Source organism: Wasmannia auropunctata, unplaced genomic scaffold (genome assembly GCF_000956235.1).
Source record: "Wasmannia auropunctata unplaced genomic scaffold, wasmannia.A_1.0 LD336046.1, whole genome shotgun sequence".
In the NCBI taxonomy this organism is placed as follows: domain Eukaryota; kingdom Metazoa; phylum Arthropoda; class Insecta; order Hymenoptera; family Formicidae; genus Wasmannia; species Wasmannia auropunctata.
Window position 1 is genome coordinate 282317 of NW_012026844.1, and position 72089 is coordinate 354405.

At 45.7% G+C, this 72089-nt stretch overlaps 1 protein-coding gene across 1 annotated transcript; it reads right to left on the reverse strand.

Moving 5' to 3' along the window:
- Nucleotides 1–29054: 29054 nt before the first annotated feature.
- On the reverse strand, nucleotides 29055–57824 carry LOC105451711 (iroquois-class homeodomain protein IRX-3). Its single transcript, XM_011692329.1, has 5 exons — nucleotides 56827–57824; nucleotides 45900–46394; nucleotides 42890–43002; nucleotides 31390–31694; nucleotides 29055–31155 (listed from the first exon to the last, which is right to left on the reverse strand). Exons 1-5 carry the CDS (start codon nucleotides 56863–56865, stop codon nucleotides 30191–30193), a joined length of 1917 nt encoding a protein of 638 aa, XP_011690631.1. The 5' UTR covers nucleotides 56866–57824; the 3' UTR covers nucleotides 29055–30190.
- Between the last annotated feature and the right edge of the window lie 14265 nt (nucleotides 57825–72089).

A 72089-nucleotide genomic window follows, 5' to 3' on the forward strand; every position in this document is an offset into this window, starting at 1 on the left:
ACGAGATTAACGTACTCCCGTCGCGACGGATGGATAGTTTCTGCCTCTCTCTCTTTCTTTCTCTCTCTCTCTCTCTCTCTCTCTCTCTCTCTCGCGGCACGGCGAATCACATCTCCGGTCGCGCAAGCTTCGCGCTTCGTGCACAGCCAGTGCTCCCTTAATCCGTATTCATCAGCAGTTATAGGCATCCACGGACGCGGAGGTAAGAGGCTAATCCGGCTCATCCGCGCTCAACTGTGAGATGCTCGCCTTCACGGTTCTGGGTCATCTCTGAAATGCGTTGTACGCGTTTTGCAGTGAGTCTTCTGAAATAGCGAGCCGAGCCGTGTCGGTCGTGCTCGCGAAAGGTTGATCTCGGTAACTCCGAAATCTTCGGTGAATCTCGTCACATCCATTCGGAAAGTGTCTGAACGCGCAGATTTTGTGTAGGGATTAGATTCGATTGCCGCGTAATCGATCACTGATGAGTATAAGTAGAATATTATCCACAAGAAGTGAGGAGATTGTACCGCACGGAGGGTGGAAGTTAAACGGACTTATCTATTGGTAAAAGATATAACCGGTCGCGCGCTGGCAGATGATGTCGAATGGCAGATGGTTTCGCACGGGTGTGCGTTTCCCTCTGGATATTTGTATCCGACTACGCGCGAGGCGCGGGAGGGGTGTACGAGAAGAGCGAACAGCAGTGAGAGACAGAGCGAGAGGAAGGCGTCGCGACGCGGACGAGGCGAGGCGAAGCGGAGGCGTCGTGCCGATAAATCAAATTGACTGGTGCGACGTCGAGCGCAGCCAGAGTCCGAGCCCTTCCTCTGTCTCTCTCACCTTCTCTCTCTCTCTCTCTCTCTCTCTCTCTCTCTCTCTCTCTCTCTCTCTCTCTCTGTCTCCAAGCTTCTACACTCGCCCCGACAGAACGGCGACCGTCCATATACAACGTGTCCAATCGCAAATCCCTTTAATTCGTTCCTTGCAGTATAAGTTTAATCCGAATTAAACTGCACGGGACGGCACATAAATTCGACCCTTGGCCGAGCATTAAAAGGTACGGCGCTCTCTGGCGGGGTCAGCCGCGCTATTCTGCATTAAGTGCTTCACGTACGACGCGCCGAGTATCGCGGAGCCATGAAATCGCATCGTTTCACGTCATACAGTTATTGTTCGCGATGTCACGATTTTCCGCGATATAAAGTTGAATTATTGTTAGAAACCTGCATTCATGCAGTACCGAGCTCATGAAAATATATTGATAAATGTATAGCGATATATATATCAAAATATTATATCTAATACATATTCTTTTACAAATTATGCATGCAAGCAACTTTCTTTCACTTTATTTCGACAATTCATCGAATTTGCTTCTCAGAAGTTACTATAAACGATTCCTGATGAGCGGTAACAATAACGCGTAAATTTCGACGAATTGTGAAACACGGTTCATTGATAGAGTCGTCGACGAAGTGGCACGTTCCAAGAAATCCGCTGACGTTCTTGAAAACGATCAAGTTGCGTTACACAGGAAGTACAAGTTTCTGCATTAGTACACGGGGCCAGACTCAGGAAACAGGAAGCGGCGTTGCGAAACGTTGTCAGTATTTGCATTTCGATGTAGTAAGCAGTAGTCAGAAACTCTCGCGTGTCTCTCATTGACACGCGGCGATAATCAATTAGCAAGTTAATAACGAACTCTTTACATTTCTTTACATTATTTTTACATATTCTTAAATGTTAGGCGACAATTTAAATGGCTCGTGAGCCAACTTAAATTATTACGATAATTATTACGAATGAAATTTATTCTGAATCATGCGAACGGTATAATATAATTACTTTAATCAAGACAAAGTCTTGGCACGTTCTGACGACGACGTGTGAAGAATGATCATTAAACAATGTCACGGACCGTAGCGTCGCGAATGCGACGTAATGAGGGAGACACGCGCGTATCGCAATTCGTGAACAGATCGTGGAGGGTTCAACGCGGGGGGAACGACGCGTCCTCGTTGATGACCATCGACACCGCTAGGGTGACTCGCCCGCCCTTTGTGCACTTTATGGGTTTGACATTACGTTATGATTATTCACGGGGTTACTGTGTTTTATTACCGGGCACTGGTTTCGGACGCGTTGCACGCGTCACGCGTGATGACCGCCTTACGTGACACCACCGCGACTCGTTTCGCATTAAGCGCGGTGTTGGCACTAGGCCGTATGCGTAACTCGAATTTTATTAATGTTTTACCATCCGCGAACGACATAAAGAGCAGCGTTTCTTTCTGTCTGATATTTAGGACAGTTCATAACGGAATGCAGACTTCAAACACCTTAAAATAATTTAGACGTAATCAGATCTCTCTTTCTTTCTCTCTCTTCATCGCGATTATTTAGAGACGTAAAATTTTTTTTAAAAGCTGATATATGATAAGAAATTTTGTTCTAATCGCTTTTTGGCATGAGAAATCAACTGTGATATTACATACATAGGTACGTCAGCTATATATCCGACCCTCGATTGTCTAAAAGCTCATGCTTCCAATTTGGTAGCATCAGCAGGAATATTGGTATCATATAGCAGGTACAAGCAATAAATACGGAAGGCCGATCATATCAAACCGGCGAGTCCGGCATACCTGAACTCATTCGTCGCATATCTATAGTATCCGGCCATCGATATGAGATATCTCCGAGAGCCCGATTATCCACATAAGTCGGTTAACGTCTATTGCCGCCATACCTCATGGAACTTCGTGACATACCACGTAGCTTTCCCCACGTAAGGCGATCGTCTTGTTTCATGATGAATTCCTGCGGTTCTTCTCACTAGGGATACTCCATCGAGAGATTTTTCTGCGAATTCCATCTATTGGGTCTATAAATATACCGTCTGTTATTAAAAATGATGTTAAGAGAGATTTATTGCTAATTATTTTTATATAAAATAGAAGGAGAGAAAGATTTATTTATAAAATTTGTTTATAATTATGATAGATTTATTCTACAACAGGATATTATTATTAAAAATTGTTTAACATAATATATTACTATTAAAAAAATAAATGACATATCTGTTAGCAATCCGTGACGAATTCTTTACAAGTGTTAAAATATATTGAACGAATAAGCGAGTATCCAATATATGCACATCATTACTCTTGTATCATTAATTATTTCACCTACGGATCACCTCGCGAAATATCATGACAAATCGATCGTCTATAATTATCTAGCATGCGCTGGTACTTTCTCTCTCGCGTTTTTTGAATATTTGACAGGATACAAAATCATAAGAGGATCATCCATGTAGTTGCGAGTGTTACATTTATTATTTGCCGACAAGTACAAAATATCACAGCCCGAGAGCACCATGCTCTCTTTCTCTTTCTCTTTTCCTCTCTCTCTCTCTCTCTCTCTCTTTCTCTTTCTCTCTGTCTCTTCATCTTCGTCCTCGTTTGGCAATCAACCAAAAGTTTCCTAACGACGTGGCGCGCCGTTGAACTTCGCCGCAGGTCTTCGAAGCTACAACCGTGAAAGTCTTCGATCTCTGTTACCGACAGCACGAGATAAATTTCGTCGTTGTCGTAAGAACATACGTCTCGCAGCGTGGGTTCATCTGGAAACAACGATGTAGATGTAGCCTTTCGTTTCTCCGCTCGACGACGTCCATCAATACCGCGGTAATCCATGGTTCTTGTCGAAACTCTCGAGCACGTTCGTAGAGATGCCTTGTCGATTAAACTGTTTTTACGTCCTGGCGAAAAGTTTCCTGTCCCGTATGATACACACGCCGTGAAAACACCGTGCGAAGACTCGTCGCCACGTTATACTCGCGGAGCAAACGACTGCGAATTTAACTTTAATGAAACGCACAGTTTTAGCGACACCTCTATTAGTAGATGATATTTTCAGAGAGAACATGAGCATGGGGCAGGCTCATATTAATTTTCTACATCGATATTTCTTGATACGCTATCGTGCTCCGTCTTCGGAGAATTTAGCAAGGTTTCGTTTAGTATTAATGCTACCTGATACATAAGCTCGTATATCTTAAACGGCATCGTTACGCATTATAAGCATGGTAACAAAATAACTAAGAATTTGCCAAGCACAACAAAGTTACACGGTACATTACACACGGTACGAGGTATATATAAAATCCGATGGGATTATCACAACCAAGAATATCCGTAAATAGTTTACATAAATTATATTACCGATTATAGAGGAAATACAATATTTATTTTAAATGGGAAATGACAGTAATAGAAGTAGCATGCCAAGATAAGAATTTGATTCCGATTTAAAACAGATATTATTCTCGGTGCGGATATTTTTATTCAAGCTCTGACGAGATATCGAATTTATAACTACGCGGCATCTATAGAAATATTCGTTTTTCTGTTCTTTTTTACTGTCCTTTTAATCATAGGAGGATATACGCGCTACAAGCTTATACAATGAGAATGCAGGTACACAATGAGACCGCAGGGATGGAAAGGAAAAGCAAGAGAGGAAAAGAGAAAGATGAAAATAAGGGTCGGAGGTCAGTCGTATTAATATCGCATATCGGACAGCCATGGTAGACCCACTGGGGCCGTCCACCAAGCCGATATGAAATCATTGCGTCAGGCGTGGGAGTGCTTCGCAAATAGTAGAGCATAATTGGAATCCGTCCGGCAAACATAGCGTGGGCGCGCTTCAATCAATCGGCCGCGACGCTTTCTTTTATCCGGTGGCGTCATCGATAGTTTCGGAGCGTGCAGCTGCTGTCAGAAATGGAACATAAGGCAGTGTAGGACGTGCGAAAAGGCGCCTCTCGTTTAACTTCAGGCGCTCTTAATTACAATCGGCGCGACACGGATCCGGCATGTTTGCCGTAACATAAAATAAATTATGAAAACGCTTAAAAGAAAGCAGTACGTACGTTGGACTCGCATTACGAGTGACGATCAATCACTGAGTTAAATGAGCGTCTCCGCGAGATCATGGCGACCATGTGCGTACGCAGACATTCCCAGCGGGCGAAAAGATTTCGCGGAAAGAATTAGAACGTATGCGCAACGAGTCGCACATGTTCTTGGTCCGGAGAGAGGGATTCCTTTTCTGCTTGGGACGCCCGTCTCTCTTTCGAACGAATCGCAGATATTCCGAAGTCAGTTAGTTTCTCTCTCTCTCTCTCTCTCCGTCTCTCTTCCCTCCTTCTCTCATAATTTCCTGCTTTCTCAGCAATTTCCGAAATTAATAGCCGGCTAAGTGGCGGTTAAATTATTGCCTCGTAAATATCCGCGCGCCCTCGCCCGCGGATCCCGTTTCCGTTTCTATCTATACGACGAAGGGTGCAAAGGTCCCCAATTGTATTCCCGTCGACATTTCTCTTCTCCACTCACGCATGTCGCAGGTCGATCTTGATCTCGACCGTATCAGTCGTGTACAAACTAACGTGACTTCCCCCTTCGAGACGAGAGTGTACGCTATTTTATCAAATAATCCAACTTAACGACTCCGAAGGTTAAATAATTTTCGCCAATACGTCATGTACCTACTCTACGTGCGATTACGCGCCACAGCCGAGCGGAGTAATATTAAAAATCTCGCTCGGCATTCACGCGGGCGAGCACACGGTAGGCTCTCTGAAAGGAAAACCATTTATTATCTTTCTGTCAGGAGGGTCCCCGATTACGCCGCATCGGCAGGAACGGTAACGAGCGCAGCAATTACCGCATTTTTTTTTTCATAGAACGATAGCGAGAGACGCCAGAAAGCCAGGCGTCTTGGCAGAACAATGGGCCGTGCTTCGAGCTTGCACTTGCTATTGAGATAATTCTCCATCTCTGGCACGTAGCCGAGGTTCCTGTGGTCGGACATTTTCTTAACGCGGCGCGAAATGTGATAACTCTAACAATTATATATCTTACGTCCATTCCCGGAGACAAGCGAACACCTCTTCCGCACCACTGTTGACGAATAGAATTTACGGTTCGACGTCTCATCTTATTAGATTAATGATTTCACTCTTTTCCGGCATCCGATATGTTTCTTAATCGAAAAAAAACAAAATCACATAGGTGATCGACAAACGAGTGAATGGATGAGATATATATTTGTTAATTACGTCCCCATGTATAGGCCCTAACGATTTCAAACAATCCAGGATATGATATCAAATAACAATTGATGACGGTGATCAGGATGGAATTCAATTAAAAGATCAAAGACTCGAAAACTCTCGCGAGCTCGCGTGCGAGTCGTATCTCAATGAATCCGGCTCAGACACCCGATGCCTTAGTCGTCCCTTCCCGCGGTATTCTCCACGGCCATTTTCTTACGGAGCGTCGCGTCAGACGATAATTCCAACAATTAGATCGCGGCTATACGTTACGTGCTTTTTCCGCGGCGAGGATGGCCAGGAGGAAAGCAGAGGGGGTTAGTCGGTGATACCGACGGGGGATGAGGAACATGGCCGCACGGGCTAAGCGTCTCCACCTTTTTATTGTGAGCGCCAGAGGCAGAAGGCAGAATGTCCGTCCATTGCGCGCGCGCGTGCGTATATGTATATGTATTTGTGTATATATGTGTGTACGCGCGCGAACTGAGAAAGAATAAGGGAAAGAGAGAGAGAGAGAGACGGAACGGGAGAAATGCGGGAACAGAACGAGAATGGACCAAAAGGGAGAGAGAAAGAGAGAGAGAGAGAGTGAGAGAAAGATGGGAGAGCGAGAGGAGAGAATTCTGCGGAGGAGGCTCTCGCAACCACCACTTTCTGACTGGCTGGCTGGTTACGGAACAGTCCTCCTGCACACTTATTCTGCTCGTTGTGCAGCAGCGGTAGTCGCGTTTATTTATCGGCGGTTGCTGCTGAGTGGCGCTAGCGCGGCATTTTAATTGCGCTCTTATACCACCACCGGGCCCTCCAGGGCCGTTGCGGTCCTTCCCTCGGATTCCCATCCCCCCGAATTGTTCCGCGAGCATCCTTGGTACCTCAAGTACCATAAGTATGTTATCGCGTATTTCGAAACGTCTTTCCATCTTCCTCATTACCATAATGATGTCGATTACAGAGAATACTAATTTGTTTCTTACGAACTTTCTTGATTTCGTTGAGATAATTATTCAAAAAAGGATTGAGAAAGAGAAATAGAGAGAGAAGATTATTTGCAATTAATATAATTTGTCAATCATTTTTTTAAGTCGTTAGGCAAGATCTATAAGTCTAGGGATAAGAAACATATTTCAGTAATAAAAAGCGAGTTACAAAGGGCTACAGGGAACTAACGATGACAAACTGCGTATGTATTGAGTAGGTTGAACTAGCGCGCCACCGCAAGACACAACATTTTTATATAATTGCTCCCCTGATACGTTCATCCTGCTATACGTTCTCATATCTCTTATGAAGCAACCATCTTTCATTCCGACCAAACGTAGTGCGTGTACGTGTACGTTCCTTTCTTTCCTCCTCTGCCAACCGCTCGCATTCGTGTTCGTCACGCGTAACCACCGTGCACGCGTGTGCGCGCGTCCTCGCGTGCCTCCCCGAAGACCCGTGTCCGGCGTATTTCAGCCGAGTTATCATCGCCAGATCTACAGGGACTACGCGAGAAATTATTTATTAGCGCGGGACACCTCCTTCGTCACCCCCGAGGGAAACGGAGCTCTTCCGCGCGAGGCGCGTCGTAAAAAAGATTAACGAGCGTCTGACCAACCCCGCGCTGACGCGATGAGAGCAGCGGCGGCGGTGGCGGCGGCGGAAAGAAGGAACGCGCGAAATCACGCCGGAAGATGCCCGGCCGCGCGGGTGATGAGAAAGATGCCCACCGAGCCGGAAGACGCACGTTAATCACGATTTGCAAACGCGATCAAGCCAATCAACATTCCATTCGTACAAATCGGACCTCTAGACCGATGATACATCGCTTCCCGCGCTTTATTAATCCTAGGACACTGACTGATATAATTACTTTAGATGTTTAATCTTTAACATTGTTTTTGATGGCGATTATTTAATAAAAAGATATGTGAAATAGTAACATCAAAAAGATTATGTTTTCCATATTTTACATTTAATATAATATTTTACATTTTGCCGCAAATCCAGAGAAAGCGCGTTTAAACACACAATGTGTAAAGCTTGGAGAAAGGATGAGAAACGAAAAGTTGCTTCACTTTAGACGCGCGTTATCTTCGTCAAGGATGGAAGAGAAAAGCTCCACAGATGGGTTTGTAACACCGATCGGTGTTATACACCAATCTAAATCTTCGATTCTCATCGAGAGCTAGTGGTGGTCTGATGGTTTAAAACACTCCGCTATTTTGTTCGCGCACCCCTTCAATCCCGGTAGAAGCGTATTATCGCCGTTCGCGATCCCTGTGAGGAAGGATTCTGCCGAGAAAATATTTGTCGGGCGTGTCCGGCATCGTGTATAAACAGATCGGCGCCGATGGAAATGCGATTGTGGACAGGTATCCGAGAGAGATGTGTGGCAGTTTTCGCCGCGACCCTCGGAACTACGGCTTCTCGGTTACCTGTCCAGCCGACAGAAGAATTTTCCTCTATCGTCTCGCACCTCGGGTCTCTCCTTGAGAGGAGGGAAAGAGAGAGAGAGAGAGAGAGAGAGAGAGAGAGAGAGAGAGAAAGAGAAGCAATCAAGAGCCGCTCTCGTACGACACCGCGGCTGCTCTCGCTGAATAATTCAGCAGGTGTCGTCCGCGAGAGTTTTGCCGGATTTGTAGCGCGACCGCGCCGCCGTTCTCTCGATGTTAGCAGAAAAGGCAAGCGGCGCGTTAAGGAAACCTGAGAATGCGTTCGTGGTATTTGATTATTATGATTTATTTCGGAATTGCGAAACTGCAATCTATTAAATCGATTTTGATAAATTGACAAAATGGCGAGTCGGAAATAAGATTTGTACATGATTTTTTCGCTGAGCTCTTATTGTTCCTGGAAATAATAACGATAAAACTGTTCCATTTTACTGAACATTGTGTGGAAGCAACGGAATGGTTATTAATACTTAACGTTTCACGTTAAGTACATCGAGTTACTCTCCGACACGCTCCATTTACTTCTTTTTATTGCTCTTATATTTTGAAATCCTTTATATCAATATCGCGAGGCACGAATCGTTTCTTTCACTCACTCAATACATATTTATGCAAATATCTTGTCATCAATTCAAAGTATAAACAAGCATCGCTGGGCTATTAGCCGCATCGGCGTATATGCAGCCCTTATCGCGCGTGACTTTGATACAGCTCGTTACTCCCGTCACGCCTTATGTACCGCGTAAAATCCGGCGCGCGGTTCGCGCGAGTACCGAAAGCCGTACTCGGAATACAATCGTATCTCGCGCAGCCAGTCCGCCGCGTAATTTTCGCACACGCACGCGCCGCGTCGATGCGCAATACGGAACGTCGAACTGGAAATGCACGCGTGCATCGGGTTTCGACGCGAAACGCGGAGTCTGCGCCGCCTCCGCCGCGCTTATAAGCGTAACGCATTTGCATTCTCCGCTACCGTTACGCATTCTCCGACGCGAATCATCGCATCTGCATAAATATTCGCGGAGGTGGAAGAGGCGTCGGAGCCACCCGAGGAACGAAGAGGAAATCAGGCAATCCCTTCCGCGGGGAAGAGGCTTAATTTTTTATTAAATACGTTTTAATGCTATACCGGCGTTTTAATGGACGTACCGCGTATACAGATTCTCGGAAGGCAGTGCTTCGATCTCTCCACTTGTCGGAACGATCTTCTCGACGAGGCATTAAAAGAGAGCTCCCCGGCCGAGTGGCGTCACGGACTCCGATATGCAGGTGTCGATATGACTAAGCGCTGATTAGCGCCGGACGGACGGGAATAAAACGGCCGGAAATATCATACCGTTTAGATTTCGCCAATCTCCCCTGATTTCTAGGAAAATCAACTCGACAGTTCTCTTTTGATCTACTTAGATAACCGCGTGGATTTCTTTAAATTGCAAGATATTAAAAGAGTCGGAACAGCAAAAATATTTGAGCAACGGACGACAAAGTTGCAAGACATGGAAGATAGTCTTTTGAAGATTGAGATTTCGCCCGCATAAAGTGATCGTAGATAACACCGTTAACTTGATTTACGAGATCTGCAATGAAGAAAGCACTTGTTTATATATACATATATCAAGAAAGATTGCTCGATAAGACTCTTGATGATTTTATTTCTTTTCTATTAAATGAAAGTATATATTATAGAAGTCATCGCGCGAAAATGGTATTTCTCACGCATCTCGCTGCCGTCTCATCGAGGTAATTTATAGCTCGATTTTATTATCCGACGATTTATCGCATTTTTATGATTCTCTAATATATCGTATTTTACGAAAGCAAAGCTTGATTTTTTACTGACAGAAATAAGTCAGTGCGTTGAAAGTCCTAATTAACTTGAAGTTCGACTCTTCCTGCAGGGAATCATCTGTTCATTAATTATCAAATGATCATCGTCCATTTCATTATACGCATACCATACGCGTGTATCAATGCGTTTACAGACTATGCGCCGCTTACGTGCAGCCCGGACGCCTTTCTCCCTGAGGCACATCCCGAAGGCAAAGGAAGACGGGAAGGCCGTCGTGAGTGGCGAACCGGGAGGGCGGGTTTTAAACACGGCGAGCCCTTCTTCTCCGCGCGATTCTTAGTTGGTCCGCGCGAACGAGGGTGATGTCACCGTGCCTGTTCGATCCGCTATCGCGAATTTTAATGATGGTGCAAATGTCTCGAACGAACCGGCGTTATATTATCTCGGGAGTTTAGGCCGGATGCGGGGCCGCCCACGCTTAGCTCGGGACGACGACGAGCCACCATTCCTCCGCGCCGCTACGCCGACTACTACCAGCTCCTTGTGCCTCTATGGAATTTCGGTCTTTGTCTCTCTCGGCAAAACGGTTTCCGTTCTGTCGCGGCGCGGCGACCCCAAGCGGAACGCAAAATGAAAAAAGAAAGAAAAATTCGGGACGAACGGACCCCGGTGCGCGACGATGCCTCCACCGTGGCAGTCTCATGTTGCCTGTCAATAGCCGCAATTTATTACTTCTCTGAGTTCGTATCGGTTAACAAACTGCTATGAAATCTCGACGTAATGCGTGTTGTAATCCGCGCGAATCTTTTAAATGAGGAGGCACTAAATTTATTGTCATGTATTTTTATTATCAATCTCACAGTTTGTCGCAGTAAAAAAAAGTAATTAATTTGCGCCTCGATTATTTTTGTATGAGCTCTAGGTAAAAGCGGACGAGATATATAAACCGGATGTAAATGAAAAAAATCATTAATGTCGATGTAGCATGACGATCGAAGTTAAAATTTCAGGCAAGATCACGGCGCGCGAAGCACGAAAGTGTGAATGAAAGAAGCGGAGAGATCCTTGTCCACGATCAGCGGAGCTCCCGGCGAGAAAACGACGATGAGGTCGCTTCTATCACGCGATTCCGCCGACTACTTCGTAAATTTCAATTTATACGCGTGTTCGGTCGTTTTGCTCGGCCATTTAAGAACCACGCGAACGACACCACTAACGCGCGGGACGAGAAGCAGGTGATCTCCCGCGTCCCCGAAATGCAATGTGACATGCACATTAGAATATCAGATCGAGACGCGATTTGAGCGAGTCTATTAATCAGACGAATTTATTACCCGATCGGTTTTTTTTTGTACAATTGCCAAAAATTTTCGACAATTGTCTGGAAGGAAACGAATTGATTAAAAAAATCCGTCCTGACTCCGTTCCGGAGAACGAAAATTTCGCGACATAATAAATGTGCAGCAAAAGGGAAGGATAAAAAAATATCGTTTCTTTGTGCAGGTTACCGAGAGAAATGCCAGCGATTCGCGTCGTCGCGCTTTCCCTGTTGACGTCGCGTTTAATCAAGACCGAATGTTTTACGCGCGATCATTAAAAGCGTAATAGCTCGTGTTATACCTGAATACATAAACCCGAACGGCAATATCGAGGTTTACGTCAGTTTTATTTAAATAAAGTTTCCGTCACAACCGCGGCACCTGGCCTCTCGTTCTACATTCCCGTCCCTACGTAATACGCGCCGCGAGTCTCGCGTGCTCGTTCGTCTCGAAGCTGCAAAAAGCTGGAAAAATGATCTCACTTAGAAGCCCGCGGAAAGCGGTAACGATGTCTCGCGATCGTAACGCGATTAGAAAACCAGTATCGTTGTCATCGTCGTGGTCGCGATCTGGAAACCGCGGCCATTTGCCACTTGTAAATTAATAAAACCAATCGATAAGACGACGTGTTACTCGCATTAATGGTGTGGTTGCAATATCTATTACAGGCTGATAGCGATCGACACAGTTGTAACGCAAAGTTGTCCGGCAAACAGCGTTTTATTATTTATCATTGAGCTCGCGGGAATTTGTATTGACGCCATTCATTTACGGAACGGACACGGAATAATCGTTTCGGTTTCGTTACGTATCCTGAAACTGAAGTAATCTCTTGTGATAACATATTGCAAATTGGCACGGATAGTACATCTGGGAATAAATATATAGAATTCAATGTAAGAATAATCGATTGAAACTTTTTGCAACAGATTCGATTCTGTACAAAACATATAATTATACGCAAAGAGGACAGAGGCGAAATATCGGCGGGCTTAATCACGCTGCAGTGACGATTGGACGTGTCGTATAATTAGCTGACTAAAAATACGCGACTCTCAAAGAGCGCGGAGCGCCGTATCATTTGGAATTCAGAAACCGCCAGATGATCGTCGTTAACGTCGCTTTGAAGATCGTCTTGCTCTATCTTCTCTTTCTCTCTCTTTCTCTGCTTTGTGCAAATGGTGAATTGCCGCTTCGCGAAGTCGAGCGCTCCGCGCCGTTGCGCTTTTCGTCTCCCTCGCTGACGGACAAACGGACGGACAGTCTCGGACGAGAGACACGCGAAGAGACGAAGGTGAAAACGAGGAAGAGAAGAAACGGACGGAAGCGAGCGGACGATAAGTCGAGCGAGTGGTGGCGTAGGCTGTCTAACGAGCTCCTCCGAGATGCGGACGACCGACGTTCTTCACTGTGCTCTCGTTATCCGGTGCTTCGTATATATATACGATATATATATGTATATATATTATATGTATGTACGTGTGTGCGCGTGCGTGTGTGCGGCGTGGACACACGCGACACACACGCCCGCGCGCTTCTGTTAAAGGGTGACTTAATCACTCCGTCGCATCTCGAGATCGGGCAAAAATCTGCTATTAAGGTACGTGCGTGCGCGCACGGCCCGTCCACCAAACTGTTCCGCTGATTCTCATCGAGATTACCGCGCTTAAGGACCCTTGCTAATTGCATCTCGCGCCGTCGGACAGGCTTCGAAGATCATGCGGCAAAGACGTGTCATTAGGGGGATTTTAACGTGACGTAACACACGCCGGCTATACGAGGTGCTGTAACTCCGTAAATCCCGCGCGTGAGGGCTTTCAGTAAATACATCATCAGTATTTTTTCCGTGTGCGCTTAATTGCATCTCAATTGCGATAAATCACAAGGATTGCTTGTTAAATGAACAATAATATATATTAACAGTAATATATCAAAGAAACCTATATTTTAGCAATTCATTGTCGTAATAAGGCTAATCCGCGCGAGAGGTATTCGATAGATTCTGCAGACGATGGCACAGCCGCACCGTACTCTTTCGGGCCTTGATAAATTGATTCCAGGTGTAAGAGAGCGTTCCCGGCACGCGGTGTCGTGCGCGAATACGCGTTTCCAAGGCGGGTAACGATGGCGGTCGGTCATTGTCTCAGGTATTATCGAGGCGGGCATCTCGACGCCTCTTCGAGTTGCGGGGGCGGTCAAGCCCTTCTTTCTCTTGTTCCCTGTGTCTTCCGTCTTCTCATCTCGTCGTCGTCGTCGTCGTAGTCGTCGTAGTCGTCGTAGTCGTCGTAGTCGTCGTAGTCGTCGTAGTCACCGTCGTTGTCGTTGTCGTCGTACCTCAGAATGAACGGATGTGCCGGTGGCGAAGAAAAAGGACTCTCCTACCTCGATCATTCTTTTAAGGCGCGGAAGCACAAGGGCGCCGACATCGGACGACCGACAGAACGGAAAATTATAAATAATGACGAGCCTATAGATTCACATTCTATCTCAAATTCTCTCGACAGTTCACTACTTGACGGCGATGATGAGCAAGGAGAAGGAGGAACAAGGAGACGGAAAGAAACGACTCGCGTCGAGAGGAGGCGCGATTTGAATCCTTCCATTGGCGGCTAACGATTGAGAAGATATTGCTGACGATATTTATACGGAGGGAGGGGAAAAAAAAGAGAAAGAAAGTAGCACAGTTACTTTATTCGCGACATTTGGAAGTCTTTTATCCTTGTTTCAGAAGAGGAATTGGTATTACTTAACGCAATTAATAGACATACACGCGTACGGGAGCCAATGTTTGGCGCAGTGAAATCTGCAATGCGGATAATATCGCGCACAACCCGATTACGTGCAACCCGTATCTTCGTTCGTTATAATCGGCGACCGAGATAACATAGCCACGAACACCGGAGAGACACGGTGCGCATGTTGCACGCGCACAGATGCATCCCCTCGACATTGAAGGCACTCCACGGTGCCTCTTCCACGAACGTCCGGGTGGACATCTCCTTAATGATCGGCTCAATGTATCGCGGTGGATAATCGTCAGTTCCGGTGCGAAGGAGAGATGCACACGGCGCTTCTCTCGTTATCGCATTGCCTACGTTGCGTGCATCGAGACGGCGTCGTCGCAATCGTGCGGCAGACATCGATGCCACGTCGCACTTAATATGTCGATTCGATCGTCACCCGGCCGTGATCGTAAATGTATTTATATCACGCTCTGCGGTTATAATACTCTACTCTTATCAAACGACAAATGTGTGCTGTTGCTGACACATCTTAGTTCGCCTTCCCGCGAAGCCAGACTTCGTTTATTTCGGCCGCTTTGTTTATATCGACTGACCCCGGCTGCTTTTTCCTCCGAGGATAAACCCTCCTTTATACACGCGTATAGTTCGTCGTAACGTAATCGGATCCCAACCGGACGCTATAAATGCGACCGAAGTTATAATACTGCTTACATTTGTTATGAGTAGCGATGATATGTATCGTCAGATAATTCTACGTACTGTGTTGTGTCCTGTAACGTTCACGGCCGATATAACATCGGTTGGAGTTAATCTTATAGATTTAACTGATATGAGATACTTTAACTACCGAGCTTTGCGCACTGACGTTTACTTTAATAAATCATACTTTTAATAGCGTATATTTATATGTATTTGCTTGGCCATTTATTTCACATTTCCTTCAGTTATTTGCCTTGAATTATTATATGCATGAATGGACCGAAAAGTTTGAAGATCCGTGTAAAAAGAAAGATAATTAGAACAGATGTAGGAAGATTTAACTTTGTATCTTCCCGAGTACACAGCGGCGCAAGGATAAAATATCGTCACAGAACAAGCACGTATACTCTTTATCTCCTCAGGTATTCGCGATGATCGGGCACCGAGCGTACCTGAGGAGGTATTCGAGACTCTTGTAGCCGGTTCTACTTGGATGGGCTGCGGTACCGCACCGTGGCGGTGGACGGAGCGCTAAAGGCGCTGGATGGAAACGCGTCGTATCAAAAGAAGCCGCCGCCACGATATAGAGTTACCGATTCCGCCACGATTAGGCCACGTTATATCTTCTAATAGTTTATATATATATATATATATTGGGTTAGGTTATAATCCTGAGCTTGTTGCTTCGTTGGCTCCCTACACGCGGATTCTACTAAACCCTCGCAACTATTTTTAGCGTACATCTAGTCGAACAGGTGCGGCGACGTTCGATGAAGTATCCCGACCGGGCGATAAGAGATTTTTATCGAGATGACGACCGTCTTGAAACGCTTTTATGTATACCGGCTCCTGCAGCTTTTGATTTCCTACAGACGCGATGACAAACGGAGAAATGACAAAAATCTTAATTATTCAAGTTATTTCAACTATAATAAGAAATGTGCAAGTAAGAACACGCAGTAAGAAACTACTGCTTGAATAATTTTAACAATTTCAATGCAAAATATAAGAAATGTCGAAATCCGCGATCGACCGCGCCCAAACGATTCGATTATATATACCTCCCCGAATCTCAGGACGAATAAATTAAATCAGGCGAAAGAGAAGCGCGGTCCTTCTCTTGTGTCCTCTGCCTTCGAGTGGTGTGTTAGAATGACGAATCCCTTCGGAGGATCGTCGGCTATTTAGATACCGATCTAGATGGAGGCCACGGATTCGGTCCTATCGGGGAAATCTTAGACGGCGTGGACCCTCGATACGGTCTCCGGACGCCTTCGAGGCGTTGGGCATCATTCACGTGTAAAAAATTAGAGATCGCAGCTCCTTTCTGTAATGCGCCGATCTAACCTTCTATAATGCGGTGTAACTTTGATCAGATGACACTGAGCATGACGGTGACATTAGTTTCATGATTTCCATATGGTTGCTTATGATTGCTTTCAGTTTCACAAACAATCATGATTACAATTCCGATTTAATAATCGAATCGTGCGTTTAGTTTCCTACACTTTGTCCAAGGCTATTAAAAATTACAGCATCATATTACTTGTATTTTCTGTCGCTCACAACAGTCACTTTAATCTTTTTTCTTTTCTTTTCAGGCACTTTTGTAATGGCCATCCCGAAGAGTCGGAATAGCGCGCCGTAGCTTGTTCACGTAGATGCTTACACGTCGAATTGCGAGAATAGGCGAATTCAAAATGAGGACGAGGGGGAAAAGCGGAGGGAGGTAGGTCGGCTTTGTTACCTTGTTAGAAGCGTAGAAGGAAGACGATTGCGGAGGGAACGGGAGGAGAAGATATTAGCGAGACAAATAGCTCGACCGGCTCGGTGTGAGCGCGCGCAGGGTTTCAACGCGAGTGTGTGCGTGCGTGCGGGCGCGCGTGCGTGCGTGCGTATGTGTGGGATGCTCACCGAATAGGTGCGACACCGTGAGGGCTAGAGAGTACGAGGAACCTTGGCGTACCATAACCGAGTAACCGAATGAGCGCAGTATGCTTGTACTTGGCTCATGGCAGCTACTACGCGAGTAAGCGGAGCTTAGTCCCCCGTATTAGCATATGAGCGCCGCCTAATTAACGCCCCGACCACCGACTGCGCGGGCATTAAATAATGTAAACCCGGAACCCCGCCATTGTCTCGCTCAAAGCCGTTCGTAAAACTCCGGTTAAGTCGGCGAATGGTTACCAGATTTCGGCGCCGCTAAGGGTGAAGTGTCTCCTTGGGGGATGCTCTTTCCACGCCGCGCTCGTAGGAGAAAAGACTAATTACTTGGGGATAAACACACCTGCTCGTACATTTTGTACGTTGCCGTTTCCCTCTTACACGCGCCATTTATAAATTCTTACGATTAATTGTTCTACACATGCTCCAAAAATTTCGTCACCAATTTTTTTTTACCTTAAAATACCAACTTATAAATTTTTTTTTTTCGTGTATTTTTATTTTTCTACTTTGCTGTGCTTCTCAAACTCGTATGCAGCGCTATATGACGGCAAAAGTGCTCATGAACGTAAGTAAGCTAGTTAACACTGTACGCCATAAATACCGTTTTAACAAGTTGTGACGTGTAACGGCGTGTAACAGCGATCTGCATTAAAAGGTTCGATCGTGCGATAAAGAGTAGAAATGCGAACCGGTCGACAATAATTCCACATGCAGATTCCGCCGATGGAAAAATCAATCTCTCGGCGATCTCGCACAGGATACCGCTCGACGCGCACATCGAGAGAACGGCGGGCGTCGATTTTGTAACTTCGCGAGTACACACGGGCTCTCCGGCGAACTGGTCTCTCTCTCTCTCTCTCTCTTTCTCTCTCTTTCTCGGAGCGGCATATTGTCAGGCGATAAAACGAAGCTGGCGGAAGGCGGCGGGAATAAATTTCTGAATGCTGGAAGCCGACTGCATTCCGCGCGCTGCCTGCGCCCGACACACTGAATTGTCGCTCTCATTAGCGACTCGCCCCGGCTTTCTTTCTCGGGTCGGAGAGGCCCGTCTCTTTCTGACTTTTTCTCTCTCTCTCTTTCCCCTTTGTTCCACCCTCTCATATCTCTCTCTCTCTCTCTCTCTCTCTCTCTCTCTCTCTCTCTTCATCTTCTTCTCTTTCTTCTCTTCTCTCTTTCCGATGCATCCTCCTCCGCCCTTCGGTCGCCTCGACCGATTGATATGCGTCGCGCGGCCTTCCAAGTCCATTTCCAGAACCGCACTAATCTCAGCGGCTTTAATGAATTTTAATCGAAAGCGAGCACAAGCCCGTTCCGTCAGACGATCGGGGATGCGCCCGGCAGAGGACGATCACGATTCATCCGGCGAGAGGAAACCTGGGGCGTGTTAATTGGGATCTCTCACTCTCTTTTTCTCTCTCTCTCTCTCCCGTTCTCTCTTTTTGACGCGTCAAGTAATTATGTGGGCGTATACGCGATGGGTATACGCGACATCGTAAATGTCGCGCAACGCCGTGACAAGGCATAAAGAGAACGGAAATGCGGAGCGCATGCTGTGCCGCGCCAAACAGATGTCACTCGACGCAGATATCTTTCGAGGCGTGCTCCCCGCAACGCGCACAAGTCGCACAGTTTTGAAATTATCGATAATTATTAAACTGCGGTGTCATGGCGATATATCACTTAGAGGAGTGCCTCTTGATCTCTGTTTACGCGATAAGAACCGCAAGCGTACGCATATAAGTGGGAAGAACGGAATGACAATCTGACGTATTACGCAAGCAAGTGGTGGAAATAAATGCATCGAGCACGATCGTAGTGGACCGTAAGTCTTTCCGCGCGCATAAGTCAAGTCGGCGCTAATAGTTAACGACTTTCCGGCCAAATAGTTCGCCCGTATGTTACGCGGAACGTTATATATCCGCAGCTGTACGGGGCAGAGTGCCGTGGCGATAAAACTTTCGCTCCATAAGTTCGGGCGTTAATGCCGTTACGTATTCGGCGACTCATCGAATAAATACGGAGACCGGCGGGCGCGTATGCGCGTATCGACGCGCCGGGCTTAACAGCGGTTTGATAAATACCCGCGTGAAACTTCGCGGCGAGTATTTCGGACTCTAGCGCTACACGGCGATGGTATTAAAATGAAAATTATGCGCGAGTCCGACCAGAACGTCGCCGCTTTAGAAAGAGCCAATGGCACACTTTGTAGTCTATTAATCGATACAATCCATATATCGTGACATTTCCCAAAGGTGAATAACTTTCGTATGCAATTTGGTATCAATTGCGATTGAAGACTTTTTTCTTTTTAATTATTACGATGATCCGAGATCCTTCTGTAGGGTAACACAAGTTTCTCGAAGATAAATGCCTTTCACCTATGTCGAGAAGGAAAAGGAGCGCGTAATAAATCGCCTGTTCATCCCACGATATAATGACGACATTTTTTTCCGCGAATCCCCACGGCATTTAAAGATCATCGTTTCGATTTCACGCATCGCCTGTCGCGCTCGTCATTCGTGATCGGGACAACGAAGGCCGTTTTCGCCACCTTGGAGTCTTGCCTTCGAGATGTATACCGTACATACGCTTCCTACGTCGTTACGGGCATCGCATGCTTAATTGTACAGCACGTCGGCGTCGTCTCGTCATCCTCGCCGCCGCCGCCGCCGCCGCCGCCGCTTAGGTGCCAGCACGCGTTAATGACGCGTGTATTAAAAACGCGACCGACTTAAAATAAACGGGCCCGCGAACTGCGGTGATTGATGAGAGAACTCCTCGCCCTTCTCCCGCCGCCGGCCTCTTTGGCCGGGAAGCCGGGGCGACCGAGAGAAACAACTCGAGCTTGGTGCGCGAACAACGAAAGAGGCAGAGGTACACCTCGACGATTTGTGTCGCGCTATTTGCACAAGCATGCTGGCACGGAGCTTTCAACGGTGAGAAATTTAATGTTATATAACAAGCGCACGAGAAAGAGAAGGAGGTTTATTAGCTTAGGACTAAACATCTCGAGGCACAGCCACGTCACGCGCGTACATCTGTATTAACAGGTACGCTATATGAAATTTCCATAGACAAACGTGACTGTACGAAATGCCGGAGTTAAACAGCATAATCCGATAACTACATGTCCAATTATAGAATAGAATCGTAAATTATTCGAAGAGGGAAGCTGCGAGGTTTTAGAAGAGATATCTTATTTTTGACAATCCCAAGTGTCTCGCGACGTTTATTTTTACGCGCGATGCTTCACCTTATGCTCGTTCGTGCGCGTGCGTGGAGAGCAACTTCGTTGGAGGAACCGTGGTATCATCTATTGGGATTTGTGTAAGGCGCCACCGCGTTACTTCCGGCGCCCGCAGAAGGCACGAATCCGTCAACGTAACGACCTTGGTGACGCGTCGCTTCCTTTCCCCGTGACGGTTAAGCGGAATAAGCGGTAGCACCCGCACGCGCTCGTTCGTCGCGCGCAATTATTCTGGATATTTTAACGAATCACGCCTAATTATTTATTATTAATTGTGTACTCGACGAAAGCCGCGCGGTATGCGACAGACTGACCCGTCGTCGATTACTCAAAATTCTGAAGAAGTCGTTCGCACAGGCCGCGGCGAGAGTATTTGTCTTACTAATTTGTAATATTAGTCATTCCACGTGCGAGGGACTGAGGGGCCTTCGTGTAACTCGCACGCGTTATGATTTATCTCCGAGACGTCTGCCGAGATTGATTTATGCTTCGGAAATTCTCGAATGCTATAAAAATAGATCGCGATGCAATTATAAGAATCACTGAAGAAATTCCAAGTGATTCGTCGAAGTACTTATCACACGGATTATCATGAGGCGTCACTAACCACGGGATAACTTCGTTGATCGCGATAAATCAGGGGATCCAGGGAGTCCGCGGTGCCGGCTTCCGCAATTAATCTGCGCACGAGCGTGCGACAAAGAACTCGACGATTTGTTTAAAGGTCCTAAGCAAGGCGCGCGCGTCAAGGAGCAGCGATGCATCATGCGTAGGGCGCGTAAGAAGCGCGACATCAAAGACGCGCGCCGCCTTTGCGCGCCTCGTCGTTTTTAGGCCGCGGGAATATCGCGCGCGCGAGGTGACGCTGGGAAAATATCATAAATCCACTTTGACGCTTCGCGCCTCGACGCTGTTGTGACATCGCACCATCGTTTTCACTCTGTATCTCTCCTCTCCCTCTTTCTCTCGCCCCCTTCGATATTCTCTCATAATAAACGTCACTTATTTTTACACCGATTCGGCCAACTGCTCGACGCGCGATTAGAAACCCCGCGCGGGCGAGATCATACGGCACACGAAGAGACGGAAAGAAGATCGACGGTTACACATGGAAAAATGTGATACGCCCGTAAATCGCGGTGGCTCCGAAATATATCGCGCGCGTGTACAGCGCACGTGGAAAACAAACATTAATAGAAAGAACGACCGTTAGTCACCCTCCTCTCGTCAAGAAGCGGCGAGAGAGAGAGAGAGAGAGAGAGAGAGAGAGAGAGAGAGAGAGAGAGAGAGAGAGAGAGAGAGAGAGAACGCCTCCGTGCGCGCACGGCGCTACTAATTACATTACGATGTAGGACTGGGACTGTGTCACAACAAACTTCGAAACAAACGCGGGGGAGTCGCTGGGGATCGTATAAAACTTCAAGTATAAAATCTCCGTCATTCGAGAACGGGCAGATAGATGGGATATTTGCAGCTAATTGAAATTTTAATCTCTCTTCTGCGAGAAGTTGATAAAATTAATTCCGGGGCACGAGTGTGTGTCTCGAGCTCGCGATGAACGAGAGTGCAAACGTGCAAAGAAAACGACATCGATTTTATAATTCCTCCGGTAATAAAATATACAGCTGACGCGGGGCACGAGATGAAAGATCGGCGAGATTCGAACGAAAACTTTTTTCACCCGGGGGTCGATACCGCCGCGCGCGCAGGATCCCCACTGGCGTAATTAACATTCGGCACGTTTAGCCGGGGCCCCCGACGAGCTTCTTGCCCCAATGGGCCCGCTGGAAGTCCTGGCCAGACACTGATTAAGACGTGACCGCGGTGTGACACGCCGACAAACATCGAAACTGCGCGGTTTCTAGCTGCTCATGTATATCCTCGCGAGGATGCAATGTCCTGTCCGGGGTCGACGACACTGGTGGAAATGATTGCGCGGGGCCAATATCCCTTTGCGCACGCAACTTTGATGTTAATGGAAATCAAAGCGTCGCCCAGCGCTGTAAAGACTTGAAAGCAAAAGCGTGCTGTTTAAAATTTATCTCGGGGGAGAATAACGTTCTCGTAAAATAATTTTCTCTTCATTTCTTAAACTATATTGCTCCTTCCACAATCGTAATCAAAATTCGAGTAGCTTGAAGTAACAAAAGACGATGTTACGCCTATTCTTCTTTAATTTCAATTCGTCTCCATCTTTCTGCGGATTGTAAATAAAGTCTCCAAGATTCCACAGCGACGATCTCTCTCGCATCAATCGTACATTCGCGCCTGAAGGAAAAAGCGTCGGCCGTATCTCGCTCGGCAATTTTATAAGCATTCTCGCACCGGTATCAATCATAACCCCAGCGACCGCGTTCGCGTTTTTGCCCCCGCGTTCACCCTCCAAAAAGTCCGTCATCGGCGGACACTGGAATGGCAGACGGAGCGCCAACGCGTCCATCTCCGGACGATGCACACCGGTTCTCGATTGACTCGTCATCCATCGATGTTGCGTCGTCGACATGCGCGAACGGACGGAGGACTCGGTTTTTGCTCGCGATCCCTGAACTAGTGCGGTTCGTGATCGTCATTCTGCATGTCGTATTCCTCGTCGCGGCTCTTCTGGTCGTCGTCGTCACCGCCGTCGCCGTCGCCATGATTGACCTCGACGAATCCTCTAATTAAATACAGTTTTTCATTCGTCTAAACGCACGATGTCCCGCTGTGCAAATCGATTGCGCTTTGACAAATAAATCAAGGATATTTCGAAATTTAAAGTTAATAACTTTTAGTAGATACATTCTAGAGGGGAGGGGGAAATACAATCGAGCAAAAAAACAAAAAGAAAAGCATACTTTTTTCTTATATATAGGTTGATAGGCAAAATTATTTTATAGAGACTATTACATAAATAATTACAGATTGAGAATTTGAAGTTTAATTAATTATAATATAGATTCGTTTATGTAAGAGAGAGAGAGAGAGAGAGAGAGAGAGAGAGAGAGAGAGAAGCGATTACAATTACTATTCGCGTTGTTCTTGCGAGCACGTCGCCTTCTTGGAAGGCAAACAAGTCGTCGATATAATTAGGCGCGCGTGTCCACGCTGCCGAAACTCTGGCTAGCTACATACCCCGTTTCTGTTACATGAACCAAAGGACCACTCGTGCCACAGAGGCGGTCGGTGACTGGTCGCGCTTTCGAGGAAAAGTGACCGTATTATTCATATCCGATATTCGATAGAGCTTGAAAAACAGATTGAGAAAATGTTAAAAAAGTTCCAATGGCTCCTTTTCTCCTTTATTTTCCAAACGATATTACATCTATTATGCAATGATATTGCCGATTGACAACTTATGATCCTTAAGGTAATTATTGAGAAAATCCCAATGACTCACTTTCTTCTTTTCAAAACGATATTACATCTATAAAGCAATGATATTGCCGATTGACAATCTTAAGATCCTTGAGATATATAACTATTGATTGTTATTTGCATAACGTGGCAAATACATTTCGGATCTTTATCTTTGATAGGAATGATGAAGAAACATTTAGTGCGATCTAACTTCTACATTTTCGAGTTATGCTCCGATCGCGCTTCCTCATCACTGTGAAACGTATCGCGCGTTACTTACGACCCTCGTAAATCGCGCGGCCAACGCCCCGTCGACGCGACGCGCGTAATCCCCCAAACATTCGCAAGCGCGCCTCGTGGAAGAACATTAACGTTCATCTCGGGCGATTAAATAAGTCATATCGCCGCGTCTCTCCTAACGAAGCGCCGCGAAGCGTCCTCCTCGTTTTCGTGCCGCGCAGCGTCGTCTGTCGCAGTTGTCGACTGCCAGAAGTAGTTTTTTTTACCTTCTCCTCCAATCCCCTGCTCTTTCTCTTCTACCATCCTCCGATTCGTTCTTTTATTCTTTTCCTTGCAAGAGATGCAGTATTTATAAGCAGGGACGACCAACGCGACCGAGAGAGAAGAAGAAGAGAGAGAAAGAGAGACAAACAGGACCGAGGATTTCGTAGCACGCGTTCTCGATGGCGTTGGTGATGATACGCGCGCTCCGTCTTTCTCCTCATCTTTTCTCCGTTTCTTTCGTGTTCTATAGAGAAAAGCAGCACCCCACGTCATCGTCGCTCCTCTTCGGTCTTTCACGATGGTACATTCACCGTCTCGCCGCGCTACAGATCGTAGTTGCTTTGACAGACCGGCGGCTGGCGTGAAAATGCTCGCCAATTAACTAGCGGTGAATTATGCACCTCCCCCTTTACTTAGCCCGCTAGTTTAGTAGGTGACTTACGTCGTACTTGCCAGCCGACAAGCAACGGACGAATTCGAGTACCACGCTGGGAACTTCTTCTCTTCTTCTAGCTCCTGTCCTCTCTCCTCTTCTCTCTTCGATTCTCCTCGTTCTTCTCTAGCGTCCATGGTCCCTTTCTCCTCCTCTCCTCCTCTTCTCTTCCCGGTGGGCCGGCGCACAAAGCGAGTACGGTGTCGCAAGCAGCCGGACATCCGGTAACGCGCAGAGGTCCCTTTGAAGTCTTTGAGAACGCGAATTCGCGGGATCGTACGCCGAATGAAATATCGCGATGTGCGCATCCACGTGCCGTGTGCCTCTCTGTTCCCTCTGTCCTCGTTGGCACCGCATTGCAACACGATTGCGCGATGCGTCGCACGCCCGGATACGCGTTAAAGTGGAAAAGGATTACGAACTGCCGAGGGATTTTACCGCAAGCGGGAAATTATAGTCTTCTTGCGAGAAACATTTACAGCACATTTCTTTTTCCCCCCGACAGAAAAACTTCGCGCTTTCACGAAGATTAGTCGCCACTTCGACCTGATCATGGCATTTATGATTCCCATATTATGCTCTTTTTGAAAATACGGAATTTTGAAAGATTTAAACGCACGACGTTAATGTTCGGCTGGTGGCAATTAATATTAGGTTACTATTACTGTGAGATTATCACATACCGCATGTATACTTGTAAAAGCATAAGTATGAAAGATAAAATATTATTGTATATTTCAATCCAGCTGGCCGAGATAACTTTTATATATTCTTCTGGCGCAGTGATAAATCTCATGAAAAATACTTGTCCAACAACGGCCTGGACCACGATTCCATTCACCGAAACTCGACGGGCAGCTGACAATACTTCCCGCGCCGTGAGGTATCCCTCGTAAAATTCGAATTTGTCCGTCGCGCGGTCGTTAGCCGAGAAATCCAAAACCATCTTTCGCCCGCCGACTCCACACGCTCGCTTTCTCTCTCGCTTTTTCTCTCCTTCTCTTGCTTGCAGACGGCCGTACGGAATAATCTACCATCCGTAGAACAATCTATCACGCTGTACAACGAAAGTTTGACGCAATGTCAAAACGCGGACCCGTTAATTTTTCATGTCGTTTCACCCGGAACTCGTGCTGTAACTGCGCCTCCTAACCCCGGTCGTATATACACCGCCGACCTGATCCACGTCGTCGACGCTGGTCCAGCAAGTTGTCTCGACGTTGCCATTCATTATTCACCACCTACACTGATACGCTACCTTTCGACAACGCGGGACGCACTTGCGTGGCGGTGCGCCAGAAAAAGAACGTGTCACGTATCTGTTTTACAGATTGTCTGGTTAAATGAAGCTCCCTTTATTTATTATTGTATTATTCGATATAAAAAGATTCTCGTGTTCTCGTAAAGAATATTATTTTGCATCAAATGAAATTTCATTTACAGTATATTGCGGATTATTCGCATCTGCGATGATTATTATATATAAAAAGATTTCATTAATAAAGTGAATTTATATGTATAATGATATTGCGATTGCGTGTAACACACGAATATATTGTATACAATATATTGCGTAATGAAATTTTATTTATAAAATGTAGTAGGAATGCGTCATCAGCAGATAAGATTACGATATGAAACTTAAAATTTCGATAAAGCTAATTGTTTTGAAATTTGAATAGATTATGGTAGTTAATTAAATAGTTACATATGTGTTATCTTTTGCCATCTTTTTAATTATTTAAATTTTTACTAATTCATATTTATTTATATATAAAAATTTAATTAAATTCCTTTTAATTAAATTTTTTTAAAGGCAGGTTAAGTGAAATTTGTATAGCAGAATAATTATTATGACTTATACATTTATTAAAAATAATATATATTACATTATAATAATGTTTATATATGTATGTATGTATGTATGTGTGTATGTGTGTGTGTGTGTATGTGTGTGTGTGTAAAATCGCGTAACTACTTAATCTTTCCCTCTATTGTATTTTTACGATGCCAACTTTGCTCTAACAGAGTCCCCACCAATGTTTTAACTTTATCGCGACCAAAGTATGATTTTATGAGAAGCTGTGGGCTAAATATGCCCGCATCGTAAAATTAATGGCGTTTCCATAAAGGAATTCGCTGCTTAAAACTCGATAAAAGCCAATAAAGCATCGCCGCAGAACGCAGTTTAGTTGAGTTTATCGTCTGCCCCTCTTGAAAAAACGAAGTCCTTACGAGTAACCGCGGTGGGCATCTGTATCCATTTACGATCTTTCTCTCGCTTTTTCTTTCTTTCTCTCTCTCTCTTCGAATAAAATGTATGTGGATCCTGTTGCGGATAGAATTAGCCAAGTGACGCGATTTACCGCGTCCTTCGGGAGAATTCACGTCGTGACCGGCGACGTCGCCATACAGCAACGATTCTTGGAGACGAAAAATTGCACGGCCACCTAAGTAAGCCGGCTGTATACATGGCAAACTACTGTTAATTTTTATTAACCGTGACGGTGCAACGGTGAAGTTACACGCGCGAAAAGTTGTAAGTGCCATAAAGCTTCGTTCGCGAAATTACACGCGCGAATGGCAAATGGGAAAGCGGTGCCTGAAAGAACGCGGATAAATTGCGAATTATCTGTGTCGCGATTAAGGCTTAATCGTGGATTTATGTCGCGATTGCGAGCTACTTATTTTATTTACACGTAAACAACCGCGTAAAAATTGGAATATATTTCTGTCGCGATTTCATTCTTTTGCTCATTGTTCTTCTCCGGTTTTACTTTTAATGATAAATTTTTGCAAGGATTGATAAAATATCGGAATAAAATTAAGCAGCTGTAGTACGTCATAGTTCACGTATGATAGGCGATATCTCAGTGTTTCTTGAGCATTGAAGGCTCTCTAAGTGTTACTGCTAAGGGGAGAACGGACGGACGAATGAAAAAGGTCGTTATTTCCTCGTTATTGCACCGTGGAAATGCTATAACACTAAAAGTGACCATATAACATCCGTATGCATTTGTGGAATAAAGTAGCCGATTATCGTTCGTCTGCGCGCCATTATAAGATACATCATCCAGACGACAGATAACCTTGTCTCCCTTAGCCATGATCATCTTCAGAATTGAACCGTTGTATACTGGGCAATAATGGCTCGGTTTATCTGCGACGGGTACTAGCTACCTATATAATGTTACCTTCGCCTCTCACGCATCGACATTTTTACTCATCGATATCTTTATAGTAACATAAAACGGCTTTATTACACGATTTAAACTTTATTTAGAAAATTTTGCGACGCGCCACGACACAGCTTGCCAATTCTAAAACGTAAACTTCTCGTTATCGAGACAGTTAACTAATTATGCATTCACATTTCCTTTTATTTGTTTATGTCTAAAATTTATACTTAAGATTTTATTATTTATAAATTATGCGAAATTCTATCAAATAGAAAAATTATAAGGCTAATTCATTTATCTCGATCGTAATTTTAATATTGAATATTCTCCCGGCATCTATTACGCATTTTTATCATTTGTAACAATTTTTCTTCATTTCTAATCTTCAGTGCACTTTCGAAGAATACCGTGCGCTCGTATACAGACCACCGGCTGAAGCCGAGAATACGAGGGGACATCGATACTCACATAACTTTGAATCTGGCGGACGGGGAGGAGCGCTGCGCAACTCTTTGAAGGTTTATGCCGATTCAGAAACGAGTTGATTCATGAAGACGGCATGGACCTCCTTGGGATCTACGGCTTGGTGCACCCCAGGCCGTAGCGGGTGGTCCCGCGAGTTGATTTCTTGTTTCCTCTACCGTAAACCGCGAACGCGGTAGCCCCCATCGTCCTTCTCTTCTCTAACTCTGTGGAAAGAGCGAGAGGGAAGGAGAGAGCGCCGGAGAAAGGTGGAGAAAGAGAGGAGGAAGGTAGAGAACGAGACGAAAGCGACGTTCCCCGCTGTCCGCATAGCTATAGGAATTGTCGATTTAAATGTTTACTAATAACCAGGCTTGTCCAGCAACCACCCAGAAGTCGGTCGCTTTGCATTTTTATAAGTACATCCCGGGCCGTCCCAGTTCCGAGAATGAGAACGTTTCATATTCATTCACCGTTCTGAAAGGATCCCCTACGTCGACTAGAAGCCTCCTCGTGTATGTATTGTCTCTACTGAATTGCACACGATGCACGATTAGGCCCTCGACTCGAATGGCATAATAATCAACATGTTACCCGACTCGGAAAAGCGGCGTATGCCCGAGAATACTGAATTGTATTCGATTATCAAGTCGTTCGACACATATATGGAGTGTCTCCAAATTGGCAATATAATCGAAAAGACGATAATTTTATACGAAAAAAATAAATTAAAAATTTAAAATAAACTTTTAAAGACTTATGTAAAGAGAGAATGATAAACACTTGGTATGCATCAATACATATAAATATTTTATTGCACAGTTGGCGGAGAGCTAGGTCAGGAATAATAACTCGTTTGCTTTCCGTAATGATTCGTTTATTGCGAAAGGACACAGTCTGCGTTGATGTCACATGTCAGTGACATCAGCGAGTTCGCGTGAAATTTTGGACACGAATGACTAAAAGGTGATGGCGATCGTTCACTCTCGACATGACATGATATGTTGACAGCCGTTTGGTGCCCGTGGCTTCACCTTCGTGTAACTTAGAACGTTTCCTTTTCTACGCAACGACGACGGGACGCGACGAAATTGTGTTCGCAGCAGATTGCGAGCGACGACACATCGGCGAATCGATGAAAGCGCATCGATTCGCGATTCGGCAGCCCTTATCCGCGTTCTTGCGAAAAATTATCACGAGCCAATTATTTTTAGCAAAATAAATAAGATAGGAGATACTTACAAGAAGAGGAACCAGGGCTGACCTCCGAGGAATCTCTATACACTCCGACGATCCCTCGCAATCTGTCGCCGCGACTAACGACCCATACCTCGTCATGCTCGACCGAGTCGACGTGAATCGATAATATTATAAACATTGCAATAACAATCATAATAATAATCATAATAATCATAATAATAATAATCGTCATTAATATGAATTATGATCTCAGGTAGGCTAGTAATATAGTGTCTACTCTACATACAATACATACACTGGCCGGACGATTTTTCTACTGGGCCTTTCTCTACTATTTACAAACGCATAAATAATATTATATTATCGTATATCTTTTAGATATTTATAATATTTATATGTGTATAATAGTACTGTCGAGTTGACGCGCTAGTTGTTGTACGGTTATACCGCGATAGAGCCACTATGGGTAGTCGGTACTACGAGTTTCCCCTTTTTATCGAGAGTAATTGGATACGGAAAATAAACGGTCAAAAGTCGGGAGGAGGGCGAAGAGGGGAAAGGGATGAGAGATAAAAGGAACATTAACGAGGACATTGAAAAAGAAGAAAAAAGAAAAAAGACTAGGAACGAGGAGCGGGTTGGGGCAGTACATCTCATCATCTCCCGTTTTATACTGTACACTAATTACAAGGTTGTAGTCTCTGATTATTGTCAGCCACACCACACAAAACGCCCGCCGATGCACAGCGCGCGCTCGCGATAAAACGTCTCTTTAGCGATCGGTCGCTACGTCGAGTCACACCCGTCCGGGAGACTTGAGTTCCTGAGTCGCGGGGAGACCGCCGCCCGCCGGATGGGGCGACTGATCGGACCCGCCCGACGACGCCGTCGACGACGACGACGGCGATAGGCCGGAGGACGCGGTGGTCAGTAAAACGGTCGACCCGGCGGTGGTACCGCCGGCCGCGCCGCTGCCGCCGTTGATCGAGAAAGGTTTCACGTTACCGGCGGCGGAGATCGACGAGGACGAGGACGTAAGTATGCTCGGGGCCGTGGATGGCGGTATCACGCCGCCCAGTCCACCCAGAGTCCTCGAATACGTCTCCAGCAGGGATATGTCACCGGAGCCGAGATGAGACGCGCCGTACAAGTTTCTGTAGAAGTCCGGATGCGGTCTTACAAACTGCGTGCCCGGATGTATCGGATGGAGGGGATGATGAGGTGGCAATCGACTGGCCAAGGGGCTTACGAGCTTGCCTCCTACAGTGCCGCCGCCACCTCCACCACCGCCGCCAATACCACCTCCGCCTCCGCCCGTTCCACTGTAAGGTGACGTAAGACCCGTCATCGTAGCTGCATTCGTATTCTGCTGATCGCCGTCCTTGCTCGCCATGTCCGCCAGCGACCAGATCCGCGGCTTCGTCGTCACCGCGCTGCCCGTGGACGGCGCGCTAGTGCTGGGCGGCAGATGATGGTGCTGACTACCTGGTGACGTGCTCTCCGGCGAGGGATGACGCAATAGCCGACCGTGATTCGGGGTGAGATACGCCGGATGCTGCAGCTGCAGCGGATGCCTCGGCTCCCTCTGATCATACAGGCATTCCGGACTGTCTGGGCCGCTATCCGCTCGCGACTCGCTCCACTCACTCTCAGTCCTACCTTGAACGCCCGCCGATCCACCATTGCCGCCATGCAGTAGGTCCAAACGGTGCGCCGGTCGTTCGCCGTCCTCGCTGGAACCTGTACCTGAGTCTTTCGAATCTGAACCGAGAAGAAAAAGTCGAGTGTCGTAATTCGGAATAATGCGGCTCCGGTTCAAATTTTCAATTTCTTAAAAAGCTTTGAATTTATTTAACAATTTAAGTAAAAGAATCTGCAGGAATATGATAACTGTAGTACTATAGTATAATATTGATAGGCATGAGAGATTGATACATCGATGATCATAAATAATGTAATTAAAATTAAGAAATTATTAAAGAAAACGGGACTCACCTAGCCGATCTTTCTCGTCAACGCTCTTCCTTCCACTATCATCGTCTTCGTTATTGTTATCTTCGTCTTCAACGCGGTTTCTTGGCTCCCACGTCATTTTATTTTCTTTTTTCAAACGCCTCCGCGCGTTCGCGAACCACGTCGACACTTGTGTCAGTGTCATCTTGGTAATAATAGCCAGCATGATCTTTTCGCCTTTCGTGGGATACGGATTCTTCTTGTGCTCGTTCAACCACGCTTTTAGCGTGCTCGTTGTTTCCCGTGTCGCGTTTTTCCGCCTCGCACCATTCAGATCCATGCCATAGCTATAACAAATTAAAGTGAAAAAAATTATATGCAAAGTAATCCCCACATATAACAATCGTTGAATTACTCTCTCTTGTATTGTCGTGAAACGTAAAATAAATAACAGAAGAGAGATGAGCGGATAAAAAAATACCAATTTAGCTTGAATTTAGTTCGTATATAATTCAATCCCGTTCAATGAAGATATTTGATTGCGATTGATAAATATGTATATGTATATTATTGCGACGGTTCAAACAGTTCAAACCGCGAATATATATGTAAATTCAGAATTTGTGATTTGCAAAGAACCGAACGTTACGGTTAAAGATTCGAAAAAGAATCGAACGATGATGCTACTAAGTAATACTGCGATCAACGGCTCTGAGCGCCCCGTTTTTAATTTCTTCTAGAAGATTCTTTATTTTCGATAATACCTTTGTTCTAAAGCAAAACTGCAAAATAGTTGTTAAAAATCTTTTAGAAGATCGGGAGCTATAAACAATTTCGTCGAGCGAGATCAACGGTCTCGCTTTAAATTTGATAGGACGAGCGGCCCTATTTTTACACTCCGCACTTCATCGCTTTGCTCGTCGATAGGTATACTATTGGCCTGGCGAGCGCGGAGTTTTCTATTCGCGGCGATTACAATACGCCATACTCAGCCGCGCCAATTTCTAAACATGTATCCTGTAGAAAATATTTTCGTAGGCGATATATGCAAAAAGTGCGAGCTAACAAAGAAATAATGATGGGGATTCAGCGGCGAGAGAGAGAGAGAGAGAGAGAGAGAGAGAGAGAGAGAGAGAGAGAGAGTGCGTGTGTGCGTGCGTGCGTGTGTGTGTGTGTGTGTGTGCGTGTATGAAAGACCCATTGCTTGTTTATATTCTCAATAACAACTTGCGCCTCGCAATCGCGAGCGCAGATGCAGAACTTGCGGGCTAAGTCATGCGTTTATTATCCCGTAACTGGTCTGGTAGGCTTCGAAACGGTCCCTGGGCCTCGCCAGACCAGTCGAGGATTAAGTTCTACGCCGCGGACGCGTTTTCGTTCGAGAGAGACACGTGACCCGGATAGACGCATACACGGGACATGATACTTTATACGCGAGTGAGCGAAAATAAACGAGACGCCGCCCCGAGAAAACCAGCGCCCGGAGAGGGGGGGGGAGGGAAGAGAAAGGGAGGATAGCAGATCCTCCGCGGAAGCTCGCGTCGAAAAACTTATCCCATCGCGGGGCTCGTTATGCCTTCCCCAATGTCGGTATAAAAGTCCGAGTCCTGCTCGGTTTGAAGAGCGATATAAGCGGGTAGGTACTACTTTCATCCTGAGAGCAGATCTCTATCTAACGGTTTAAGCTCTTTCCTTCCATCCATGGCCAGAGGAAAGAGAGTAGAGGGGAGGGAAGGAGGGAGGGAGGGGAGGGAAAGAAGAGGAGAGCAAGCAACCTCCTTCTTGCCTTCCGCCTCACTCTGTCGGATCGGAGCGACCGACCCTCTGGGATCCCATTACTAAAAGACTAACCCTTATCAAAGATTAAACTTCGGTATAACTGCTGAATCGACGGGATCGAAATTAAATTTTCCACCACCAGAGCGACCGGCTAGGGCTCACGGGGTACTTTCTCTTCGTTTTTTCTTTTCATTCCCCGTCTTTTTTTCTTTCTCTGCTTCTCGTGGAATTTTATTTTATTTTTTTCTATTCATCTCTCGTTTTCTTTCGCAGTTTTTTTCTTCGCGTGTACGATCTGGTCGAAATGTCGCGATCCAAAGCTTCCGGTGTCCCGAGAGATTTTATACGAAATCGCCGATCTAATCGGAAATCGTTTTTCTTAATCGTATTCATCATTAACGATTATCGTTACTGAACTCTGTCGCGAATGTGAATGAGCTGACATAGCTTTATTGAGAATTATAATACATAAAAAAAAGTCTTATTACAAAAAGTTACGAGTTAATAAATCTTATGTTCAATGTTATGTTATGAAATATTTTCAGCGCACAAACAGTTGCAAAGCAAACAAAAGTCCTCCATACGGACTCTGGGCGTGAAAAGCCTTTCTCATAAAAATACCGCTGAACGACGAGATATCGTTGATTCAAATCCCCAACCGGCATCTTCGCCACCTTCTGGGCTCCGGCGGTGGCCCCGTCACGGCGCGTCGCCATTATTGAGCTTTATTTTCGCCTTCGCACACCCCGAGACGTATCCGACGACGGGGCGAGGGTGGGAAGGCGTGTATGGACGCGCGACTGACGTCCCCGGTGTTGCGTGGCGTTGGATAGGTTGGATATAGGGGTGGTGAGCGTGGAAGTGGCGACGGGAGATGGGAAATTAATAAAACTGTCACTTATCTACCCTTCTCCCGGAGGCAGGCCTACACACGGCATTTCTCGCTCCTCTATCTTCGTTGTCACCCTCCTTCCTCCGTTCGCCACCTCCCTATCTCCCTCTACCCTTCCTCTCGCTATCTACCTATCGCACTTTTCCCGCTTCTATTTGTCTCGCTCCGATTCCGGGGCGCCCCGCATGCGGGATTTGAAGCAGCTGAAACGAAGCGCTAAACATTTCAATTTGGCATCAGACGCTTTCATGCCACGCGCGCGCGCGCACGCCTTGATATACATCTCTCTGTTTCCTCGTTCTTCGACCTATCCTATCCTACCGCTACGTATTCCTCGTCCTATCCGCTCGGGTCCAGGTCGCAGACGCGGAGGGTCGGAGACGCGCGTACTGCCTCCGCTCGTCGGGAGAACAGAGGCGAAGGGTGGTTTGAGCGAGTAGCGAGCCGAAGAGAGGCGAAGGACGCACGAGGTGGACCGACATCGATAGAACGAGGGCAGGAAAAGTGCGAAGAAGACAGAAAAGAGCCAAGAGGAGACAGCAGGACGGCGGCGGCAACGGCGGCGGTGGCGGTGGCGGTGGCGGCGGGGGGATGGCTTAACCCCGGTCTGTTTGCGAGGAGCAAATGGCGTTCTGCAGTTATTTTAAAATTCAGCCGGTGGCAGGGGGCGCGGATCGGATTAAAAAATCAGAGTGGAAGCTTGTTTCTCATGATAACAGCCAGCCGCCCCGAGAGCGGCAACTGCTGGTGCCGCTGCTTTCTCCCGATTCCGCCTCCCTGCCACTCCTCCGCTCCGTCTCTACCTCTCTGTTTCCTCCATCCTGCATGTACCGAGCCTGTTTTCCGTCTCTTTTCTTGGCTCGCAGCATCAACGGTTCCACTCCCCGTTACTCTTTCCCCTACGTCCCTTCCCGATCCCTCCTCCTCCGCTTCGTGCCGAGCGATTCTCCCAATCTATCTCCCGTACAGCCGCTTCCTCCAGTATCATCACCGCCACCAACCATCGCTATCGCCATCGTCAACCGCTTTAAATATACGACAGCTGTATGTTTATATATATATATATATATATATATATATATATATATATGCGGTGGACCGGTAGAATATAGACGAGCTCTGTGCATTTGCCGGAAATATATAAATATATATGCAAATGCGCATAGGTGTGCGTTGATACGCATACGTATGCGCGGCATCGCGCGCATCCTCCTCTCCTCTCGCGCTCTTCACAACTGATCGCATCAAGTGCTTGTTTCCATGGTGATTGCTAATCGGACCGCGCCTCGTGTTCTATCCTACGCCATTTCCATCTTGTAATACCGTTCGTCGTTTGACGAAAAACTCATTACCGATTGTAACTATAAAAATTTAGATTTTCTGATCCTTACAAAAGTTGCCTCCTCGACACAATCTTTCGCTGTGTTTCAGAAAAATCTATGCTCCCGTTATACATCTCGAAGGCAAATCTTTATCGGAAGAAATACTTTCGACAATGTCACTTCCGATCTCATTGCAGGCCATATCCCGAAGGTATTCCCGATGTAGGTGACGCAACTTTCTTTAAAGATTCAGCAGTACATCGTGACCATAAAAATTTAGTTTCTAATTTCTATACAAGAACTACTAACTATAAATATTGAAAAACAAACTGAAAAGATAATTTTTTTAATATCTTTATATTATTAATTTTTAAAAGTAAATGAAACGAAAACATTGAAGACAAACGGTACTTATTAATAAGTGCGTAAATGGACAAACTTCATTTGACAGGAATGAAAAGTCGTTCCATAAAATCGCTGTTAGCCAAGCGGTTTGAAGAAGTACGGGTGTATTGGCTCGAGCAAACGTAAAGTGAATTTAAATACAAACGCGTAACGATGCGTATATATTATCATTAAGCGCCCACCGTACAATGTTTCAAGCATGCTAACCCAATGTACGAGGTGCTGATTTAATCCCGCAAGGCACTTTGATTAATGCAAGTCGTAAAAGTATTATCGCTGATATGCACAACACATTTCCCTTGATGTAAACTGCTTTACACTTCGTCAGTATGGACTTCTGGCGAGATAACTGTAACCTTCGTCTTAAATTAATACACGTATCGATTATCACGACAGTGCCCAGATATATGAAACATCACTACTGCTCTCGATCGGACTCTCTACAAATTTGTGGAGGATCACAATTTGCATACTCGCATATTTCGCCGATGTACTGCGCGACGGTTGATATATTTTTCCATCTGAACGACTTATCCGTCAAACCGAACGACTACGCATTCGCGGTTGACATCCTCCGAGGAATGGACCGCTATCGCGAATGTATATTTCTCGTAGATAACAACCGGTTCTCCGCGCGCTTCCACGATGAAGCTTCGAGTTCCGCAAAGGTCCAGCTAGCGTTTTCAAGAGAGCGACTACGGGAATCGAGTCGACCATTAAAAGCCAACCGAACGGCCATTTCTTTCGCCCTTTTCCCGTCGACCGGTTAGCGTAAACGCGTTCATCAAGATGTAGCCTTCGGAGAGGGTGGAAATGGAGAGGGGGGAGAGCGCCCCGGGGGTGACCAAGGGTAGTTCACCTCCGGGGCAGGTGTGCGGTTGGCATGACTCCGCCCCTCGTCACCGGCCGTAACTAGGGATGATATCTAACTTCGTCCTCCGCCCTGCTCCCTCACTGCCGGGCCCTCCGCGCCCAGACGCTCCTTTTCAGATACGGGCGTCATGCCTTATGTTTTATCAGCGCGTTACTGCGGCCATTTCAGTGGTAGACGCCATCTTTTCGCGACACGACCGTGAGCACGCACGAGGGTTGCGCGCATTCGCGCGCATCTTTCCATCCAGTTTGTCCCAAAGTCCGTCCGCCCGCCCGCGTCCGCTCGCTTGCGCACCACCACTGTCCCTGTCATTTGTGGTCGCGCCTGAGTTTAATCAGCCGCGGGTCCGCGGCTAGACTGGTTTGCGGACCCTTTGATCCGCCCGCTTTCCATGACGGTGACCTTGCGAGTCCGCATGAGACAGGTTGAAAATACGAGAATGGACTGGAAGGTTTACGGAGGGAAGAAAAAACGAGCGTTATATTTGCAGATATTGTATTAAAGGCCTTCAAATTCCATTTATTTAAAAAATTTTTAACGAGTTGCATAGCTCATTAAATATGAAATGCTTTTGTAAAAAAATTTTTACTTGTAAGAGATTTATGATTATAAATGTATTATGATTAACGGATTATTCCAACAATATTATCAGACCGCTCATCAAGGTCTATAATAATATTATTACACCGAGTACTTGCGTGGCCTAAATCGATTTAAGTTGCATTGAATTGTAGCTGATCGTCGAAGACTAATATATACATTTCATCGCACTGATTCCGGGCGATTCCACGATTTCAATAATGTGTATTTCGGTATTATACTTGTAAAATCAGCCGCATAGAGTTGAAAAGAAAGAGATCGGAAGACAGGATTTTGTGGATGAGAACGAACGTGAATGAGAACTGTTCGCGGGAATGGAATTCTAATTCGACTCGGAAACGTGCTTTTGATACTTGGAGCGTATAAATATTTGCGTTGACTAGAGACCACGATATACGAGATGCGAAAGCGCGCGCGGCGCGGCGCGGCGGAGACGACAGGAACAGAACGACGTGCGGAATGAGAGAGAGTCGACCGATTATTAGTGTCGAGTTACAGTCGGCCGGCGGGAGAGGAGACGGCGCATTGGCCATGGTTTTCACTCCCGCAGTTTACACGACACGAGCGTCTAGTGTGGTACCCGATGTCGTCACGTTAAGCTCTTAGAAGCGCTTAGAAGCGCGTCCTCGCGTCGCCACGCCTCGCTTCGCTTCGCCTCCTCGCCCGGGAGGAGGAAGTTTTGTCACCGCGGTGTGACAGTCGGTTGTTCCGCATCCAACTTTATTACCAGTTGGTCGCGGTGTGACAGATCGATCGTAAACTTCGCCGGATATGTGTGCGTCTCGCTGGCGGCGAAGGATCACTCACTCTCTCTCTCTCTCTTTCTCTCTCTCTCTCTCTCTCTCTCTCTCTCCGACCGCGTGTCGACGTGTGTGTGTACACGTGTCGCGATGCATCCCGCCACGTACGGAGATTATACAATCTTGCTCTCTGTCTATCTCTCTCCCTCTCTTTCTCTTACTCAAGCTCCGGCTGTCCCGGCGAATATCACCGAGTTTATACAAAATGATACACGGTGCGCTACTTTGTCACACGATCGCTTAAATCCGTCCGCAAAACGCACTCTAACTCCGTCGTCCGTGATTAAAGTCACGCTGAATTATCGCGAGCCGGAATTATTGCTCCGCGCTTCTCGACCGTTATCGTTGAACTTACGAAATTTATGGAAGCACGCTTCCTGTGTGTTTTGCAGAAAGATTGTCGGCCGAGAGTAACGGATCGGCGATCGCTTAATTACTAATTAGCCCGTACTGCCGGGTATTCGTTTTCCTGTTTACCAGATTGCCGACCTGACGAAGCGCGCTGTTTAACAAGTGCTTCTGTAAAATAAAATCGAGCAGAGGAAAGATTATTATCTTGGCAGACCGTGGGTTTAGGAAACGTTCCATAGAATAAAATGTAAAATGAAATAATTTATCACACACTAAACTTATGATTTACCACGTCGACGGCTCTTTCGCTTGATATTCCTGTACCTCTTAATCGAGACATATACTCTTTCATGAATTATTCATTTCGTTTAACCGAAACGGCTTTCCGTCTTCACCGTATTGGCGGTCTCACGTCGAATCTCATCTTTGACATTTTTCTGAAATTGGTAAAGTCGCTCAAGAACGCTCTTTCGCTCCACGCTTGCAATCAATGCAGCAATACGCTATTTCTTGGTAACGTCTGCTCGGTAATGTTGAGAGAAGTCAGCGATATCGGGTAGAGGGGTGCGGCCAAGTCATTAAATCCTGATGCGCATACATAGCCGGGGCAGGACTAATCTACGTCCATTAAGCCTAATGGGGAAAGAGCGGCGTGCATTCCGCGGGCTGCCTGTCACGCGGTTCGACGAATCGCTGTCATCCGCATGTTGTCGAAGGAACGAAGCTGCGCGCGCGGGCCTCGCGACCCCTCCGTCTAACGAAAAACGAGTGTCGCTGACTTTTCCGCCGTGCACGTTTCCCCTCAACCCTTACCGACCGGGCAAAAACCGTCCCCCGGGACCGAAACCGGGTCATTAAACGGCCGTACATCATCCACGCGAGACGTATCTCACGGGCGGGGCACCAAAGGGTGCGGGATACCCAGCCCCGCCTCGTCTCATTAGCCGCGAAATATTTCGAGTCCTATCGGCGTTGTGCAGAGGACACTGCCGTTGAGGCTCTAATTTCCAAATGATAACGTTAAACCTCTACGTTGACGAGTATCCTTCGGCCGCGAAGCGTTAACCCTCCCTGTTGGAGATCGTCGAAGGAAGATGGAATCGCAAACTTATCTTTTTGCGCTCAGTTATTATTCCGTCGCCGACGAATTTAGGTAGACTTCGAAAGTTGCTTTTTCGAGAAGCACGTATTGTATTCGATTTCACGCAACAGACAAATATGGTTCTTCGAAGAATCCTCTTTTCTCCATCGATAATAGCGCTCGCTCATATCTGATGACTATACGTACGTACATTAGGATTCACGTGCCGTGCCTCGAGATACTCGTACGAGACTCGAAGCGCGTGCCGACACATCGGTGTCGTTGTACGGACACGCTTAATAATACTACGTATCGGCGATCGCTCGCGACGATATGCCGGACATAGGAGCGCGCGAGACGACGTAAGCGGGGCCTGCCCATACGGCACAGAGGGGCCTGCTGCTTCGCCGCTTTCTTATTGTCTACCCTATATGTCTCCGGAAGCAGGGCCAATCCGCCGGAAAGACGAGACCGTTAACCCGCACGATCCCGAGACCTTGCGGCCGTGCATGCCAACGCTGCATTATTGGCTTTTTGTATGCTCATGTTAAGTGGTCGTCGCGCACGCTCGCGCATAATGCGCCAGATCCTTCGCACCTCCCGGTACCGATTTAAGCGATAGTTCCGGGGCCGGGCGTTACCGAAATTCTCCGCCACGTTTCGCACGATACTCTCCCTCGCCGTCACTGACGAGGATAATAATAATTGTTCCGCAATGAAATTTATAGTTGTAAAGTAATGATATAGCTATCTGTACATCTTGTCATGCTATCTGTATATCATGTGTCCACCAATAAAAATAACCTGGCTGTAGGTTTCATTTCAAGTAATAATAGTGGAGAATAATTAATTCTATATATAAAAGAGATACGCATTTCATTTAATAACATGTTGCAAGATACAGTAATTCCTTGCGCTTGAGACACAACATGAGATATGAAGGGAAAGTTGCATGCTAAGAAGTTATACAAGAAAATCTTATAATATATATATACCTATATATATATATATATATATATATATATATATACTATGTGGTATAAGTTGGTAACGCACGCAGAAGAATGAATAAATGAGTGTTAAGCTTCAAAGTCAGTTTTCGCTTCCGCTTACTGCAAGAACAAGTAACATTCCATTCATTTTAATGATAAGATACGTCAATAACGAGCGCGCTATACCTTCCTAAACATCAATGTAAGCATCTTTTAAATTCACTTACGTGGCACGATGTTAAAAGATATCGCGTGCATACAATTCTATAAAGGACTGAATATATAACGTGCTTTATATACGAGTCAAGGAAAGCTTTCACGTTCGACGTGTAAATCCGTTCGGCTCGAAACGCGAAGGAAACGCGAGAACAGGGCGTGTCGTCGATGCGCATGAAAACTTTCCGAGCACAGACGCGCATTAACTAAATAAGCGTAATTCCACGAGAGGGAACAAAGAATCGGTTTATTCTTTGGACAATCCTCCATGTCTCCTCCGAGAATCTGATAAGAGATAAATTGAAATTTTTTTTTATTTCGAAAGGGGGACGGGCTTCAATTGCCATTCCGTGTCTTCGCATCCACGAGCTGGCTGCGACGCAGGTGCAGCTACGATTGCTTCGCCGCGCGCTGCCGCGTCTTTGTCGCCCGTTGACAGTCCGTAGCACTCGCGCGTGTATAGTTCCGGTGCGGCGCGGTGCCCGCGGACCCCAGCGCGGTGTGGGTCCCCGCAAAGAAGGACCTCGGTCGCCCGGCCACGACTAGAGCGAATGGATGCTAAGCAAGCTGTATTACCCGATCGCTTCCTTGCATACGAAACAGCCGTCGCCGGAAGTGCGTCACGCACGGCAGTATAGATTCCACGCGTTGATCGCTGTTGTCAACCAAGGCTCGCTGCTTCGCCTTTAGAGGAACGTCTCTCCCGCCCGTCACTCGCGTCGTGGCGAAATACGTGACCACTTATTATATATTTATATTTTCCCGGGAAGCAGCGGGATATCGAGCGCCTCGATCAACGGCATTGACGTAAAAGAGCATTAGGAATTGCATCTTTATCAAATTTGTTGACACGCATCTGCACCGTTAGACATATAGACATATAGTTATATGTACAGAGATAAACAGAGATACGCTCTCTGACCGCAATAAAATTTCACAGACTGCACCGGGGCGACTCAAACATTCTTTCCTTAAAAATTAAATCTCATTAGCGATCGAGGTCCGTATTTGCTACGATCATCAAAAGTGAACAAACGGTGATATTCACGCAGGGGTATTTCAAGCGTGGATCGGCTAATATCCAACACACACGCGCACACACACAGTAATTTACATTATCGGTCATATTTACATAGATACGACCAGTCATCGTGTACGGTACCAGAGCTCTTCGTTTACATGAAACGCGCAGCGTTACGACGGTTGGAATTTCTCGAATCGGCCCCACAATCAACCCGTGGCATTCGTAAACAGGCGAGACCCCGGAAATGCGGCTAAGCTAATTATCGATTTTTCGGATGATCTCGAGTCAATTATCCGCAACCGTCGCGTACCGTCACATCGCGGTCGCCCGGATGCCTTTTCCGAATTTTAATCTTCATTGTCCCGATGCCCGGCGATCCAACTTGAATTTATCAAACGAGACCTTTCGCCGACCGCGCGACCGATTCCGAGTGCACGAAAAAAAAAGCGCCGTGGCGACAGTCCCGGGTCACTTGAGCGCTAATTTATTGGAATGTTTATGTGTTTCTCTCGCCGTCTTATCTCCGTCCGTGCACCAGCGTATCGACTGTAGAGAGGAAAAGGACCACGTACAACCTGATCTCTCGCTCTCTCTCTCTCTGCCTTTCGCGCGCGCGCGCGCGCGCTCTTTCTTGCGACGGAAAAAGCATTAAAGCGCGTCGACGTTGAAAATACGTAGCGCATCGCGGAGATTACAGGGTAATTAAGATTCGTTCGCGTTTGCGAAAGAACGTTACGCTCTTGCTACAGAGCGGGAGTACTCTTTCTGTATAACATTGTTTCAGTGGCACTAAAACATAGTTATCATCACATCTGCTGGTAAGGTTTCAACACCGAGGAGATAAATAAAATTATAGCGTGGCATTTCCTATCACTCGCGGGGATCTTTCGGGGAATTTTTTACCTTTCTATGAAAGCTAGTGTGGCGCGATATTTATTTCGCTCTTTATACGAACAGACTTTTCTGTAAACGCTATCTAGAAGTCAACGGGTCAATTTTTCGGCAATTGCACAGTCCCGTTTAAAACAATAATCAGAAATCGTTTAGCATGTTTGCATCGAGATGCAGTTTGTTATCTAATTAAACGACTGCTGTTTTGCCTTGTGTTCGAATCTGTAATCTGTATACGTAGTAGATATCGACGTCATGCGCTAAACGCATGTAATACGTGGAATGAATAATTCGGAAAATATTTACAGGACTTACCCGTTGAAGGGATAACTCGCAAAAGCAGCATCGTAAGGGTGATACACCGAGGGATAAGGCCACGCTGCTGCGGCTCCAGCGCCCAGATTTTCTTTGAGATCTAGACCGGCGGCCTGTAACATCGTGTAAGTAAATAAATATCTTAATATTTTAATTCTGTAATAAAAAAAACGTAATGATACAAGGAACGAGGTAAAAGATAATGATCGGCAAATTAACGGCATTGGCAGGAACAATTACTGTACGAAAGGACAATTATTGTTTTACGTCGAGAAAGTTTGAGCAGTTTTATGCCATCCAGCTTTCTCAAGGTAATATTAATAAGCGTGAGGCGTATTAATTATCGATCGTACCAATAATTTTCGCAAGTCGTTTCAAATGGCCATGCGATCGCAGAGGCTGATCTGCACGCGCCACGGATTTATTCCGATTATTGGCGCGCGTATGTATGCATTCGCCGAACCCGGTCACTCGTTATCACGGTTTTTAAATGAAATCGCGCAGAATGCGGTTAATTGCTCGAGAGAGAGATCCATTTTTAGGAACGAACGTCGCAATTAGCCCGTATCGGCCGCACGGGCTCGGCTCGATCTCCGATGTATCAAACGATGAAAGAATAGCTGGCAAAGCGCTGATAATAATAATTAGGATCGATGTGTGTGGCTCTCTTGTTTGCTTCTCTAACCCACGACCTCGCTTATACGACAGGATGGTTGCTATTAAATTTCTGTCGTATTTTATCTAGCGCGAATATAATAGGCTCGTGAAAGACTCTTTATTTCTTTTTTTTCTCTCTGTCTCTCTCTTCTCTCTGACAAAATATATTACGCATATATATCACACGTAATATTTTAATGCGAGATACGTTATTATTGGATTAGATATCTAAAATACGCACGAAATGACAGCTAAAATAAATAAACGAGCTGTCTTTACACGATAACATTCGGAACATTCCGAGAAATGATGTTTGCGACAGGAATTACGTGAGGTAAATCTACGAAACCGCGGCCCAGGTAATTACTATGAGCAACGTAAATGTGACTGCCGCAGAGCGGGGGCAGGAAATAAACGTTTTCGTTAAAAAGTGATACTTAATGACTTTATGCAGGGGGGATATCACGGGGACGTCACGTAGTCGGTGTGCGACCTGTACAATCTGCTGCCTCGTTACGAGCAGGCTACGCTATATACTCGCGCCCCTTAAGCTCGATCATAAAGAGCGACGATAGCAGCTCGTTGTTAGTGACGACAGCTCGGCAACGCGCGACAGTGTCCTACTGTTACGGCAGAACGGATTCATAAATTCACGTCTTCGCCGCTATTTTCTTCGTACACGCTCGGCGTGTGGTCCGATAACGCTTCGTCCAACGCATGGGCGAATACACCAAAGCGCTTCTTCTAGATTATGCATTAATAACGCTCAGTCATCCAATCGCGATGGCATCTCGACATCGCGACACGCGGGAAGGGAGCGGCGACGTGGAAACGTTTTTTTTTCTGCACGCGCGTGGCGGAAGCGAAAGGCGCGAATTGCGTCGCGTCGGGAAAATCGGATCGCTAAACTTCGTTAATCCGCTAAATAAACATCGTCATTTTGGAGGATTCGATCGAAGTCGTGAATATAAAAATTCGTATCAGAATTTAATCTGCGCCCGGTGATACAGAAATATAGAAGTCCGTCGGTATTGGGATTTAATCCGCGTGATAAAAATTTTACGGCGGAATATAACGTCGCCACTATTGCCGACTCGCACGAAGCATTTATCGATATTGGAGAGTCGCGTTTGAGCGCTCGACGATCTGACAATGAGATCGACGGTAGTGCGCAGAAACGCGGAAGCGCAGCGAGAAGAAACCTCGCATCCCGAGCTTCCAATGGTCTCGAGTCTCGACTTCGCGTTCAGATATTAACCTTTAGCACCTTACGCCGAGTTCGAGTAGCGTTCGAAAGAATGCAAGTAGAATCCGAAAACATCGAAACAGAATTGTTGTAAAACTGTTACTCGGAGTGTAAAGGAACCTTTTTATGCACTACATTTACGAAAATACTTGCACAGGATTATAAATGTATTATGAAGAATTATTGTTATCTAACGATTTATTTTCAAATTGCTTTACAGAATTTACGCGATATCATACTTTGATTATGAATAATCGTGCGATAACGCTGCGTTTAGATAAAACAATTATTCACCTCTTACGCAAATAATCGGCATATACATATTTATTTAGTTTCATTTTAAAGCCTCTAAAAGCTAACTGAACACTTTATCGATAGCATGATATTAATTATACAACTGGATATGCGCAAGCAAAATTAATTTGTTGCTTTGCTGTTGACAAGAAAATCGGTCAAGTAATGGAAAATTACTGATTGCATAATTATCTCGGCTGTCCGTATCGTTTAGAATCACACCGGAATTTCCGCTTGAGAATAATCATATTATAAAGAACAAACGAGACTAGTTACATAAAATGCACCGTAACATAAAATACATTTGCTTGTTTCGTCTTTAATAAAAGAAATAAATGCAGCTAGCTCTGTACGGAATACGGCTATGAGAAATCCAGACTTTCCGGGTTACGTTATCATCGATAGTATCGTAAAATCCGCGATATCCTTTGTTTCACGAATTGCTCCGGTCGTGCATCGATATTATCTCTTCCCCCAGGCTTGTCGATACGCTACTCGCCGCACCGTGAGGAAATTCTGGAAACCAAGTATACATCGTATTTCGTTGCGACGAAATACTGCAACAGCCGATTCAAAGGCTAATGTCGAGTTTATCGCGCGCGGCGCAGTTGAACCGTGCGAACGATTATAAGTCATATATTTTAGTGGGAATAATGTACAAAGTTCACAGAGAATGAAAAAAAAGAATCCTCCGCTCGCGGTCACGGAAAGAAAAAGGGCGAACATAAAACTGTCGAATTTTGATTTCACGAACTTTCACCTCGGTCCCTTTTATTTTATCGCATATACAGTAGTTCAATAACATCGACTTACCGTGGGCGAGTAGAAGGGTGCTTGCTCGGCGCCCAAGCTGGGAAAATACGCGGCCATGCCCTCGGACGCCGCCGCGGCGGCGGCGGCCGCGTACGGCGCGCTGTACATGGAGAGCGCGGCCGTAGGTAGGCCACCTAGGCGCTGATAGCCACCCAGCAGTTCATACTGGCAGGAGCAGACGGTCTGGCCCGTCAGCGGATCCGTAAAGATCGGCCGACCGGTATCGCAGCACCTGGCCGCGGTAGGACCGCCGGCCGTTGGCGGTGGATGACCCTGGGACGGGCTAACCGAGGTAGTGGGACTGCCGGGCGGTCTCACGATCGCGCTCGTCACCGCCATCCTCGCTTGCGACAGACCAGCTACGTCCAGGGGATGATTCGTCGTCGTACTGGCGGCTACGCTGCTGACCAAGGACGAGCCGCCCGCGCTGAGAATCGCACCGGTTGCAGGCGAGACCGAGGACGGCGCCAACGACGAGTTCACTGTCACAGGACACTGCAATCAACAGATAGCAAAACTTCAATCAGTATTCAGTTAAATTGATTAATTGATTTTATACGTGAGATTTTTTTTTAATTAAATTTCTCGCGAGATTAGATGCACCTCGTTAAGAATTAGATATATCATCGCTACGAAATCTCGAAGTATCGACGACATGTTACGACGTGTTGCAGCTGGCGGATAGTAAGAGGCGATCCCCGTTATATGAAAAGGTGAACGACGCAACTGCAACCATCAGGCCCTCCCCTCCTCCTTTTATTTCCACGACTAAACCGAAAATCTACGGGCTCTGGGCATAATGCCGGCGGGCCTCATTAATTCCATATCAAACACTACGGCTAAATAGATTAGCGGGTTGAGTGCCTTTCGCGCCCGGGAACCTAAACAAACCCCCTGTGCAACACCCCTACCCCGTAGAGAGACGCTCCCCGCGATTGTCCCAGCCAGCCATCCATCCATCCATTGCCTCGTTTCGGTGGCCCCAAACATATTGTCGAAACCCCCGTACGCATTGTGCTGGGGCGAAAAACCCATGCGCGATGCGCATTATGGCGTCGAGAGAGAGAGCTCGCGTTAATGCGTGTCCTCGATGCGTCGCCGATGTTTCGAGGGCCAACTGTCGCACGATGGCCAAACGCGTATGCGTGTGTACGGTAAATACCGTATTTCCACTACGTTTCAAGTGAGGCACGACGCGCGGTGCGATCGACGACGATAAAGTTAATATATGATGCAGTTCTTTATACGTTATAGTTTTAGGTCAGAGAAAAATACGCTTTAGAGTAAAATTTCCACTCTTTTGTATTGGCGTATCGATTTAAATATAAAAATATCATCAACGTGTGATGTAGATCCAATTTTACAAAAAGAAAAAGAAAGGAAGTTCTCTCGATTTAAAAACATGTTCGACATTCGCGTCGCGTTTGAAGGCGAAGGAACCGGTCCCTCGCCGGATGCATAATCATACATCCGACCATTCTCTCCCAGAAATCGTAAGATTCCAGGGAGAGAGTTCGAGGGAAAAGCTGACGATGGCAAGAATGCGCTTCGGGACTCCGGATCGGGCAAAGGGTTAAACGACGAAGCGTGTTGGCGAGTGTCCGCGACCACGGGCCATAATTCAGTCCTAGTTCTCGAGAGAGGAAGCCAGGCGGCGGAGCTGAGTTACTCGATGCGATCGCATCGAAGCTGCTGCTTGCCAGTCGCAACCGTGCAAACCGCAGCGGCGACTATATCACCTTTGCAAGGTGTCGCGCAGTGGTGCCTAACGGCGTTTTTTTTTTCCAAACGAAATCTTATAGCTTATTTTATCAGATTTTTTTTTACCAAATAACGAGACAGATAATATTTGCAATATTAAAAAAATGTTATTACAACAGAATTGAATTTCCTTCCACTCTTATTTTCTATTTTTTCCCTTCGAGACCTTTTGTAATAATCATTAAATAAAAACTATAATTAATACTAGAATTTCTATAACACATATTTTTATTTAAACGCGTAAAGCATGTTTATGGAATTCTTTAATTTGCCAAAGATCATAAATTTTTGCAATGATCTTTTATTTAATTATTCAAGAGAGAATATTTATGAACGCATATGGATGTCTTGTATAGCAAAATTTGGCAGGATTGAAGAAGTATTATGTTAGGTTTAAGCACCACTGGTTTCGTCGTTGCCTCGCTGTCTCCTTTAAAGCAGCGAGGTGGCTTCCAGGCAGTATTACGTGGCACGCAGCGTCCCGGTAGCGACCGACGAAAGCAATAATTATTCGTATACGTGCCGATATATCGACGTATTAGCTCTTCGTTCTCTCGTTTGTGCCACGAGCGCGCTAATTGCCATCACTGTGATTTCTCTCGTAGATGCCTTTCGTCGAAGAAACACGCGTCGGAGAGTGCATTACGAATTAGTAATCGCGTTACGATGCAGCAATATCAATTTTTTTGTCCCTTAATTACGTTTACTGAACTTTTGGAGTAAATTACATTCGCGTTATAAAATTGTGTGCCCCACATTAAGCTTTCTCATGATTGAAACGCGGGCATCAAGATCGAAGAGTATTGCGGATTAAAGAGAAAGTTGAGATTTTGCCACTTTGCTTATGCTGTAGACGTGTACGAAATATTTTTTTTCACGTTGATACGAAATTTCGCGTGCCGTTTGGGGCGACTCTTATCATCCGTCGCACGCCAGCTATTCGTTAAAGTTAAAATCGTATCATTCCGCGTATCATTCGGATTTATATTTATGGGTATTTTAGAGAAGGAGAGGAGGGGGCAGATATCAACTGGAAAAATAATCAGCTCAATTTTTCCCCGATTGCGTTAATGCTACGGCACGCGAGCGGGAAACATTCTTTTCGCGCACTCCCTTTTCGCGAACATTCGTGTAATTATACGTTACTTACACCCGATTCGGTGTAAAGTTTCGCGCGAGCATCCGTTACTCGATACGTACTATAAAAACCGGTTGGCGATAAAGTGGACGAGCGATCGTCGCGATCTACCTGCGCTGCGAATGAGACAAGCCAGAGAATTCGTCGTCGGTGAATATACGTAGATATTTGAACACCGTGCGGAGGAGCGTCGCACACCGCTTAGTGTCGACCTGACATCTTCGAGGAGTTTGCGGAAAGTTACACCGGGGATCTCTCGACTCGCACGCCGCGCCGGTTGTGTCGTTCTCAGGTACCCGGGATACCTGAGAATCGCGACGACCCATCGCTCACATTGCGTCGCGAAAAACCGATATCGCACGCATCGCGCCGCGCGAGTCGATGATCGATGGATCGTCGTCCGAGAGCCTGGGAAAAAAAGCGCATGTCCTCAGATTAAAGCGACTGCGAACGGGTACCTGACGAGTGACTAAGGATCCAGCACTCGGTACACACCGGCAGCACCTGGCGCACGCATCTTACTTATGACCCGATTTGTATGCGCGGTGCAACGAACGTGTACGTAGGGACAAGTAATAGCGCGATCAGCAATGTTTCTCGGCGGCGGTAAAAAGCTTCGTCACGAAAACATTGCTGGAGGATACTGGGATTGGAATAACAGGCTGACATTTTTTAAAAGGCCGGGGTATTTAAATATCTATTTAAAAATATATAATCGAGATATTAAACATAGTGATGAACAGAGAATAATTCATACCAAAATATATTCATATTTGTGTATATTCCCAGTCTTAAGATAAGTTAAACGACAAATAATTTACACATATGTAAAATCAAGAGTCGTAATATCTGGAGATATGTGTTTATATGTTGCTTTAATTGACAGATTGAAATTGCGCGTGTCATAATCCACGCAATACCGCTATGTGAGTTTCAATTGACGGATCTTAGACAATCCACGGGGAAATTTATTCAAATAAAATCCGAGTGGAGCCACGGGCGTCTTTCCAGCGCGAAGAAGAGCTCGATAAACGTAAAAACCCGGGCTGACGACGGCGATGCTCCGGGCGATACGGGGTGTCAGATAGAGAAGCTTGTAAAGAACGCGAATAGGAGGTACGTCGAATCGGAAACGAACGGCGGACCTCCGCAGCGCGACTGCACTTCCAGGATTTATAGGCCATTCGGAAGAGAATCGGTTATCCTGTGGACACAGATGCGCCAGTGTTTGCGCGCGGAGCATTTGTCACGCGTGTCCTGCGAGCGAAAAGGGACCGGCGCGGCCGCGGCGGCCGATCCGATCCTCTTTATGCGTGCCGATGATGCCCTCTTTGCAACGAGGCCCAACCAAGTCAATATTGACTCCAGGCCAGATTGATGGACCTTCCTCGCGTGTGTGTTTAGGCCTCGCAGCACTCACTTATGTTCCCACCCCGCGCGACTCGCCTATCCATATTTCTCTTCGCTCCCCTTTTTCTCTCTTTCTTTTTCTCGATCTTCCTGCGCCGTCTCTATTTGCTAAATGTTACATTCGGAAAAACGTGAAAATCCTCGCTAATTCCCTGCTAAGTCAGACATTATGAATACGATTATTTCTCAAGCTCAAGATCGAGAGTCCGAGCGATGAAATAAATCTTTTGAATCGATTGAGAACCTGCAGCTTATTTTTAGTATGATTTCGAAGACTGGTCGTATACGAAAATTAATGAACGAATAAAAATTAATATATGATAATAATGCTTAATTTATGCTAAAAGTGTTCGAAGATATTAAAAATAAAAAAGGAAATAAGCACTAAAGCGACCAAATAAATTACTGTATAAAATGAAATTAATTCGAAATACGTCGATTGGAAAGCAGGTTTTATATTCTGGATGTGATTTTAACGAGTCGCGTAAAACCATCCGTACGTTTAGAAATACCTGCGCGAGTTAAATTTTAACTAACAATAACTTAAAAATATAATGATCCTCTATTTCCGGGGATCAGCTATTCTTGCAAATTCAATTTATGCTGTGACAAAGAATCAATACTCTTTCCAGTATAGCGTTCTAAATATTCTGCGTAAATTGTTATCTTTCTATAATTAATTCGTCGATTCGTTCTTCTATATTTTCTTTTCAGGAAAAAAAGAATTCGCGAAGAATGAGATTTATGCTCCAGCGCCGACCGCAACTGCGATTGCGGGAAACGATCGGGGCGGTCTGTGAAATCGCGTTTCTCACGAAGTATCATCGATAATTTGATCGCGCGATATGCAACTAAATTAATTAATTCCTCCCTGCTAATCGCTTATGGTCATACTCCCGTGCCTCCCTGAGGGGAGCAAAATGCGGCGTTATCGTTGGCGTGATCGCCATTGGAGGGGGAGACGCCCGGAACGTACATACAATCGTATCGTTCACGGTTCCCGGGGGCCCGCGCGGCGAGCCCTCGCCCGCGCCCGCGCGTATTTCGACAAAAGCAGAGCGGCGAAACTGCGAAGTCGTCACCCGACACCGAAGTTTCGCCGTAAAGCGATTACCAACGACCACGACGACGACGAGGCGTTATCAGAAGAGGACCTGTGGTGATACAATAGCGTACATACATACGTTACTCAGTTTAACATTGTGATGAACGATACCACACCACTATACGCACCGTGCAGGGCGATACTACTTTCGCCCGCGTCGGCGTAATCGCATTCTCGTTGACGATGCTTACGGAAGAGCGTTACTGTGTTACGGCTGTGCGGTTACTATGTTACCGGTGACTTATCGTGTGGGAGAATTATTACATGTAGCTGCCATCGAAGCTGAGACTTTAACCTAGCGATAAAGAACAAGGGACACAGGCGGAATGTTCGACTAATATTCAGTCTGTGTTGTAAGTAATTCGACAGTAGACCGCTAGAGTACAATTGAATTAGTATCGCGTTACGAGTGGCGATCATTGCCTAATTAGTGAAGTCAAAGTGGAAATTTTTGATCGATTATTATTGAATCCTCTGATTAAGAAAGGGTCACAGTCAAGATGATTCGATATGAATTTTCCGAATGTCGCTTGCGTGATGGCTGTCGCTACCTACGATGTGAACATGAACGAACAAACGTGTCACGGCCGAAAGAGCGAGAAGGACGGTTGAGGGAACGAAGCAAGAGGCCGAGGGCGGATCTGAGTCAGCTCTAGAGACTGGCTCGAGTAGCGCTAAGTCAGCGAGTGAAACAGCGCTAACCGCTGGGCGCGAACTTACTACCGGCCCGATCGTATCTACATATATATCTATATATAACGCGCCGCGACATGTCGCCGCTCTGCCAACTTGCAATAATATGGCCATTCATAATTTTTATGTAGTCGCCGTCAATGGGAAGCCCCTCTTTCTTCCCATCCTTCCATCTAAATCGCCATCATTGAAACGTTTCAAGCACATAAATGGCTTTGACCAAATCTTTTTCCTTCCACAAATCAAGTATTTTCTTCTGATATATCCTCCAAATATATAATGTTGATACATAATATTCTATCAATTTCTTTTTTAATAAAATGTTACAACTCTATAAAATATCATAACTTTTGCGATATTTATTCATTATTTACAATATTGTATCGCACAGTCACAGTATTTATTTACAATATCATTATTCGAAAAAAAAAAGATACGAAGATAAATAATATCGTAAATGCCAATATTACATTCCTGTTTATGCGAGCACGACTCCTCCAAAAGTTTTGACTCAAGTAGGACTACTTTCAAACAGATAAATACATGTGATATACCGATCATATCATAACGTTATTCAGATGTGCTCGGATATAATCTAGTTACGTAAGTCATTGAATTGACGTATCGTCCTCGTCGCGCTGGCTACGATAGCTATCTATTATATCAATATCCTGATTAAACCGTTACGTCAGCCGTATCACACGAATTTCCCGTACTGCCTCGATTTCGTATCGGCGATTAGACGCGCGTATACACAGCGATAACAGGAGATGGATAATTATTTAAGGCCCAGTAAAGTCTGACCGATGTGTCCCACGTACGGATTTCTTTGTGACGCGCTGTCACAAAGAAACTCGCAGATCTTATGAAACTTATTGACGCGGCTGCAGCCGAGCGAAGTACAGTAAATCGACCCGGGAACACGATACTCGCCCACTAGTCCTAAGATGCACGTTGTAGATTCAATCAAATACAAATCTAGATTGAGTGTTTTACCGTGGATCCGGATATCTCTCTTCAGCGAATCGGAGCGCACGAATCCAAGCGCGCGAATCTTCGATTCATCTTCGTCCGTAATCAAGTTAATTCGTTGCACCGTTATCAACTGGTGCCGCGTCTAATCTCGCGGTCGTCATAACTAATGTAAACCGATCGCATGTCAAGGCGACACGAGAAACTGCAGAGTATACACCGATCCATGTTTTCCGCGTCGCTATTTTATTTTAAGCGTAACTTTTTGATAAAAAAAATACATAACATGTACACATATATGCACTTTGGTACACAGCATAATTCAAACGTATAAGCTATCCGCCCATCTCGTGACGTCTCTGCGGTTATACGATAATTTCAAGTGTGTTGTGACATTTTGTCGGAAGGAAATGCCGCTAGTGGCATAACAAATTGTAGGCTTAACCACGGCGTACATCTAGGCGGTTCCTCGATACATCAGCGATGTCGACGCTCCGCTTTTACGGCGTGACATGGGCAAAAATAACGCAACGGAGTCAGAAGGGACGGTGTGCGAGATCACGAGAGAGCGCGCGAGGGCGAAGAGGTCGTTATCTCAATTAAATTGACCGACGCAGATTAGCGATATGAATTCTACCGCGTTCTAAATTTAATGCCAGCCGCCTAGTCGCGCGCGGTCGCCGCGATGCAGAGAGCGCGCGGTTTACAGCTCCGTTTAAAAAAAAACAAAAACAAAAAAAGACAGTCGCGTATTTATGGGCGCGACAATTTTTCAAGCTGGAATTAAACGGCGAGCGAGAACTGTATCGCGCAACGTCGCCGACCGTTGCATTCGCATTCGCTGAGACATGTCGGATCAACGTACGGTGGATTAATTTGGGCAACGGTCAGTGTCAATATTGCTTCGATCATTTTACATCGTGGATACGCTGAATCCACACGAAATGGAAATTGGGGAGTGCGACAAAAAGATGGGACTTTAAATGATAAAAATAGAATGACAAATGTTCATCGTCCGGATTTGTCGACGCCGAACTCGCTTACATATCTGCAAACATTTAGGAGTTGTTGATGATAAATTTATACGTTCATCCAGTGCTGCTTGTTTATGGCTCGTTATTTTCTCAAGCGCAGCGACATGTTAATACGATATATGGCGATTACATTGATGTAGCGTAATTAATCGCTCTTAATTACTAACAACTTTTATAAGATAATATGGACGATTATACAAAGATGATACCTGGTAATAATTTCGATAAACTATGATATTATAACGTATCGTTATTTAACTGGAAAAATTTTCGTTTTAAAATTGAAAAATGAATTTATTTCATAAATAGGGTAAGCTCGCAAAAATAAGAGTTCCTTCGTTGATGTGTTTCACGTTACAAAAAAATACGCGCAAAAATGGGATATATCAAAAATATATCAAAGTTAAATATACGTTATATCAATCCTATATCAACGATAAACACTAACAAATACACTAACTAATGTACTTATTTCTTCTTCTTTTTCTTCTTCTTCTTTTTTTGCACTACAAGTGGAATATAAAACTGATAAGAAGCCATTGAATTCTATCAGCACTTAACAACGTGCTATGTGTTAAAGTGGTTGTAATGTACTCTCGCGTTTGCGACATTCCTTCATATCTCCCATATTCATTTCACCTGCACTTACTTATGTCAATACATTCGCGCCATACTGGAATATTTCTCGAGCAATAATGTCTTGATTCTCACGTAATTCCGACGCGAAATGTAAAATCGATGTAAAAAGAAATTTCTTCGTATTCTAATAATTGCGAATATAAACATGAAATGATTGGGAAGAGCGACAGAAGCGGGTATGGGAAAGGCGCGCGTGGAGCACGCACCAATTACCACCTTCGAGATACGGTTGAAATGCAGCGGCATGCGATGCTGCTATTATGACAAAAACCTTCGTTGTTAGTAAGACAAGATAATTATTCCGCCGAGCTCGGCTCTTCGATCATTTAGGCGTGGCAACACATGTTCTCAGTTCAGCGCTATGCGCGGCGGTATATGCAAGGTATATACCTATATACAGCGTGTCAGGACACGTGGGTACGGAACCTCTCCGGCTTGCCAACGGCTATTCATTTTCGCAACCCTCACCTCCGCCGCCGAGAGGGAGGGATTCCTCCCTACACAAATTATTCGATACGCCTCGTGAGGCCAAAACGAGTTAACGACGCCTAACGACGACGCGTCGCATGCATCGTAATTTTAATGGCGAAAATTATTTACCAAGGGAGAAATGCCTTTAATACAGCACCGCGGTGCGAAATTAGCCGATCGTAATTTCTGCAAACGATGACACTCTGTCGCCGGTTAGCCGGCGAGAAGTTGCTTTGTAATCGCGCCGACAATGTTTCGCCTCGCGTGATCGTTACATAGTCAGTAATAAGGAATACATTTGTCGTGCTACGTATTATGCGCGTACGTACGCGCACACGCACGTGATTACACACGAGAACTAATACATACATGTTACCTGAACGTTCGATCATTAACTACATTTTACTTTCAAATACCTCCTACGAATTAACGCTTCGAGCTAAGATTAAATCAAGAAAAAACGCAAATCGAACTGTCGTTAACATACAAAGATGAGAAAATCACTGAATTATATCGAGATTGTTAGGTTATTATTAGATTTATTATTAGATTTATCAAAAAATTTACTTTTTCGTTTGCTGCCACAAGAAAGAGACATGTATAAAAAAAACTCTTGCATTTATTACCAGTATAATGTATGTACAACGTGTCGTCAGCGACTATAATTTAGCAGAAAATAAACGAATCTGTTACAAGCTAAATATAAATAATATTGCGGTCATGTGACCGTAATTTGTGCAAAAAAAAGAGTGTCAAGTGTTTTTCGGGTCCGATATTTCTGGTTTTTCTGCTCGTAATTGTTTCAGCGGAAAATGGAGCAAAAATATCCAAGCATTGGACAGAAATTTCCGCTAAAAACGATTCACGGAATTGCATTATACGCCATTCCTTATTATTGACTATGTTCTATGATACGTATTAGTTTAACACAAGTCAGGAAGGAATGCAATACGATGTTAACAAGCGCGGCAATCGGATTGTTTAAATATCCGACTCTTTGCTGATTCGATTACTTTCGTTTTACAATTGGCACGGAGACACCGTAAACGATACAAACACGCAATAAATAATTCTGATTGTGATCGAAAGATCAGTGTTTCCCGTGTTCTACTGAAATGTTAAATTAATGGGAATGGCACACACAACATTCGAGATGTCCGTTTCGCGGCTCACTTATTTATCAACGAGATTACTTCTTTTCAGTTCGCTTATCTCCCGGATAATTACCGATTTTTTGCTCGACACATTTAAGTGATTTTTTTTTTACAACGGTGCCTGATATAACGAAATGAGCTAGCTCGAAGTGCAAGCGGGAATTATTGATATTAGCAGCGCGATCTCGGATAACAGCTGCGACTTATCTATCTGCTTACGTCTGTGATCATTGACTTCGCTGCATCAATCTTATCGAATCACTCGCGCCAATCGACTCTTTTTCCGGCACGTATCTCGCGATTCGAAATCGCGCAGCTTTTAAAATCCTAAGGTGCACATTCACTTGCGAGTGTCCTTCTGAATTATCATATTTTATTCTCCACACACGCGCGCACACACACTAACGTCAAATTGAATACACGCTCGCTTCGATCAATCGAAAAGTTACGTGTAATTCCGAGCGTACGATTCCGTTGTCGCGATTTTTACTCGCAAGTGAACGTGCGTGTATAGCACTCCGAGAGTACGCAGGATCGAGAGAGCGCTCACCTGTAGATTTGGCGATCCTCGGAAAGAGAACTGTGACATGATGTGTCGGCCGCTCAGGGCCGTGATGGTCGGGCACCGCTACGCGATCATCGTTCCAGAAGTCCGCGGCATTCGCCGTGCGCCACGCTCCCGACGCAATCACTTCGCGGATCCGTCACACTTTCGCTCTTTTCCTCTTTTTCCTTTTCCTTTTTCTCACCAGCGCGCCCGAGGCGAACGCTCACGCGGAGGCGCGAGAACCCTCTCTGTCGCGTGTCCAGCCACCCCGGCGGGGTGCTACTCGCGTCGACGGCACTCCCCTACGCCCGGTCGTCGCGACTGGCCGCCTAACTGCACGCGAACCGGTCGAAATCGGCGGTGGTCCGTTGCCGGCATATGCACTCGCACTGTCACACGCGGAAACAAGTTGGAGCGCGAAGTCGATCGAGTAGTCCTCCGGAGCGATTCTGCCGTTGAAACTACTATATGCCGTCGTCGTTGTTGTCGTCGTCGCCGTCGTCGTCGTGGGAGCACTCGCGAAGTAGAAAAAAAGTGCCGCGGTCAACGATATAATTGTTTCGCGGACCACACGCACTCCGATCACTCTCGTGTTTGTCGAAGAAGGAACAACGCGATAAGAGTCCCAAAGAAGGAGCGCGAGCTCTGCCAGCACACCGGAGTTCCGGTACCGACGTCGTGTAAAAAAAAAAAAGACTGAAGGGCACAGAGCGCGCAACGCAATGCGTGGCACTTGTCGCGGTAACGCGCGATGCGGTTAGTCGCGGACGGCTAGTTCACTCCGTTGATCCGATCGACGCGCCAGCTATGATCGGTCGCGACTATCCTCCGAATCGTCGTTTCTTTTCGACGGAATCCAGTCCTCCGCTCGGCGGATAGGAAGGCGGAGGTACATGGATCGCGAGCGCGAGCGAGACGGCTATGGTGAGGGAGAGCGAGAAGGGTAGATGGAATAGAGGGAGGAGGGAGCGAGACCGAGTGAGCGTCAGAGGGACGGGACGGCAGGCTAAGCGAGGGGGAGGGGGAGAGCTGAGAGGGAGAGAGAGAGAGAGAAAGAGAGAGGTAGAGTGGTAGGTTGAGCGAGGGTGTCGGAGGGACACCGCTGAAAAAGGAGAGGAATGACGGTGGAGGACAGAGGGAAAGCGAGAGAGAAAGAGAGAGAGAGAGAGAGATGAGTGAGGGAGAACGGTGAGGACGATGTGAATCGCGCACACCGGCCGTCTCTTTTTATCCTTCGCGGTCCTACGCAGCCGGTCGCCTGGCGGCCTGCGCAATCACGCGCTTCGAACTCGCGAAAGAGAGGCCGCGTTCGTCTTCTTATTCTCCTCCTCTTCCTCTCGCTCGTGGAATTCCCGATCGCGAATCCTCCGATCGTGGCGCTACCGATCGCGCGCACTGCGAAAGCGCCAAGTACGAACTGACGGAGGCGCGTGTTTTCGCCGCGTGCACGCCCGCTTGCTGCACAACAGCGACAGAGTCCAGGCACTATATTGTTGTTCTTGCTCCGTTTTATTGTCCCCCCTCCTGTTTCCCTATTTCTCTTTCTCTGTTTCTCTCTCTCTCTCTCTTTCTCTCTGTCCCCTCTCACTTTGTCTCCGTAAGGCTTCTCTTTTTTTCGTACGATGACCAATGTGAGAATTCAATTGTGTTTATTCGTTATCTTGGTATTCACTTCCACGTGATTGTCAGGAAATGAAGTTTGCTTCACGTTCACCGAGCGCGATAAGCACTGGTCGGATCCACCGTAGGTGGCCCCTAACGCGTCACCCGATTCCGCGTGCGTTCACTCCTCGCTCGCGGAGGAACAAGCGGTCTGTAAGTTGCCGTTGTACCCCACGTTCCGCGAGATGACGGTTGATCGCGGTGTCGTAGGAGGAGGCGACGGGTACAGTGCCGGTGGCGCTGGCAGTAACGATAGTATCACGCTAGTGGTGGTGGCCCGATGACGAGAGAAACGCTCGAAACTCGCCGCTGAGTCTAGTGGTGGTGATGGTGATGGTGGTGGTGGTGGTGGTGGCAGTGGCAGAGTCGTCGCCGTGGTTCTTTTCCTTCCACGGAAAGGGGGACGATTTTTGCGAGATGGTTTGCCCTCGGCGAGACGGGTGGGAGGGTCCAGGTCGGTACGGCGCGCGGTATGGTGGGGGTACGGGCACCACCTCTGCCGCTGATGCCACGCTCTCGCCGCCACCTCGTACCCGCGCGCGAATTCGTTCCGCGGGTAGCTCTCGTATTAGCACGCCGGGTGTCGTGCGTGGTTCTCTTCTCTTCCTGCACGGGTCGTCGGCATCCTACTTCGTCGATCGGGCACGGAGCCGGCGGTTAGCGTCGGCAAACGCGACAATAAAATATGGTGAGTCGCCCGTGGGGCTCGGCTAACGCAGCTCCCTGCGTTTCCCTCCCTTCCGTCGTCCCTTGCCGAGTCGGGAGTCCTCGTTCTCCCGTCCTTTTCCCTCCTTTCCTCTTTCCGTTTTTTGTCTCTCGCTCTTTCGCGCGACAGCCCGATAGTTTGCTCTCACTCCCTCATACCTCCTGATGCCCCACCGTAGGCGCTTTCTTCCCTCTTCGTTCTCGGCTTTCGTTCCCATGGAGGGGATGGGTTGAATGAGACGGAGGGGGACGCGACCGGCCGAGATGCTGCCACGCTCCCGTATGGTGGGGCGAGAAGAGTGTGAGCGGTCGGTAGCGCTCGGAGGGGGTGAACGAAAGGTTGGCGGACGACAGGGTTGGGTTGGGGGGCACGGAGGTAGAAACTACACGACAATTTTAGTTCGATAGATCCCGAAGTTTAGCCTCGGCGGCGCTGCTTTACTTGCCGCTGACTTCTTCCCGGTAGTTTGTTCGTTGCCCTCTCTCCCGTTGCTGACGGCTGCTTCTTCCCCTCCTCCTCCTCGGACACGACCGCACACTCCGACCCGTGTCTCCCACCATCGTACCCCACCGTCTTCTTTCTTTCTCTTTCTTTCCTTCTCCCCTTCCTCCGCGCGAGGACAAGATCGCCGACTACTTGGTACCCCTTCCTGTGCCCGGAGTTAGCTCTGATGCCGCGCTACCTGCCACTCCTCCTTATTCTACGCACTACGCGACACTTGACTACACAAACTTCCGTCTCTCTCTTTCCGTCTTTGCGCTCCTACATTCTATCCTTTCTCTCGCCTCCTCTCTGTCTCTTCTTATCCTTCGCGCTTCAGTCTCTCTCGCTTCTATCCATACCTCACTCGTGATTCTGCTCCCACCTGCAGCATCGTCTGTCTCCCTCGAACGTTTACATCGCGCGGAATGCACGATCGTCACTCCGGCGAGCGTATTACACGGACGGCGTTTACGCAGAGTACTATGCTCGTTCCGACAGTTTAACGCGACGATGTCGCGTGAACGTCCCGTCGTACGACCCGACCGTCAATCATCTCGTCAGATTTGTTACACCGAGATTTTTTTTGTAATTTCGTTTCACTCTTACTCCTCTGCAGAATTCAGAGTAACGTAACTAATAAAACGTTTTTTTTTAAATAATGCTCCATTTTGACCAATTTGATTTGAATCAGCTGATCAAGGCAACGCGTAAATGTGCATCTATTTTCGCGAGCGAAACACCAGTGAAATAATCGCGGTGATGACATCCAGAAAAACTTCAGCGTGAGTGTGCTTTGCGCAATTCTTTCAAGAGAACTCGCTTCCTCGCGCGTATTCACCCTTTCGGCGTGACCGCCAGCGAAAGAGGAGGCAGATAGGAACGGTCGAAGATAGTGAATCGCGGGCGCGAAAATATATCCTGCCTATCCTGGTGGGGATCCCTCGCGTGCGGGGAGGGAAAAAAAAAGGGACTCGCCGATATTTTTCGCCCACTGATCGACGACGCGCGCACACGCGCGTACCTGCCAACGACGATATTTTGCAGAGGGTGCGTACACATACATACACATACACACAAGGACGCACCCAGAGAGAGTGCGCCCCACGTGTGTTCGTGTCCCGGTAGTGGACGCAGGGGAGAGAAGTAGCGGAAAGAGTGAGAGAGAGAAAGAGAAAGAGTGAGAGGTGCGGGATAAATCATCCCCCTTCCACACTTCTTTCGCCTCCCCTCTAACGTGCCACAGTGGGTGCGGAGCTCGGCTTTTTTCCCCTCCGTGGGCGCGGACTAACCTCGCCCCGCCTTCGTCTCCTTCGTTCTCGATCCCCTCCAACCCTTCACGGATGGTGTTGTAGCGCGGCGACGAGAGTGACTACCGCTGAAACTCGTGACGCCGTCGCCTCTCTCTCGCCGTTACCCCGCGGCCGACGTGCACGGCACGCCGAGCTACTGCTTCGCGCTCTTGCTCGCCGTCGCGTCGGAGCGACGGAAGAGCTCGTCGAGGGAGCGAGACCGCCGACGATTGGGACGGAAGTGGGACGAAGAAGAGAACTGGCCGGCGGAAGGAGGAGGGATACACACCGAGATGTGAAACATTAGTGTACCGTTTGTTAACACCGCGGTCTACACACAATCGCGCGCAAACTCTCCCTCTCCTCGTCCGCGTCCGGCCCCACCGCCCCCTCGTTGCTCTTCGCTTTCTTTAAGAGGGCGTTGCTGCTGGTACGTGCTGGCAAGGACAAGCGCGTGTGAGCGCCTTCCTTCTTCGTGAGTTCATCGCGGAATGCTGGCACGTAGGAGATATCTCTCTCTCTCTCTCTCTCTCTCTCTCTTTCTTTCTTTTTCTCCCAGTCGCGCTCCTTCCTCTTCTCGTGATGCCGTTTTCCTCTCCTCGCTTCTTCTTTCGCGCTTTAATTCCATCTTACTATCATCTTATTCCCCATCCGTTCGTCCTTACGGTACCGACTTTTCGCGAATACTGAATTTGTCGTGCACAGAGAACGTATATCCGGTTTAAACTGAAACTCCGAGAATTAAGCTGCTGACCGATGTCGCGCGTCGATATTGGATTTCCTGTGCGTGCGTGTGTTTGAGAACCCACTTTGGTTTTGGAACGATTTGTGGTGACGATAGAGAACTACAAAGGGTGATAGTATTTTATCGCGATATCGTCACTAAAGTATCGACAATAAATTGAGATAATGTTATAGACATCGTGGGAATTGGCTGCTGTTTCTGACCACAATGAAGATCAAGCTGAACTGATATAGCAACTTCAGCACACATGTGCATCGTACTATAACATCGCATTTCTTTCTTTGTGCAGACAGACTGTTATCGAATTATTGACCGAGTGATTCACGTTCGTAAACGTTTAAACTGCATGCGCGATTTTTTCTTCTGCGCCTCATCAATGTGCAGCGATTAAAAAATTCCATCAACAATGTCAATCATTTCGATAGATATAAATTCTGCCTTCATCTAATGGAAAAGTGTATCGAGCGTTAGCTATCTCGTGATCTTGTCGGGCTTCCGTCTGATCGTATTTAAGCTTACATTTCTTAGGTGTGTTACGTTCTTGTAGTGTGTCGCGATGTTGTAATGCAGTATTATCGATAATTAGATTAACTTGAAAGTGTTTATCACAACATACATTGTTCAGATGTATCGTAGCATTTTATGCAGATGAATATTTTTTCCATAATCTGTGATTCGTGTTTTAAACCTTCGGACATAATTCCAACATTATAAGATTTGTAAAAAAAATATAATAATGATTAGTTGATTAAGATTTATTTCTCTCATACATTATGAAATAAATTTTATTAAAATTTTTTGTAAGTTATAAGTACAGGAATAATTTTAATACAACTGCGGATTACATAATAACAGTATAATAGGATATAGAAGACTCTTAAACAACAACGCCGAACGTTCGTGAATGCATAATCAGCATGGAAGCGATGTAGACGTTAAGTGGTGCGTTTGACAATTTGACAGAGTAGACATACAGAATGTTAGATGCGATGTGGATCAGCGATGCGTATCAGCGATGCACGCGAATGTGGTAAAACACACCGCGGACACGTCGTATGTGATGACACGATACACACGTGTAAAGTAGACGTGTCCTCTTGCACATGAATTGATCCGCCAAGATCTATATGGAGGCTGTCAGTGTCTTGACGATAACCCGCAATTATAGATCGCGCGCGATAAGTAAAGTGCACGTAATACCGCAAAGCGAAAGAGGGACTCGTGGTTCGACATCGCGCAGGCAAACTACGGCTCATCATGTCGCATGTTCACTGACAACTCAGCAATTATTCGCACGGAACACATCATGTGTATATTAATGCTTAGTCGACGTCGCGAAAGCGATTCTTCCCGAGAAGGAACAGGTGCCCCGTACAATTTTAGTACACGCAATGAATTAATGTGTATCGCAATCAATTCCCTTTATCCCTGTCCTTTTAATCCTGCAACGATAGTAACTAAGGGCTACGAAATTTAAAATAAAGAAAAACTAATTGCACACCAACAATTTAATCCAGTCACGTCCGACATATATATAAATCTGCAATCAATCATTTAAAATAGGGCCTCCTCGTCCTCTATAAGCGGATCTCTGATCGCCGTATTCTTTCTCTGTCACTCTGTGCGTGTTTTTTTCTAGCAAAAATTTTTACATGCTATTACTTACAGTACATATCTACTTGGACAGAATAGGAGTTTTTGCTAATAAAGTGTTTTTCGCATTATCATACATAATTTATTGCTTTGTACCAAATTTCTAAAATGGACGATGTTTGTCTGGAGCAGGTCACAAGGTTCGATCAAATTGATCGTGATTCCAATCATTCAATATTTTCTCATATAAAAATCATTCCACGATTCGAGATCAGACAGGACGACAGAGTCTGGAGTACTCGGCGACCAGTCATGGGCAAGGTCGTCGAAGCTGTTGGGCAGGTGGCAGCACGACTCAACAAAGGACGGTTGTAGACCCTCCTCGTTGGCACCGTGGCGGCGGGTGTAAGAAAAGTGGGGAGCTAGTATTACTAGGGGATTCTCCGGTAGAAGGGGATGCCCCTTCCGCCGTGGCTATTCGACGGCCACCCCTCCGCGTCCCGTCCAGAAGAGCGAGCGAGAGGGGCCGAAAGGGGACGGCGACACGTCTTTAAAGGTGTGTGCAGCAACGATTGTCACCGTGTTGAATTACCCCGTACTTCGATGGATCCTACGAGCGAGACGATTCTAATGCCCGAGTCCTCGGTGCAACGAGGAAAGAATCACGGGCGGGTTCGTTCCGTTCTCGGCAGAGTGCGCGAGCGTTATATTTTTGCGTTAAATCTTTCTGATAAAAAAAAGAAGAAAAACGTGAATTTTCACATTAGTTGGAAACTATACTTCAAAATCAGAACATGTGCAGTCGTTTCTTGTAAAAGCAAATTTAATCACGCGATCGAAAATCTTTGAATCTTCGTCATATCGTTCTTGTTAACAAGCTGCCGAGTGTTGCGCCGTAAAATTAATAAACTCGTAGTACATTCCATAACATTAGCCCGATTGATTGTTTTTCGCCACGAACGGTGTTAATGCTAATCTCATCGAGAAAATTGCATCAGTTTATATTCGTGTTTACTGTTTTGTAGAAATATATTTGTATAAATAATAGTACGATCGCGCGATACGGCACGAAGTTCTGTTCAATTCGAGCAAAGATTAATGTTGCTTTTCATGACACGGGACTGTTTCGTTGTAATGAAACGGTGGTTAACACAAGGTTTTCCCGACCGACAATGACTCTCCGGATAAACTTTTATTAAGACCGCTCGTCTAGTGTAATAGCACACTGAGAGCAGACCCAGCACGCGCTCCACCTCATAAATCAAGAGCGGTGCTGATGGTGTTGAGACACGGGAGAAGCCGTGGAAGCAAGGCGAGGAGTACTACTTACAGAGTAAAGTGGATAGGAGAGGCCAGTATAAACTTAAGTGATTAATCTCGCGGAATTGATAACGCTCCCCTCGCTCTCGTCTTCGTATTTTCTCTCTCTCTCTCTCTCTCTCGCTCTCCCCCTCCCTCTCCCCCTCTCTCTCGCGTTCCTCATAAATTACATTATAAGGAGCCCCATGGTATAATTAATACGCCACTCACGCGTAAGCCATCGCGACAGGGTGAACCGCCGATACTTCCGTGCTATTGTATGATACATATACAAGCGTGCATTACGAACAATGCGCGGTGTCCGTTAAGATTCGGTTCCATGTACCCTAATCATGTCGCTTACTTGAGTCAAATTGTCTTATGGGGGTGTGCCTAAAAGCTTATCTATAATTTACTTATAATTCTAATATGCCATTCTGTACAGAATAACATATAAACAATAAATAATTGAGTATCATGATATGAACAATAATATTATTATTATTGATATTAGTATAATTTATTACACGAAATTATTTTGTAAGAATATTGTACTTACACGAGCAATATAATAATGATATTATCATCGATATTTATTTCACGTATGTGCACACATATGTGTGTAACCTTCGATAAGATCAATCTACCCAGAACGAATGACAGGCATTATAATCGTCCGAAGTATGATCGCCCGTTATCACCGGCGGACGGAGTGCTCGTCCATGTTTCGAAGCAGATCAAACATCGAGTAGACAGATATGCGATATCTTCAAAGAATTTTGGCCGACACTTTGTCGACGTATCCGCGATAATCGTGAAATCTGGCACGGGCAAACATGTCGAAGAAACATCCTAAAATACGGAGAACCACTAATTACATTACTTAATATAACAGAGATCACCTATACGCGTATCGAAATGGCGCGAGACGATTTTAAATACTAATATAGAATATGAATATAAAATTTACAATAGCGATTAAAATTAAGCTTAATTCATATATGAATATATCAAACTGCAAATTTTCTCCAATTTCTCCGGACGATTTTAACTCTAGCGATTTGCACTTTCAATATATAAATGCATCCTGCTAGTCGAAAAAGCAAAGTGAGAGGATAGCAACCGAGAAGTTTTCGACATTAATGGTCGATGTTCCAAGATATCCATGGCCGGCGCCATCATGGCCGATCTTCGAGAAGGGTTCTGGATGCACCTTGTCGCGCGGCAACATGAAAGATTTGCCGCGGTAGACGTGGATAGTTAGATCCATCCATGTATCCGTATTCAGCCATGTATGTTCCGCTGTTATACGTGTGCGTATGTGTGTTCGTGAGAGGCCCATAAAAAGCGCCATAGTTAGAGCCCCGTGATGAATACGTGACGCGCCCTCGTAACTGTGTGAGGACCCTAAAGAGAACTGCGTTTAGATGAGAGCGGCGGTTCTCCCACAAAAAGAAGGGAAGAACGCTGCCGCCATTCATTAATTAAACGAAGCGCGAGATTTCCAACCCTCTCCCGGCGATCCCCTCATTGCCCAGCTCGTCTTTGTGCAAGCCGGCCAATCCTGCGGACGATCTGAAGAAGCCGCTCGAACGATCGTCCGTTAGAAAGTCGATCAACCGATTCGTAAGGCCGTCAAAGTGTCGACTCTCGTCTTTCAATCGAAAAACGAAAAGACAAAAAGACACATGGAACGGAGAAAGATGACAGTTTCACAGAAACTTGCGTTTCTAAGTTATTAAAATATTTAATTCGAGCTTTATGCAATATTATTTTTTTTTTTTACACGGCTATCTTTGTATATGATTCTGATATTTTAAATGATTTTTAGAATAGTTATATCATAATAGACGAAACTTTGCTGCGATATTGACATAAGTGAGTTTCTTCAAAATGAGCATAGAGAACGCGGGATGCGACAGGATCGAAATAACAATTCATCATTCGTCACGGACAGGTACGATTTTCTTTCGAATTTGTTCGATCTACGCAACTGATGGATTGTGATTGAAAGACCGATCAATGAATTTAACGCGGACACGTCAGTCACAATTGCGATCGTTTTACGCGTATTATAGAGCGAGGCGAGTCATGGGTCGTCTCGTTATCATCGTTATGCAATATTCTGCATATGAGTCAGTCTGCCTGGTGCAAAAATATCGGTTGTCAAGTACATCGAGCGAGTATTATACTTACTATACTAAACGACATGTTTAAACGTTTTTCATATCGGTTTGTGCAATGTTGTTGAGATATTTTACGAAAAAGGGCAAACGCGTCTTCTTGTGTATATATGTATATAGTACTTGACGATTGTATAATTGGTGAGCCGACTACCGTAGTCAGTGGTTAAGGGGAATGATAAGTCTCTTTCAACGCGCGTTATGTATACATATACTAATTATTGGACATAAACTCTTATCTAGGAACATGTGTGCTGTCATGTACGGGAATTAACATTACTTGGATGTAATTTCACTTACTATTTCATGAAGTCGATGACAGAATCACAATTTTCTCGCAATTGTTATCGTACATAAAAACAGTACCTATTCTTAATTTCGGCAAATGTCGCCTGTATTTCTATTACGGTAAAACGATACACGTGTCCTAACTTTTTACGTTCCTAAATATGTTAACGCGCGTTAATGGACTTGCGGTGTCCGACTTTCTTTCTTTCTTTCTTTCGCCTTGTTACTTCCGTGAAGCAGCATGCAATTATTCTCGAATAACTGCCATTTTAACAACTTCTTTAACAAGTTTTAAACAAATTTTAATTAACAACATGAGGCATTACATCTCATTTCTTTTTCATGCACGTTATATTTCTTTCTTTTCTTTCTCTCCCCCCCCCTCTCTCTCTCTCTCTCTCTCTCTCTCTCTCTCTCTCTCTCTCTCTCTCTCTCTCTCTCTCTCTCTCTCTCTAACTCTCTCTTTATCTTTCCTCTTGGAAGAGGTTCTCCATGTCTTCTTCTCTCTCGTGCACCCTCGCGCGTACCTCATTAGTGCCTCCTACCTTCCTTGCTTGCCGAGACGCCGTATTCTGGTCCTTATATCAACGACGCGTAGGAAAAGGGAGAGAATCTCTTTCCCTCCCTCCCTCCCTCATCCTTCTTCTCCTCCTCCTCTTCCTCCATCGTCCTATGCGCCGAAGTAACGCCCCTTTCTGATACCTGGTCATGTTTCATTATTTTCCCCCGGAATCATTAAGGCAGTCGAGTCATCTCCCTCCTAAGAGGCGCGGACTGGACTCCCATCGGCCCACCTCCGTGTCGCGGAGGAGATTAAACGCACACCACCATAGCGCACGCACGCATTAATATCCTCCATCCTTATTCCGCGCGTCTCTCGTTTGTTTATTCCGTCCTCATCGTCGACCTTTTTTCGATCCGCTGATTTCCCCTACCAGATCCTCGCGATGCGTTCCTCTCCTCTCTCTCTCTCTCTCTCCCCCTCCTCTCTCTCGTATTCTCTCTCACTTTCTCTATCTCTTTCTGCCCTAGTGTCACCTCCTCTCCGCCATCCTCTCTCGCGCTCTTCTTCCGTCCTCTCAACCCCTTCGCCAGTCCGCGATTCTTTCTCTCTTCCGTCCGCGCGCCTCGCAACCTCCTACCTCTCTCAGTCGCTCTTTTTAATTCCATACGGATGCAGTGCGGTGCTGCCATCTACTACTTACGGGAACTATGCATTTTTATGCGATGCAACACTTGCACCGAGTGATGATTGCGACTTTATGACCGCTGTGATTGCAACCAGAAACTCTGGGAATATGAATGCCGGCGGTATGAGCGCGCTGCTGCATAAGCCGTCGGTTGTATCGAATTTGCGCGTATCGGATATATGGCTTCACTTCATCAACAATCATATGCTTAGCAGTATTGATACTGGTTAATCGTGAATTGATGTTATACATTTTTAACATTTATAACAAACGAATTAACTTAAAAACGAGATTCGCGCGATCGTTAGCGATACACATTTGCGAGTCGCGCGACAATTTTTGATAAATCGGAGCGAACGTAATTACATTAAATTACTACGGACGGGAACACGGTTTAAATAGCTTGTTTTAAGATTGCATATATTACTTATCTGCGCAATACATCATGCTGCGCTATAAATGTTAAGGCGGACAGATTCGGTTTATAAATTTTCCCTCGAACTTCCCCTTTCCGTACGATTTGGTCAAGTTTAAGTGGCAACTTAACCGCAGAACAATGAGATGCGATTATTGTGAGCACTCGACGAAGTAGTTTCACGCTAGTTGCCGATATCCATGTTTGCTTATACATGGATATAAAAATATGTCATAGAATTCAATCATAAATCAAGCTCGCCGTGGGTTGCCATTTCACTGATAATAAATGCCAAAGCGGCCATTATGCTTTTAGCGATAAATGCCACCTTTCCCGACGCCTTATCAGCAATAAATTACTATGAGTACACAGTTGAGATTACCGCAACTGAGATCCAACGATATCGCTACGTTAATGAGCAATGACTCTCGCCGCGCCCGACACACGCGTTTGCTTCCCACGTATACATTGTGTCGCGCGGATAACGCTTAGGGGAAAAGGAGAAACGGAGCGTGATCGCGCTCATTAATGAAATGTTAAATAATTGCGCCGAATTAACGTCAAAATTCCACAGTTCTATCATTGATAGCGAGTGTGTCGCAAACATGCGCGACGTACGCGCGAGATGCGACAAAACGCAATACTTCTAGCTTGTCGCTCGTTTATCATTGGCGACGGAGATATTAATCAGGCTTTTTAATTCGCGATTATAATGTAGGGACACTCTTATTACCGTGCTTTAGAAGAAAGAGTAAAAAGAAAGATTAATTTCCGGCGCTTGAAAATTAATTTAAGGATTTATTGATATGGATGTGTATTGCGATATTCCGCCTCAGATTGCTCACACGAGCAGTGTAATGTCGGCCGACAAATCGTAACATTACGTGCAGAAAACTACTATGTTGCCGCAAATAATTATAGCGGACGGAGGAGCCGCCGAAAGGTGCAAAGTGTCATTAGGTCATTACCGCATAATGCTGCGATGCGATCGCAACATTGTAGCGGGCCTAAAGCGGTCATTTGCGATTGCGATTATGGGCGTTCGTGTCAAGAGTGCTTGAGACACGAAATCGTCAAATTTTTTTTTATCACTTGTATTCGTGCCATGTGGGACATTTTTTCGAGAAAGTTGATCGACGCGTTTAACGCGACCACCTGCGTTCCCCGGAAATTACAGCCTTGTACATGTTTTTCTTTCGCGTCGAGTTGGAAAAAAAGAAGGAAAAATCCTACGAATAGATCCTAATACATTATACGCTCGCATTAAGATAAATCTCGTGCGCGCAACTTAGCAGGACATCGCGATCGAGTTGAGCTTCGCGGGCAACCGCGACGCGTAAAGCATCGTAACTCAGTACTTATCTTGCTTCATACGAGTACGGCAAACAGAACGAAAGGAATCGGCGGTACGGCTCGTGTAACATTGATCGTGCGTTATTACAGCGGAATCATTCGCGTTGGTCGCGTTCGCTATCCACGACGATTGCAAATCAGATATACATAGATCCGATCCCGACGGACTCCAGGTATACCTGCCTTCCCTCCATCTCCGGCAACGAGGCCTCGTAGATCACCATCGGCAAGGATCACTTCGGGCTTTCTGTACCGCAATAATTATTCCGATGTAGATAGGCGCGAGTAACTCGAGCGTTAATGCTCAAGCAGCGCAACGCGAGTATTAGCGAAGTGTGTCGAAACCGTGGGGATAGATCAGGAGACTTGATTGGACCTCCTAATATACGCAAAAATCTAATTATGAATCTCACATTACAACGTTTTATAAATTAGTATAATTTTAATAATTTCAATAAATTATTAAAATATTTTTATAAATTACTACTAATTTGCAACAATTTCAATCGTTTTTTGAAGAGCGGATGTTAATTATTTATATTTTAAAATTAATGCACAATAAATAGTAGAATTTATATTGTAATTTGCAATTGCGGTAACAAGAAAAAAGTTTATAGATGTTTCGCGAATTTTTCTATCGCCGAAAAGAGCTGCGTTATCCGAGAAAGAAAAAGTTGAAAAACACTGGAACTGTAGACCAGCTTTTTTTTACATATGGAGATTCGACCAACTCGAGCGCCAACTCAACAGCTCACCCCCGATTCACCCCGCTCGGCAACACTCCGATTTCTTCTTACCAACTGCCTTGCGTCCCGTTTCCCCGTGCAACTCGCGACTGACGTTATGTTTCCGTCGAAGTGGAGTTTCCGGCTCGTATATCCGCGCAGCGGCAGCCGGCACTAGCAACCTCGTCTCTTTTCCCCCGAGCAAAGTTCACGCAAGTTTTGCTGCGTTACGACATATCTGCATGTACAACGTATATACGTGTACGTGCTGGCTGTCTCGCTGTCGAAACGTATTGTACAGTTTGTACGAGTACTTGAAGTTTTGCAGCGATACATCTCGCGCGTCGCGTATACGCGAGATGCATCGGGAGACGCGTCTCGGTCGCGTCAAATGTGCGTCATTGCGACTTTTTTCGCGAACCAGTCACGATTTGCAACATTTGAAAAAATAATGTAGACACTTTAACATTTTCCGATGCTGCAGCAAATTATTATTGATTAAAATATTCAGATAAATTATAAATCAATATACTAGAATTCCCGATGATTAAAACGAATCAAATAATTAGAAAAAAGCTAAGCTGGGAATTGGTACTATAAGTAGTGCACAGATTATATGTAGATGTATAAAGATATATCGGTTACATAATAAAAATATATAATAAAGTGCATAATTTAAACAATTCAAACGTTTCGACTTACATTGTAGCTATCCTCAGTGAAAATATAAAATTAACAGAATATATTATTATAATGCATTAAAAGAATTTAAATATAAAAAAGTCAGTTCGTTTTCTTAAAAAATTGAGTACGCTATGCATTAATTATATCTCACACCGTACCAACTGATTTCCTTTTTTTATATTTAAATCCTTTTAATGTATTAGTTAATTTTATATTTGTTGTGTAAGGATGGCTACAATGAAAGCCAAAACGTTTGAATTTTTTAAATTACGTACTTAACTTTATTAAATATTTTTATGTAACTGATATATGGTGAATATCGATTTAACGTGCCTTTTTTAGATAGAATCCCTTTTTTCTAATTACTTGATTTGTTAAAATATTCAGAGCATTCGTACTGCATGTGTCCCAGATTAATTTATCGAAACGTATAATTATAATTTTTGCGAATTTTCCTTCGATAAAAATCCAAGTCAATATCGTCATTCTTATTTCAGTTTTACTTGCCAGTAAATATCACAGGTGTGAATTAGTTCATAACGAAAACTTGGAGTAATAATGTCCGTAGAGAAACCGTCCCAAATAATCTTGCTTTCGCTGTTTAGTCGAAAATTTCAACAACGGAGGCGTCAGGGGACGTGTATTACTTAT

Excerpts from the sequence above, each read along its gene's own strand:
- LOC105451711 (XM_011692329.1), bottom strand. The coding sequence starts at position 56,865 with ATGTCACAGTTCTCTTTCCGAGGATCGCCAAATCTACAG. Across the intron at positions 43,003-45,899 it reads CACCCTTCTACTCGCCCACG|GCCGCCGGTCTAGATCTCAA; the intron begins GTAAGTCGATGT and ends ACGATGTTACAG. Across the intron at positions 31,156-31,389 it reads TGACGAGAAAGATCGGCTAG|ATTCGAAAGACTCAGGTACA; the intron begins GTGAGTCCCGTT and ends TTCTCGGTTCAG.